This window comes from Vitis vinifera, chromosome 6 (genome assembly GCF_030704535.1).
Source record: "Vitis vinifera cultivar Pinot Noir 40024 chromosome 6, ASM3070453v1".
NCBI lineage: Eukaryota > Viridiplantae > Streptophyta > Magnoliopsida > Vitales > Vitaceae > Vitis > Vitis vinifera.
The window spans coordinates 6,128,706-6,197,286 of NC_081810.1; the positions used below are offsets into that span (position 1 = coordinate 6,128,706).

A 68,581-nucleotide genomic window follows, 5' to 3' on the forward strand; every position below is an offset into this window, starting at 1 on the left:
TAATTTTAAACTGACAATGGAAAATTGTAAGAAATTTTCCCCACTCTGAAACAAACTTTTTTACAATGAAAAATTTAAAACAATTTGTGACTATAGTTTTAAGAAAATTGTAAAACCACGTCTGTTACTGTGGTTTTTTTGATATTTTTAAAACCACAATTACTAACTGTGGTTTTATGGTTATTATGACAAAAAAATATTTTTTATGGTTATTATGATAAAGAATCTTTTAAAAATAATATTAAAATCATAATACTATTAAAAATGATGTGAATTAAAAATAATTTTGAAACAACAGTTATTAATTATGATTTTAAGAAAAATTGTAAAACCACAGTATGTGATTGTAGTTTTAAGGATATTTCTAAAACTTTTAAAATCACAGTCACTAATGGTGGTTTTTTACACTTAAAAAAAAAAATAGAGAGAGAGAGAGAGAGAGAGAGAGAGAGAGAGAGAGAGAGAGAGAGAGAGAGAGAGAGAGAGAGAGAGAGAGAGAGAGAGAGAGAGAGAGAGAGAGAGAGAGAGAGAGAGAGAGAGAGAGAGAGAGAGAGATGTTTAGTGGATAGAAAATATTAGTTTGACAAATATTTTTATATGGGTATTATTCTTACCATTTTTTTGGAAAAATGGATTATTTTGGAATTAAACTCTCATTTTGGGACCTTTGATTATTCTTCGATGAACTCGGGAGTCAAATTTGGAGCATGTATCTTCTTCGAAAGGTGGAAGGCATCATTATCCTTTTCATGGCCCACGTTTGAGATTGGGTCCCAATGAAAAGGGGAAGAGAGATTCCTAAATTTCAACATAGAGGTCCTGGACACCTAGCTCAAAAAGCTCTGCAGAGAAGAACCAGTCATGTGAATTGATCCTGTAAAGCCCATCTGTCTTTGCAAAAAAGAAATCTTTTGCAACCTCTTTCAATGGCTACAACAGTTACATCGCTTCACTTTTTGATCATTCTCTTCACATCTGTCAAACTCTTGGCCTTGGCAGAAGAAGAAGCCCAGTTCATCCACAATGGCTTCCAAGGAGCGAGTCTGCATCTTGGTGGAATCGCGAAGATCCACCCAAACGGTCTATTGCAGCTGACCAACACTTCAAAGCAACAAATTGGCCGCGCTTTCTTCCCACTTCCTCTGAAGTTCAACACATCTTCTGGTGATTCCAGGTCTCTCTCATTTTCTACCATTTTTGCATTTGCAATAGTTCCTGAATGGCAGGCTCTTGGTGGCCATGGTATTGTCTTCACCATTGCGCCATCCATGGACTTCCCTGGAGCTGTGGCAAGCCAATATTTGGGACTCTTCAATGTTACAAACAACGGTAATTCTTCCAATCATGTGTTTGCAGTTGAGCTAGATACAATTTTAAGCCCAGACTTGAAAGACACAGATGGAAATCATGTGGGAGTTGATGTGAATAGCCTTGACTCTGAAGTATCAGCTCCAGTGACCTATTTTTCCAACAAAGAAGGGAAGAATAAGAGCTTAGAGCTCATAAGCGGGAAGGCTATGCAGGTTTGGATAGATTATGATGATGTGCAGAAGCTAATCAATGTGACAGTAGCTCCCCTCAAAAGCCCAAAACCAAGCATGCCTCTATTGTCAACACCCATTAATCTTTCTTCTATTTTCTTGGAGTCTATGTATGTTGGTTTCTCTTCAGCCACTGGTGCAATGGCAAGTGATCACTATATTCTTGGGTGGAGCTTCAACAGAAGTGGGGAAGCACAAAGCCTTGAAATTTCAGAGCTTCCTTCCCTACCCCCAAGGAAGAAAGAAAGGAAGACACTAGTTGTAATTGTTTTGCTGTCACTGACAACATTAGTAATTGTTCTGGTTGTGCTCATGGGAGCCGGTTACATTATAAGAAAATTGAAATTTGAAGAACTACGGGAAGAGTGGGAAGGGGAATATGGTCCTCAAAGATTCTCCTATAAGGATCTCTACAAAGCAACCAAAGGTTTCAAAGACAAAGAGCTTCTTGGAGCAGGGGGTTTTGGGAAGGTTTATAGAGGAAGACTTCCTTCTTCAAACTTAGAAATTGCAGTCAAGAAAGTGTCTCATGATTCAAAGCAAGGGATGAGGGAATTTGTGGCTGAAATTGCAAGCATGGGAAGACTTAGGCATAGGAACTTAGTCCAGCTCCTTGGATATTGTCGGCGAAGAGGGGAACTGCTCTTGGTCTATGATCATATGCCTAATGGCAGCCTTGACAAGTTCCTATTTAGCGATGAAAATCCGATCCTTACTTGGCCTCAACGGTACCATATCCTCAGAGGAGTAGCATCTAGTCTTTTATATCTGCATGAAGAGTGGGAACAAGTTGTTCTCCATAGAGATGTGAAGGCTAGCAATGTTCTCCTAGACGCCAATCTGAATGGCCGGCTAGGAGACTTTGGGCTTGCTAAATTATATGATCATGATACCAACCCTCAAACTACTCATGTAGTTGGGACCGTGGGATATCTGGCACCAGAGCTTACTAGAACAGGGAAGGCAACTAGTAGCACTGATGTGTTTGCTTTTGGGGCTTTCATGCTTGAAACGGCTTGTGGCAGGAGGCCTGTGGAGCTACAAGGATATCCTGAAGGGGGGGTTCTGCTTGATTGGGTTCTTGAATGCTGGAAAAGAGGAGCTATTCTTCTGACTAGTGATCCTAGATTGGAAGGTCATTACGTTGCAGAGGAAATGGAATTGGTTTTGAAACTAGGCCTGCTTTGTTCAAGCCCTATACCCGCAGTTCGGCCTAGCATGAGGCAAGTGATGCAGTACTTGAATGGAGATGCTCCTTTGCCAGAGATACCACGTAACTTTTCCAGTATGGGAACATTTGGAGCAAATGGTGAAGAATCAGCTGAGGTTATCACGTCATTCCCTTCATCATCTGGGACGACTACTATCCGTTCATTCTCTAGCTCTGATTCAATCCTCAACCAAGGTCGATGAATAATGAAGCAGCAGTATTTCATGCTGCGCATAGACCCGATCACGAGTCAGACCAATCAGGCACATGGCAGGGTTATGCTTGGAGATGGGAATGAAAAATAGAAGTTATTTATTGTATAAAATACGATACATCAGTTTCTGAAACTGATAAAACGATACTCTAATGATATATTTTGTATTCTAATTAGACTCCCATGTAAAGGTTACAATTAGTGCATACATGGATTTAGTTTTGAGACTAGACTTGCCTTGTTCAGACTTCAAGCCAGCAGCAAAACATAGTGAGGCAGGTGATGCAATTTCTGGATGGGAATAATGTTTTGCTAGTGAAAACCATGATGATTCAGATTATATTAGCATCCATTCCTTTCTAGTTGAATTCACCAAAAAAAAAAATGTTTTCAATCACAAGAAACACAATTGAAGAAAAAGATTTCGGAGTGTCAATCTATTAGTGACTTCCAAATTAAGAGCAACTTGTTATCTTTATGCACCTTGGAGAGGTACAGAAAGATCGAAAGCTGCAGTTGCTTCATTAAGTAGTTTTTCCAGGATGGAGGATGTGGTATATATTTCTTTATGCTCCAGACCAAGTTGATCAACTATTGTCTGGCATATAGTAAAGCAAGGGGTTTTGATCTATCTGATCTCTATTTTTAGTTTGGGGAGTGTGGTTGAGGATGAGTTTAGGATGCATATAATGTATGGTTATAGTTTGTGTACTGCAGATATCAGTTCAAGGGCCCAACTAATACTGACAATGAAAGAAATGCTGCAGCCAAATCAGTAGTTTGAAAGAAAAACAAAGCACCCATTGGAATTTAAACAGAGGGAATATCATAACACAAAATTACATGATATTAATCCATGAAAGTAGAGGTGGCAATATGACCAATTCCTCATTCCCCAGAAAGGGTTTATCCTTCCTGAGATGGTCCAATATAAAGGGAAGAATAAAAGAGGTAGGCTTCAGTACTGGCAGCTCCCATTATCACTCCTAGCTGTTGGATCAAAGTTTGCTGCAGATGGATCAGTGCAACCTTCAGGAACAGGAACACCAACTTGTTGGGCTGCCTTGCCTGCATCCAAAAAAAGGGACAATAGCTTGAACATGTTCTTATATATTTCTTCCATTTATAACAAATTCAGAGAGCAGATTAAAACTTCTTACTAAAGCCTCTAGAATCAGGGTTGCTGACCATAAAAGGTTCCTCTCTCGATGGAATCCACGTTCGCATCTCCAAGAGCTGCCTCGCTTAAGTACTTGTCAGCCAATTGAACTCTCTTCACATTCTCCTGTTCCATCACAAGCATGTTACCATACTCGAGGAGCTTCTCAATTGTCATCTTGGGCTGCTCAAAAGTTGGGGGACCCTCCTTTGAGTTAACAAGCTTCTTGCCAATGAAGTCAACTCCAACACCTGATATCCACTTCCTTACTTCATCGTCATAAACCCGAGCTCTGAGGGCACCAAAGAAGTCTGCAGAATACAAAGAAAAAAGGCAAGTCTCATGTTGATGGCATGTTTTTGGATCAAGACAGTTCTATCTGCTACCAATGCAATAATTCAGGAAAGCCGAGTTTGTCGACATGCTTACCAATGGATTGCCCTGGGAAGGTGTCAACAATCTTGACAATATCATCATCAGGAACGTTGTCGCTCCTGAAGATTCCCTTGCAAACACCAATCCGGTCCTCCCTATTAGGAGCCCAGTAGAATTTCTCCATACGACCATCACGAATGAGAGGGGCATACAGAGTTGAGAAGTCATTGCCAGTTACAATGATGGGGACGCGGGGATTTTCCTCTTTGTTGTACATACCAGGGAGCTGGACATTTGTCGGGTTATCGGCAATGTTCATGAGGGTTGCATTCACCATCTGGTTGTTGACAGTGTATTGGGTAGTTCCACCAAGCCTACCTGCTCCTGCATCAAGATCATTGATGAAGAGGCAGCACATTTTTCCCTTCCTGATGATGTCAGCTGCCTCACGGTACCTCTGCCTTATCAGTTTTGCAGGTTCTCCTGCATTCCCACTTTCAAGTTCTCCAGCACTCATCATGATGGGGCTGAAAATTTGGAATTTCATCACCATGAAATCAATGTACAAAGCAAGAAATCTTCACAAACATTATGAAATAGACAAGCAAGTTGAAATGAGAACTAACTTGATTCCCATCTTAGAGAAGACAAGCTCACACTGGAAAGATTTCCCCTGACCTTTGCCTCCCCAAATACCCAGAATGAGGGGAACCTGCAACAAATTCAAGATTTTCATCCAGGTTTCTTGTGATTGGAGCAAAACTCAGTTCATAAACTTCTAGCTAGAACTCCAAGAACTTCAAAGCTCAATCATTTACCTTGATGTTAGGCAGGGTCATGAAGTTTTTGGTGATGTGAACCACAAGCTTGTCCATGAATGCTGGAGCAATGTAGAATCCATCCATGTTGTTATCCAAGTTGTATCTGAAACAAATCACATTATCTAAAATGAAAAATCATGTAACCCATCATCATCAAAGAGGTGTTCCTTTTGTTCTGTGTTTCTTACTGGCGAAGTCCGGTGCTGAGGTATTCATATGAACTCATCACAGCATAGTGGGTTCCAGATTGCATGGGAGCTTGGAAAAGAGAATCCACCATTCCCTTTCCTCTGGTGATATCCTGCTGGTCATCAGACACATCGTAGGCAAGCCCTTTCCATCTGTCCTTTTCAGTTTGCTCATTCTCGTCGATTTCTGCAACCACCTTAAAGCTTCCAGATGCAATCTTTGGGTGGGTGAATCTTGAGCTCACCTTCTTCAAACTGCTCCCGAAGAAGGCGGAGCTTGGGACTGAAGCTCCAGTACCAGAGCTGTTCAAGCTCAGCTGCATCAAAGCAAACCCCTTTAGGCCTAACAACCCACACAATTAAACTTAGTTACACATACCATTTCTCTCAAATCACATTCGGACGGATCACCCACAATTTGAAATCCTTTAATTTCAGACCAAAACACAAAGCCCAGGAAAGAACCTCTATAATAACATGGTTTTCTCTCTTTCGAAATCACATTCAAACACACCCAGTAATCAAAACTAACCAGCTTTTAGTAAAACACTAAGACTTCAAGCATGACCCATTAGACCACAAAAGAAGAAAAACCCATGAAGGATCTTTCAGTAAAATATGAAGGAAAAAAAGAGTTGTTTCTCTTCTTTTCCACTTCACAAACTAGTTACAGGACCCAACAGCAGAGAGGGAAAACACAGTACCGGTGTTCTGTTAACAGCTCCAATGGTTGAGACTGTTGTAGCCATGGCGATTAATCACCAAGGAGGCTGCAATCGAATCAGAGGAAATTCAAGTCCAGCTCTCTGAGGGAAGTGGTGAATGGGGGAGACTTGGAGGTACTTTTAGTAATGAGTTTTTGTGTACTGGTTTTTCAAATTCTTAACAGCCACACGCTGAGGATTGGATGAGTGACACGTGGTGGTCTCTGAGACAACCGTTAGTTACACATATATACAAAAAAGGATCATCTCATTCCTCTGAAAGAATGACTGTTGAGGTTTGGGTTTAAGCTCTTCTCTTCACCACTAGTTTCCAAGAGATTTTCAGGCTGGAGAAAATTTAAAGATAAGCAGGGCATATGGAGTGGCTGAGATGAATTTGTCCATGAAAAATTTTTCCTTCTATATAAAAACTAATCGTTGTTCTTCCGCTTTCCAGGAATCCATGGGATCAAAATGTGCCAAGTGTCCATCTTATCGCTCTTGCTACTCGCCTGACTGCGACATGTTTCTGAAGTTTTGGGGTAGCCAATGGCGATACCTGAACAAATAAACTTGACCACAAAATATAAATTTGAATTTTGATGTGCCATTTGATGTATGAGGTTGAATACATGAGGCTGTTGGTTGGTAGCAAGGGTTTGTGGTTCAAATATGAACAAGAGCTGTTCTGGGTTTCAACCATTTTCCAAGACTAGTTGAATCACCAATAATTTTAACTTAAAGAAGAAACTTGCATGACTTAAACAAAGGGTTTCTTTGTTTCTTCCAGCCTGAGACATTCAACTTAAAGAACAAAAATTTTGGATGCCCACATTTACAAACTTGTACGGCTTCTCAAGGCAACCAAGCCTAGTTTTTACTTGGAGAAATCCAGTAAAACACAACGAATAAAAGGGAACTTTTCAGTTTAATCCAAGTCTGCAATAATTCCAGAAAACCCAATTGTGTGATGCCACAGTTCAGAAACCACTCTTTTTATTAACAATACGTCTCTGTTTTCTTTGGTTACATAACATCTCGTAAGAGTATTGTGAACACTAGCCCAAAAGGACTATTACTTAATCATTTCTCTAACTAACGAAAAGCCAATGGTCATCACTTCCAGCTGCAACTCTTATCATGTGATGAGAAAGAATGGTTGAGTGGAAATACAGCAGGTACCATGCTATATCAACACTGAAACAAGTCCACAGACAACCAAATGTTTGGTGTCTGGAAGCTCTGGATGATAGGTCTGTTGCCTTCAAGATTTCACTTCAAGATTTTGGATTCAATTTCTTCCAAGCTCAAACCTTTGGTCTCTGGAACATAGACAATTACAAAAAGGAGTGATAGCAATGCAATAATACCGAAGAGGAGGAAAAGGTTCTCTGCCCCCAGCAGCTCCTGAAAAATTAGCACATGTTAGAGCAGATTGCCTCACAACAAGGTGACAGGCATCATGTACATCATTAACCAAGATGAAACTGGCTTTCAGAGGACTACTAAACTAAAATTAATACCTCCAATGGTGAAAAAGCAAAAGTCACAATTGCATTTGAGCCAAAGTTAGTAAGAACAGCAAGACTAATTCCTCGCCCTCTTGTGCGAAGAGGGAATATCTCTGACACCATAAGCCAACTGATTGGTCCAAAGGATATCTGAAATTCCATAACATATTTCTGTCAACTAACCAATCTTGACCCCATAGATTAAGAAAAATGTTGCATATGAGATTAATCTTGTTTGATTTTCCTTTTCTTTGTTTTTTCATTATTATTATTTTAATTCCATGAAAAAAAAAATTTAAGGCCTTCTCTGATATGGATCTTTGATGGGGTATCAAATAGAAAGATGAGCCAAAACAATGACATGATAAGACTTTCTCCAAGTTGGATAAAGCAGGGTGACAAGTCCTAGTCAGAGTTAAAAATTCAAGATAAAAAGGGAACGAATCAAGCTTTGGGATTACACAAGCAGCAGTCTAGGAAGTGTTGGAAATAAATTGGAGAAGCTCCTGGAGTGATACGGAGGATGAGAAAGCAATGCGCATGGCAAAAGAAAAGAAGGGCAATTTTTTCAACGTAATAGTACTCCAAATAATTTCCTTATAATTTGGAATTTATAATAATATTAATGAATAATTCAGGATAATGGCATTTTGTCTGACAAAAGGCTACAAATAGTTCCACCCAATTTCAGGGATGATAAGAAATCCATCACTGTAAGGCCAATAACCAAGAGAACAAACAAAAGGGTACCTGGTAGCAGCCAACATAGAGAAGTAGAGCAGCTACAGCAACAACAGGGAAGCCCCCAAGAAATTTGTAATATGCTGAAAGGAGAAGTAAGGAAAGAGCCTGTATCACACAAATAGAAAACAAAATGAGAGCTTCCACCATCTTCTTCATTAACAAAGAAGCTTAAGGAGCACTGCATACAAATTGTATTTTTCAGGAAATAAACCACTTCCAAAAGTGATAGGATGCATACAAGTCCACCAACTCCTCCGATCAGCAAGGGTCTTCTTCCAATATCATCAACTTTTAGAACAGCAATCCCTGTCATCAATAACTGCAGGAAGATAAATTGAAAAATATGTCACTCTCTTTAAACACAATAGGGCATTGTATTTCAGAGGCATCAGACATTTAAGGCTAAATTCCTTCTGAGAAGATTGTTGCACATACCTTGAAAAAACCAATCAAAACTGAAACACGGGTAGCATCAGAAGCAGCAGAGAACCCAGCAGTCTTTGACATAGATAAGACACAAAAAAACAGGTATATAGCATATTGTTAGGTAAATGAAATGAAAGAATATTCTATATATATCCACGCATACAAGAGGTTTGGCTTTATCCCATACCTGGAGAATTGAACCCGCAAAGTACAGGACACTTGGTTGCCCAGTTATCTGTTACAATCAGGAAAGCAGTCAGGCCATCAATATAAGGTTCATCCATAACCCATGAAATATTTTTTGGTTTATTTAATGAAGAAGAGCATAAGAATTTTAATGAATTAAGGAACCATGAGGCCTTTGGAGTGACAAGCACATAGATGAAGAAGTACCTGCTGAGAAAGGACCAAACCTCCACCAATTATGAAAGCTTTCAAACTTGGCCCTTGAAACACCTCCAAGAAACTTCCTTCAGATTCCTGATCTGTATAGGCCGATTTCAATGAGGCCAGAGTGTGTTCTATTTGCATATCAGACACTTTGTCACCAGCAGGTCGTCCTCTCAATTTACTAAGAGCATGGATGGCCTTCTCCTTGTTCTCTTGCAAAGACCCTTTACCTTGAACTGCCCTGAGGAGTAACCAGCGAGGGGATGGTGGGAGAGTCCACAAGCCTAATCCCATTAATGAAGCAATCGGAGCACTAAGCCCATACATGTAACGCCACCCTCCCACTTCATTAATCTCGAAACTTCCAACAAAATAACCCAACTACAGAAAAGTCAATATTCTAACTCAGCCCATTTAACAAAATGAATTAATTCACAGAGAAAAGAATTAAATCTTTGAGAAATATAGAATACCAAAATCCCCAAAACTATGAGGAGTTCCTTCAAAGATATTAGAGTCCCACGAATCTGAGATGGGCAAGTCTCTGCAATATAAAGAGGAGCCCCATGCATGGCCTATAAAATGAGTTTATTTAATACTTTAATTATGAGTGAATAAATCATTATATCAGCCACTACCATGAGACATTTCTGAAGAAACTCACCAAACCGATGCCAAGGCCATATAGAAGCCGCCCTACCAAGAGAACATCAAGTTCTGGAGCAGATGCGGTGATCAAACCACCAAGAGCATATAGAATGGCTGCTGTAATGAGTTCCCCCCTCCTCCCTGTATGAGTCAATTCAGGAAGTTGTATTAGAAACATTCATGAATCCCAAATTGTACTCAGTAAAAAAAATATAAGCAAGATATACCTAGGAAATCTGCAATTGGGTAGACAAGGATGGAACCAAGAAGAGCTCCATATAAGGAACCACTAACCTATATTCAAGGCAATGTGATAAAAGAATGGATTCAGATAAATTTAAGATCATTGGCAGAAATAGAATATGAGTATTCCATTACTAATCTAAAAGTAACAAAAGCATCAAGTATGAAACATACCACAAGACCAAGCTGAACAGCTGAAAGTTCAAACCAAGTAATGCCACTAAGCTCAGGAGACTTCAAAATCGTTAAAATAATAAAAATCAGCTTTAACAACACAGGTCTCTAAAATGAATACAGTGAAAGGAGAAACATTTAAATGAAGATACAATCACTAGAACTATTAGAAAGAATTGTATAAACTACAATGTACCTGCAAAGAAATAGTAGCACCAGAGGTTGCACCAATGTCATACCCAAATAACAGACCTCCCAAAGCAGGGAACAAAAAGCTGAAATTTTGTGAAGTAATTTAATTAGAGATGATAGCATGTTAATCATCTGCAGCACAACTAGTTACAAAGTAAGCAAATAAATATTAAACTACTGGTTACCACTTACCATGAAAGCATCATGTGTTATGAAATGCACTCTAGTACGATGTAAAACTACCCACTATCAAAAAATTAAACAACTTGAGAATTGATCAATAATTGAAATGAAGTTTAACAAAAAGAAAAAAGAATAAAAAAATAAAAATAAAAATCAGCAATATTACAAACTTGTTGATGATCAACCTCCTTGTCTCTCTTCAGTTCCACCATCATTCCCTCTTTTAAAGTATTTTTTCCTCTTTTGAAGGAAAAATCTAAAAAAAAGTACTTCCAAAATTTTAACACAATAGTGCCCAGTCTGATCAAGGACCAACGTGAAGGTACATTCTTCTCCTCAAATACCATAATTCGCACTAAAATAACCAATAAAACTACAACCAATTAATCACATACTATCAATTAATTTACCAGTAGACAGACTTGAATTCCCATACGAATTCAACGAAATGCAAAATACCATCAACACACAACACAAAATACAAACATGGGAAGCAAAGATAGAAAGAGAGAGGGAAAAAAAACATGAGAGTCGAATACAAACTTACGGCAAAACAACCGAAGACCAAGAAAAAACCTCCTGGTATTTCACGTCAGAATCAAGCGACCTAGTCTCTTCCCCAGAAGAACCCTCACTCTGAGCCCCCACCTATACAACAAAAACGAGACCCATCAAAATTACTACAATTATTCAATGGGGTCAACAGTTTCTGAATGTTCACCTTGAACACGAGCCTGCTACTCTGGAGCAACGGTGGCTTCGGAGGCATGTAAGTTTGGGACTTGAATTGAGAGCCATAGAAGAAGGGTGAAGATGGGTGAGAGTTAAATTTGAAGAAGAGAGACTGGGAGTGCTTGGGATGGTGAAGTGCTGGGTGTGAATGTGAGAGCTTGAGGTTGAAGAGAGACTGAGGCCATGAACTGGAAGCCATCTGGTAATGACGAGAAAGAATGATCAGACGGTTAACAGCTCCCGCTTAATTTATCTTCTGTATGAAGGGGATATGGACGGTTTTTGTGAATCCTCTTTTATACTTTCTTAAGACTTCTGAGTTCTGACTTTATCTTAGCCAGTCTGCTCATTTTTAACACAGTTCCCCCAAGATTATCTTTGGCAAGAATTAAATGCATTTATGAAAAAAAAAATTTATTGAAAAAATATATGTTTTTTTAAATTAAAAAGAAAACAAAATATTGTTTATCATTGGGTAAAACTATGGGAATTGTTCTACCCATAAAGTTTAATTTCCAATTGAATAAGATTGGTAATTATTAGTGTCTTTTATTGTTTGAAAAATACTACTCTTAATCAGTAGATAACGAGAAAGAAAATTGGAATCATTGGTATAACATATTTCCATATTTTTCTTAGTAGAGTAGTAAATAATTTTAGAATGATTGTTACAACATCAATATTTTTCTAAGTAGAGTCGTAAATAAATTTTTGACCCAGTTAAAATGCTATAAAAATAACTAACAGAAAGCGGCCACCCTCTACAAAATTGTGTACACAGGAGCGTTGGGCAGTGGGCACATTGTCCTCCAATTTGGTCTAGCAGTTGGTACAATTGGTATTGGTGTGAAGTCTATAAGAAGGGTTAACACCCATGTCAAAATTTCATTGTAAAAGCAAGAAAAACCCAATTTAGGTTTCATCAATGAAAATGAATTGGGGTTTGATTATGTTGTTGAAGATGGTAGGGAGTTGTTACTCAAAACCCTAACATTTGAGACAGGGTCACTGAAATGTGAGGACGGGAGAGAGTAGGCATGACAAACTCCCCTGTTCCTCTCCATGAAAGCAGGAATTCAAACCAAAACGCCAGCCATTCATATGAAACATTCGGCAAACTGCCGTTACCTATAACCGCCTTTCAAAAAAAGGAACATTTCATCCCTCTTTCACCTTCATAACTGATCCCCTCAGTTTCCGCATCCTCCATCCTCCAGGCAAAGTCTCATTAATATCTCTATGCAAACCCCCATTCCAATATTGGGAGAGAGAGGAGACAATATCTCCGGTGGCCTTGTGGATTTCTTCAACAATGGAGTCTCATATCGACAAACCTCACAAGAAGTCAAGATCACACAACAAGTCCAAGAGAGACAAATCCCCCACCAGGCTACAGAAGCGCGCTCCCAAGTCGCTTCAGCTTGATATCGTCGTCTCCGCCAACCCCTTCCAGCCATCTGCTGCTTCTTCCCACACCGTGATTCCATTCCTATCGCCGCTGATTCTGACACCACCCCCACTACCCACCACGGGCACGGATGAAGCAATTCAACGGCAGAGCAATGAGAAGAAAGCTGTACCACCTCCCTCAGGCGGGTGGCAACATCCGGCGGTGGTTGCATTGCCGGAACCATCTTCCCTGTATAACGTCTTCCAATCACAGTGTATGCTGTTGAACAACTTATGACGGTGAAGATCTTTGTTTCATATACGGTTGTATGACATAGTAGGTTTACCGGTTTTTTTTGAAGCTTTCTGAATCTTTGGGAGTCCTCCTCACCTCCCTCAAAAACCTGCAGGTTTATCATGGTTGATCTCTGTTTATCCCATTCCATTTCTGTGGTTTTGTGCAAGCTCTATTTTCTTCCCATAAATCAATCTAACAAGATAAAAGCAAGGGGAATGATCTACATCTGAAATCAGGAGTGTCCTGGACCTAGAAAAAATTCACTGAAAACAATCACAAAGAAGTGCTTATAAGATAATAAAATAAAGCTAAGGGCACAGGGTGAGGAATGGCAGTTCTAGATGCAGTGGCTCTATGAAGATGGACAGAAAACCAGCAGTCAAGTGAACAATCCTAACTGCAGTTATCAGATCAATAAACTAGACATGAATGGTCTTGACGAAAATGAACATCACAATGGGAGTGGATTGGGGGGGAATAGATTCTCCCAGGTAATCTAATGCTAGGGAGTAACATAATGGCTCAGGAGACCAGGGCTCCCCTAGAATACTTCCAGTTTCACACAAAAAAAGTCAAGACGGTAAACTGGTCATAACAGGACCCAACAGTTCAAAGTAGTAATAAAACTCAATAAGATCCTCCCCAGATTTTCAGGGGCCAAAATTTTGGAAATTTGGATATCAAGCAAACCTGTAGTATTGATCACGGCTACTGGCAATATAGCATAGAAAGAACTAGCAGATTTGTTGGTCCCAACAACCCAACCAACAAAAACATATGTAAACAAACAATGCAATGTTTAGTAAATTAACCAAAATGTCAGTATACAGAGTCGATGGAATTACACGTTCCATCAGAGAAAATGTGAACTTGGGGAAACACAAGCATCCATCCATTTGGAGGCCAAAAAAAGCTCTTCCCTTATGTACAACTGGCCAATCATCCAACCCACATCAGAAGCATCAAATATCTCGTCCTCTCCCCTCAAGCTTACACTTAACTAATAATAATTCAAGAAAAATTACGGAACACCCAGCGACACTTCCATATTTACTCTCCAAAAAGCAACTGGCACTTGATGGCAAGGAAGTTTTCTGAAGCAAATCAGAAATCAAACTCTCCATTTGCCTGCAAACAAAAGGAACAGTCCAATGAATAACTTTGAAATTTAGACAAGACAAGGCATGAAAGAATATGGACTATTGAAAAAAAAAGGCAAAGAAAAGGAAAAAAACAAGCAGATATGACAAGTCCAGAAGATTGGTTCCATAAGAGACCTTGTTGAAGAGAATATCCTTATTGTTTATGTGCATAATGCCATCCTTGAGTGTGCATTTCCACTTGCTCTTAGTCCTTGTCACCTACCCATCCAAATGCATTATGTTAATGAAGTTGCTATCAAGGATACAGACATCTTAACAAGACTCAAGTCAGCAAAGCCTTTGTCCCAACTCTTTTTGGGGAAGACTCCAAGATTCTTTTTTATTTATAAAATCAATGTCCAATTACAGACATAAATTCAAAATCAAATAAACATTTTAAATAAAAGAGAATTACCTTATCAAACTGAGCCAAAACTAAATGCTGTGTGTTTAGCTCCTCTCCCTGTTCCACATCATCCAAATCATCATCATCATTTTCATTCAAGGGTGGCTCATCGTCATCATCATCTCCAACATCATTTTGTATCCCAACTGCAGGGGTACCAGCTTGTATGTCTAAAGAGATGCATAGACATGAGGCTCAGACATTGCAATGACAAATTTATCATCTCAAAACATATAACATGCTTTAACGCATCAATTCACAAAACTCAAGACTTACCATTGGGAGCCGGTGTATTCACAATGTTATAGTCTTCATTGACGACTCCCTGATAATTATAGATCTTCAAGGTAAAAGACAAAGCAACAGGATTAGCTTAGAAACCAACAGCTGAAAAGTTCACTGGGTTTTGCATCAGAGTATCCTCCCAAGAATAACTTGTAACTCATTATTAAAGATAAAAATTCTCAACAAAAATTTGACACCAAAAAAAAGCCTAGTAGCAAGCATATATAGTTCATATTCATGTTCTTAAACATATGCACAGATTAAATTGTGCATGCATTGTCTCAGAATGGGATCAGCAATGCCCCAGATCCAAACTAGGAAAGATGTTAACAATCCAATCAAAGCTGACAACTGATATGCTGTCATTTCAACCAGCAGTACCCAAAGTCAGACATTCTAATCAGTACCAACTTTCAACAAAAATAGTCCAGCAAAGCAATCTTCAGAGTTTTCAAAAAATAGAATCTCTCCGAAAATATGAATTTGGATCTGCAATCAATCCAAGTTTCCAAATATTAGAATGTAAAAAAATTAAAATCCAGCCTGGATCCACAATTTTTACTCTACCCACCATTAAGCCCTGCATAGAAATATATAAATTGTTGCAAATATAACGCCTTCACCATGAAGACGTGTGAATAGAACAAATAAAATTTAGACCCCTATTTCACAACTCAGAGGTCTGGATCAGTGATCACACTTCCCACCCAGCATATTTCCCATGATGATGTCCGCCCTTCACAACCTAACCATCAATCTCAGACTAACTAATCCTGGTGAAAGTACACCAGCTCCATGTCCTTTTATGAATGGTACAATCCTGTTATCAGAACCACTAATCAAACTGCTTATAGGCAAAGAACTATCAACGGTTACTGACATGCATAGATGAGCCATCAACAGAACAGAGAATTAATCTTATTGCCACTCAAACAGAGAACTTTCCACCATTAGGTTCTACATTAGAACACAGATATAACAATGCATATCGGCATTGAAGTATTTGCATGATAAATTCAATAGGTGCCAGATATAGTACATTCCAGCAATAACATTTATGTGTGCCCGTGTATACTTGGAAGACACAAAAATAAATAAATAAATAAAATAAGAAAAGGGGAAAAAAATAAAAGAAAGGAAAAGAAAGAAGAGCATAGCACATTAAGTCTGATTATGGTTCTGGGAAAAAAGAGAGGCTTTTTACATTGGGTGTAGAAAGCACATCTTCATAAGGATCAGGAATTGGCCCATCCAGTTGAGGAATCCTCACATAGGATCCAGCCACCTGCGGAAATATCTCTCTATTCGCTTTGGTGAGTATGTCATGCCCCTTGATAGAATTGCTCCCTTGACTTACCTGAGACATTGGCCATTAAATTCAAACAACGTTGTGGAATCAACAACAAGACGTACAAATTTGCAGTCAAAATGAGCTCAGAGACCCTGAAGGCACTGCTAGTGTAAAGGACCCTTCAATAAATTAAAATTATGATATAGCAGATCAAGATAGGACAACTAAATGCAATTTATTTTATTCAAATTTTCCTCACTATCTCCGCATGTTTACATGCCAAAATCATAGTCTTGGTAAATGCACAAAAAACTGCACTTTCCTTACAATTGCTGACACATCATTTCATACATAAATGACCAAGCTTAAGATCAGATGTTATGAATGCTTAGAGCTTGTATTAGAAGAGAGATAAAGAGAACAACAACGTGACAAGAAACTTCCATAATTTTTCTTGCATGCTCAAAACTGCATCGGAACATGAACTTCCCAAAACAAGGAGGAAGAGGGAATTTAATTATTAGGAGCAATTAGCATCAGGCCTCTTCTCCAAATGCCCAACAACAGCAGTCATTCAGTCAAAATTTCACCTGACCATTCCATAACTTATGTTTGCCTGTTTCTGTTCATTCCACAGCAACTTTACCAAAAGATAACCATAATACTTTGGGCAAATATTATGCATTCTACAAGTGCAAGTTGTCAGATTACATGCTCAGAAGGCCGAACCCAAGTGTCAAGTTTTCATTACATTAACATTGGCCATATTTTATTCATTCTACCAGGGGCTTTCTAATGACATGCTCAAGAGCCAGCATTCAATGGCTGAGTTTCATGTCCAAACTCACTTCCCTATAACTCCTTATATCTTGTAAATACGGATTGCAGGAGAAAGGGAACTGTATTGTCAGAAAACAAACTTTGGACCAGGATCCATCCTTGGACATTAATTCAATAGGGTGAAGAAATTCCAAATTGGCAACTTCCAGTTCCAACTCGACAAAATTTTTAATCAAAATGTAAAAGATGCAGTCCATCCTCTATTTACTATTTTTCCTTCCGCAGTAAACTTTTTCACCTAATTGATTGAATTTCACTTTTAAAAAATAGGATCTGCCATGATTTGACTTGAAGGCTGGAAAGTTTCAATAATCATCCTTGCAACTAACATGTTTTGATTCCACAATAAATGATCATTCCATTTATCTTAGCTCGACTCCAGCAGTTGCAACATGCACGACATGTTTAGTTCATTTGGGAATAGCCAACATATCTAAACCAAAGTCTCCTACATGTAATCAGGAAGTGAATCAAGTTCTTCAATATGAACAGAATACCATTAGATAACCACAAACATGAACTGATCACAGGGAAACTACGGGAAAACAAAGAAGTAATTAATGGAAAATGATATGGGAAAAATTCTTAATGGTTTAAATAAACAGTTGTTAGATAGAACTGGCACTATACACAACCAAGCTGAATTGGCACAACAAGCGATGACATGGAACCATTCCAGAAAGAAATGTATATTTCATCACACACATTATCCTCATTCTTCCAATACTTGTACCCTTCCATAGAGTTCTTTATCAATAATCCAAAACATACTAATGAACTCTTAACCTGATGCCCAAGTATGAAAGGAAAAAAAAACCACAAAAATACAATAAAATAGACACACAAAAAGCTTCTTAAACGAATACCAATCCCAGGTTCACCCAAAAACATTCTGAAACCCATACAGTCCCAAGGTCATCATAATTTTCTAGTTTGTGTATTCAAATAAAAAAACCCAGTTCCCAATGCAAAATAAGTAATTAAGAAACTACATAACAACATAGCTCCAAAACCTTTTTTCTTTAAAACAGGCATAGCTCCAATCCTAAAGAATCAATAATAACACCATTTTTGGTGGCATGTGACTTAAGACTGCCATAAATCCATTTTGCAAAACTTTCTAAAATGATTGTTCTGAAAGAAGTAAGTTGATTCAACCACTGGAAAATTCATTTCAGTGATGTTCATTTGCTAAACATACAAACAGATGGCTTGAAACATGCATATATTTTGATGAACCCACTGTCACAAATGTTCTATCTTGATTACCTGACAATTACTACACAGCAGCCTATCATTTTAATTAAATCTAATAATAATGATTTTATTTACTTAACATGAGTGCAATCATGTCACAGCTAGGGGTTGGGCATGGGCAAACAACCGTCGAGACAACCTCAATACAGGATGAATCTATGCACATGTATCAAGCACTCAATCTGACTTGAGCCCTTTTTATTATCATTCTTGTTGGTTGTTGTTGTTACCATTATTGTGAAACTCTATGGCACAGATTTGCTATATCACTGGCTGGCTTATTTCAGAAATGTTATTTTTTACCAAAGCCTACATTTTCATTTTTTTTTTTTCATGAATTGGAGAGATCATTTTTTTTTTTTTTTGATAAGTAAATAAGAATTGGAGAGATCGTAGTTATTATAAAACTCATTAATGACCTTGATTAACTGTATCTTAAGGGAAACTAATGGTTGGGTGTTTTTGTTTGCTATAAAATTGTCCTTTAATTAGGATTATCTCACTATGCTCTGAAATGTTTGCTTTTAAAACTTTGCTCTTAATTTGAATCAAAATAATTATAGGACCATCCTATTATTAACTTTAATCTTTGCCCAACCTGAGCATAAACTAAGCCCCTAAAAATTGAGCTAAAGTTAAGGGTAGGTTACTGGAGAAGGTCAGGTGGAGAAATGGTTGACATTTACCTGTCCATGAACCACCCAATCTGTCATCCGAAGTCTTAAACCTATGCAAAGAAATCAATAGTATGCCACAAAGCCAGACCATATTTACATTTATTACGCCCTAGGCAGAATAGTAAACACCCAATTGTGCAGTTTTGACTACATTGGTCATTTAGCAGCTTAACTGGACATGTGGCATGCCAATAGTAGTATCCCTGTGTACAGAATGTATGCCAACAAGAACTCAATATTTAGTTTGAAGGAAAAATGAGTAAAAGATCATGCTGCATTTGATGCACCACACTATAATTTCATAAAAATTGAGAGCAAAAATGACAACAATCTAACAGCTAATGAGGAAACAAGATTTAATGTAGGGAATGAAAGAAGGACCTCCACTTCAAAAACCTCCGGGGCAGGATCTCCAGCTCCATCCTGCTGTGGTATGTATCCACTTGTGTGATACTGTGATGGAAAATCCTCACGTTTTCGCTTGCCAGAAGACATCATGAAAAAATCCTGGATTTTTCTCCAATATCAACACCAATGCATCAGTAGTAACACTACATAGAGTTTTAAAATGGCATCGCACATTCCAGACAAGGAATATTCAAGGAATAATTCCAAATGAAGGCATATAACATTTAGGCACCCACACCTCTTGAATCAAGAGAGCTCAAAATCCAGAAAGACACGTTAATTTGAGCAAGTCTATGCAATTTCAATATTAACTAAGGCTAAGAATTACCTGTGTCAAGGGCTGCTGAGAGTTTCCTCTGTCCCCTTCATCCCGACCTTCCACATAAGCTACAACAGGAGAAAAAATAATTACTAATACAATCATTCAATGGAAAAAAAACTCATTTTAATATTCATCACTAAACTAAACAAAATGTGCCCCTTCCCCATTATACTAACCAACGTTAACATCGACACTGAGAGGAGGCCTTTGTTGCATCCAAGGGGAAGGTGGTGGCTGCAACAAGTCAACAACAAAAGCAAGGGTCACCATTTACATCAGCAACAAATTAACAATCATCGTCAACTCACAAACCATATCATGTATCTTTTATTATTTTTCCACATCTGTATCATGTTTTACAACATAGAAAAAGTTCTTTTTTCATTAATATTATGTATCATATTTTACTGTGTAGCATAAGTTCTTTTACATAATGAGACATAAATTTTAAAAAAAGGAAAAAACGAAATATGTGCATGTATGCGACTTATATACCGCAAGAATGAAGGCCAAAAGGAAAATGATTTAATCATGTAAGGTAGCCAGCTTATAAGAAGTAAATATAGACATAGAAAGATGGCATAGCAAAGGTAAATATAAATATTCATCAATATTATATTTATGGGAAAAAAAACATGATATGCATAAAAGAATAAATATAACCCAAAAAAAGGAACTACAATCATATGTAAATAAAGATAAAGAAATATATTTGTATAGACTGTTGCCATCTTTACATGTCATTTTCAATTTTCTAACTTTTTAAGTTAATATTCCCACCCTCTAGAGGGGAAAAAACTCAAAAAATAAGAATAAACTATCAAGGAAAATTTTCCATTCATCATCATTCTCAACATTCAAATAACTCAAGCAAAATCTCCCCAACATTTATTGTAACAATAATTACACTTGAGCCTCAAACTTCCACACATGCATTCAACAACAGGCATATAATGTCTTTATGTAAGATAATCAAAACATTCATTTTGTCCAAAGCTTGGGAAATTTGATTGTTGTTTTCAATTAAATCTTCTCTTATCTCCCCTTGTTGGAACAGGATGAAATTCAGTTCTGTTCTTGATAACTTCTTGACGAATGCTGAGCTGTAAATCGGTTCTTTGACTTTCAGGAATGAAGAAAGCCAAAGATAAAGGCCCTGTTAATGAAGAATCAGAGTCTACTGATTCTGAATCTCCATTGGTGCTGAAACAAAAGGAATCCCCCAACTCCTAAGGAATAAGCAGATTCAATCTGATTCTGTATCCTTCCCTTTTCACCCTCTTCTAAAATTTGAGTACATTTTAAGCATTAATATGACAATTTTTTCAAGGAAATAACTCTCAAATTTAATGTTTCTTAAAAAGCATTAAAAGAGTAGCCAAAGGTCTTTGTATCATAATATTTCACAGCATAAAATACAGTCTAGCTGAGATAATAATGTTAGATATAAGCACACCCACAAATAGAATTTACTGTATCTTATATATTGTAAGATGCATCATTAAGTCTGACAACTATGTCAACCAGTCTGAAAAAACTATTGACTCAGTACTGCAAACTTAACCACTAATTGGATATTCGGACACTGAAAATGTAATCATGCACACACCTTGAAAAGATAATCAATTACAAGCTTGTAGAAGAATAGGTAAACAGAAAGATCACAATAGCAGTGAAATTCACCATGTATGAAGGTGGTCTTCCAGATTTCATGTCAGTAGCTCCACCACCATCCTGTGCAGCAGGATACTCTGTAGGTCCAGTAGGAATGTTATACATCGAGTTGTCCCCCATTCCTGGTAAAGGTGTTTGAATTGGAGTCTGCAATGGTGTCTGCATATAAAATCCACATCAAGAATTCAACAGCAAGAACAGTGAGACCAAAAAAAAATACTTCAGTTTTTTTTCATTTAATTAAGGGAATAGGTATGATCAAGCAAAAGAATAAACTCACCGGAGGAAATAGTATCTCAGCTGTAGGAGTTTCATACTCCTCAGTTCCTTCGTATGGTACATTAAGATCATGGACCGGAGGGGTAGGGGCTGGGGCACCACTTGTCTGCTTCGGTGCAGTGGATCTCTCTATCGGACCAGTTACAACACCAGCTTGCACCATTTTCATTTCCCAAATCTGGAGTTTCAATGAAATTAACAAACCCGTTTACACTAATAGTTGTGTTTGATTTCTGAGAAAACTCAAGAAAAACGATAAATAAAGTTTTGATATTTCTATCTATTTCACTTCAATTTTCTCTAATAATAATAATAGTAATAAAACCCTCGCCCAACTAAACCAAATAATTATCTTATGCACAACCAATATAGGACTTTTCATTAAAAACTTTTTGTCCCGAAATTCGACAACCTAAGCCTCGAACCCTTGAATCTAAACCCAAAGATCGGGAAATCTCAAAACCCTAAAACAAACCAGATCAAAAACAATCGACCCAATCTCCCAAACAATCCAATCAAACGCCAGACAAAATCTCTCCTATAGTAAAAAAAAAAAACACAAAAAAAAGGGAAAAAGAAAATCAGTGATCAGAACGAAGATTTTACTCCTTGAAGCTCGCTGAGAACACTCTCTCCAGGACCGCCGTTGTTAACGAACTCATCGCGGACCTTATTGATGACATCTTCGATAACGCTGACGTATACCGTGCTTGTCATTGATGAAATAGCCATTCCCGATTCTTGAAATCTCCCTCCCCAAACTCCGATTCGAAGAATTAAGAGAGAAGAAAGAGATTTTCTCGGGAAAGTTAGGGAAGGAAAATATTAGACGGAAAATTGAGAGAAGGAGCACGGAAACGAGAGGATGGGGGTTTGGGGGAGTGGAGGAAGCAGAGAGAGAAAGGAAGGAGAGGACAACGGCGGAGGAGGATTGAGAGGAGAGAAGAGGCGGACCAGAAAGGAGGAATAAAGAGTGGAATATAAATAGGTTTGCATCCGTTTATATGGGTGGGTCCACGTGTCCAGATCTCCACGCTCCTCCGGTCCGGTCTAAACCCCCCCACTGATTCCACAAACTACAAATATTTGCTTTTCCACTTTAAATTCAAAATAAATAAAATAGTTTTGTGAAAGTAATTTAGCAAAAAAAAAAATGTGTGTTTTTATTTTATTGAGTTTATATTTGATGCAATTTTTGGAATTACATAAAGTAATTTGAAATATAATAAATTAAATAATTGAAAACACATTTAAAATAAATAAAAAAATAGTGAGGTAAAAGGTATTTGAGAATATGTTTCATGTCAATAGATTGTATTTATGTTATGTCAAAATTCAAATATTCTATTCAAAAAATGCTCATAAATAGTAATTGGGTTAAATGAATAAACGCTTAGACAATCTAATTATCAAATAAGTAATAGAAAACAATATATATTCCCTTTAATAATTAGGTTAAGTTGGATCTTGTTTGAGTCAATATAATTAACCTTCTAACTTGACATGTTAAATTTTAAATAAGTCAAATATGGGTTAAATAAGTTCCAAGTTATAATCACGGTGATCAAGGATTACTAAATAGGTCAAATTATATTAATTTATGTGAGTTAATACATATTTAATCCAAATAGGATTATACTCAATTTGTACCTATTAAAAAATTGTGTTAAAGTTCGAGTTGTGTTAAACTTCGTTATCCCTTAGCATAGATGAATGAAAATGAAAAAGCTATATGTTTTCAATCGTTTGATGGATTATTATGGGATTTTTATAGAATTTAGTAAGAGGATTATGAAATTTGAATGTGTAAGGATGATACCATTAGAAGTGTGACATGATATAACAAAAGAGATTTTAGTTTCTATTATTCTATTAATGTTTATATTTATACGAGGATTTAAACCTACGTCATCCAGCCTCGCATCACTTGCTTTGTATATAAATTAGGTGCATTAGAGGTTGCACATGATATCTAAGTCACGAGTTCTTTGGAAATTGATACATTGTTCATAATCAATTTGTGGACTTAAGCAATTTATTTGAGTTTGTAATATACTACCTCATAATTTGAGAAATGATTTGTTTTAGTTATTAGAATGAGTTTCTCATAGTAAATGTACTAATGGGTATGACTACACATTGAGCATGATTTAGTGTGAATTGTGATATTGACTATCAAGTAGTCATGAATTCACTAATCTATTATATTGCATGAACTCTTAGTATTGAGAAAATATTGAGCTAATGTTGAGATTTTCAAAAACTTTGACCAACACGTGAAATCATAAGGTGGTCATATATTCCTTATGATTTGAGTCACTATTGATTAAGGTAGATGACAATAGGTATTCTTAAAAAAATATACAATAATATCTCTTATAATTGAGACAGTGTGTCTCATAAGATAATTATAAAGACTTGTGATTATGAAATTTGTGGTGTTATAGCAATTCTTTAAGCGAGATTTGATGTATATCCTCTGTGAACTAAAGTATATTAGTGGACCACAAAATACAAGAATTTGAGATTCAAAGATAGTAAAGATAATTTTAAGAGATCGATAATTTATATCTCGTTAGGTTATGAATACTAGTTCACGACGAGTTTGCATGCAGTGAATAATATGTCACATATCTGATAAATTAATTAAATTGGTTTAATAAATTTTTATCTTGATGTAATTTCATAAGGTATTGGAATACAATTGACTCTCCTTAGTGGAGTGTTAAGTTAACTTCAAAATTAAGTTATGACCAATATTTTTCCTATGGATTCCAATAGTCTTCATTTAAACTCAGAATGTTTGTTAGCACAAAGGTTTGGGGGAAATTAAAGATTTAATCATATATGTGTATAAGAGAGTTTTGATATAAGCATAAGGTTATATAAAAACTCATAATTTTTTATTTTGAGGTTTTATGGAGAAATAATCATTTATGTGCATAAGGGTGTTTTAGTAAAAACACAAGGTAAGTTGCATGTGAATTAATAATTAATTATTTTAGGTTTTTATATATAACTAATTACTCAATTGAAGTCTAATTAAACTAATTAACTAATTATGACCCAATGGGCTAACTTAAGTCAAGGTGGGTCAATTTCACTTAAGCCCATAAGAGTGACTCTATTAACCTCTCTAGGGTTTAGGATTTACCAACCCATTCACTTCAATCTTCTGGAGAAAGAACCTTAACCTCCATCTCTCTTCCTTTAAATGTGTAGCCACTCTACACATATGTTAAGAAAGATTAATGGATTTCGAGATTCGTTTCACTAATTAGATTTGATTGGAGAACATTTAGATCAAAGGTAAAATGTTTTTTTAGCCTTAAATGTCATACCCAAATTATAAAATTATGGTTTAATTGTAATACAACTTTGGGACATAGATACTTTATTTAACATATAAATGATAGATGCACTAGACCAACGTTTGGTTAATATCGTATTTTCATGATAATAAAATAAGAATTGAATTTAATATTTTATAATTAAGTGTGATGGGCAAGAAGATTTCATCGTAGTTATTAAGAAGAAGATACATAAAAAAAAAATAAAAAAAAATCAAGAAGAATAAATTTTTTTTACCAAGATTATTTTCAAATAAGAATGTGGGTACACTAAATTAAGAATGCATGCAATTTTTGTTAAAGTACATAGCACTCTAAAATTCATCTACTTGAATTCAATCTGATTTTAGAATTTTTAAAACTAGATAATTTAAAATGAAAATCACCTTTGATTCTTAATCAATTTATTCGTGCAAAGGTTGATTCACCCCATAGAGAAATGGATAGACGAGATTTTTGCTTATCGTGATTATAATATAAAAAAATAAGATTAATTATTTCAAGGATAAAGACTCATATTTAACGCATTTTTCATCGTTATGATGATTTCCTCAATTGTAAGTTTTTATATTGAACCAATTTAGGCCATTAAAAGTCATTTATGAACAAAATTTCTCATGCTTTTTATATAATTGATCAATGGTTGACTAAATTGGTTGAATGCTTGGATGAATCATTGGCCTATTTAGGATAATTTTTTTTAAAATGATTGACGGAAGGCACCAAATGAGATTGTAGCTCTATTGATCCATTGACACCTTAATTGACCAATGTTTTTGTCTCAAAAAATGCATCCACATGAATTTTTCTTAATTTTTTGAATTATTTAATTTTTATATAAAAGAATTAAAATAAGTAAAATAAATTAAAAATAATATATAAAAATAACAACTTTAAATTATTTTCTTTTATTTCATTTTACATTTTTTTTCCCATATTTTCCCTCAATTTTTTGGAAAGCGAGCAAACACATCCATGTGGTTTGAAATTATGGTTTGATAAATAATATTAATTATTATTTCCATACAGAATCAGTAAATACCCAATAAATTATATAAAATTATATATTGTATATTTTTTTTTTCTGGTGAAAAATAAATGAACCGAAAATAAAATGTAATTTAATTTTCTAAAAATGATAATTTAAGTGGAGAGATATTTTTTATTTTAATATCTGAATACCGAAGGCAGGGTATAAGAGACACTTGGGCCTTACGAAATACAGAGGGCATTTACCATCGGCCGAAGCTGCTAACACTCCAGAGATAGGGTTTCGCTTCTGTTGCCCAAAACCCTTTTTCTTTTCTTTTCTCCTTCTTTCTCTTTTGGATGCATCCATGGCGTGAATCCGTACAACCCTAATTCTCACTCCAATTCTCAATCTCCCTCAAAAGCCATTTTCCTTCCTTCCTTCCCGATAAATTAATTTTCCAGGTTTCTACTGAAACCCTAGAAAATGTCGGGAGGGTTTTTCCGGGTAATTCTTCCTATTTTACCAATTGTTGTTAGATCCAAATCGTTTCGTCTGGGTTGCCTCCAGATCTTCGCGTTTCAGTGATGAATTACTGATTCAACGCTCTGTTGTGCAGGGTACGTCGGCTGATCAGGACACTCGGTTCTCGAACAAACAGGCAAAGCTGTTGAAATCTCAGAAGTTCGCTCCGGAATTGGATCATCTGGTTCGGTTTTTCAATCTGTAGATATATATGTGTTGGTTTTGGGTGTCTTTGACGATGCGTACAAATGTGGTTTTTTTTTTTTTGTGTTTTCTTCTAAAATTTTGGAGAATTAGAATACAAGGCAATGGTTGAAAATGACGCAATTATTGGTTTGATTTATTAGTCATACCGTGCTTAAAATTTTAGGTGGACGTGACAAAAGTGAAGATGGATGTTATTAGGCCCTGGATTGCTAACAGGGTGACTGAGCTTCTGGGATTTGAAGACGAGGTTCTTATCAACTTCATTTATGGGCTTCTTGATAGAAAGGTAATTTATTGTGTGATGATGATATAATGGTAGGAGAGATTACCTATACGCCGTGATTCATCTCTAGTGTGTCAGTGTGAGGCTTTTTTAGTTTTGTAAGTTGTCATATCAGCTCAATTTTATACAGGAGGTTCTGTTCAATTCATTTACACATAGAACCATGATTGATGTCAAATCAATATAGGGGAAGTTGGTCTATTTTTTCTACTTATTTTATTTTTATTTTTATTTTTTTGATAAAATTAAGCTTGTTGGTTATTATGATAAGTTTCTATAAAATTTGATGACTCCAGAAGGCCTTTTATCGTTAGCTTCTTCTTTTGTGTCTAAGCCTAATGTGATCATCGTTATGCTCCCTTTGTTGCAGGATGTGAATGGAAAGGAAGTTCAAATATCACTGACCGGGTTTATGGAGAAAAATACAGGTAAGTTTATGAAAGAGCTTTGGGCGCTTCTTCTCAGTGCGCAGAAGAATGCAAGTGGTGTCCCTCAACAGTTTTTGGATGCCAAAGAAGAGGAAACTAGGAGGAAGAAGGTCTGTTGTTGTTAGTTGTTATTTTTTTCAATTACAGTTTAGCATGTGTTCTTAGTATTCATGTCTTTCTTACAATTTTTGATCATGGGTGATGGTGATGGCAGGTGGAGGCAGATAGGATTGCCAATGAAATTGAGAAGAAAAAAGAGAAAGAAATTAAAGAACTGGAGCAGGAGAAAATGAAGAAGATGGTAATGCAGACTTTTTTCATGCCGGAGTTGGCTGCTCTAGAGCTGTGTTTTTTGGTTTTAACTTTCGTTTATGTTTTTCATGACATTCAGCTAGCTTCTGCAATTATTTGGGTTCATGTCCTTTACCTCAAACTACTGTAGGACGGCGGGATTGACAACTCAAAGGTCACAAATGCTGTATTGGAGCCAATCTCAAAGCATATGCTGCCAATGTCTTCCAATGCCCACTCCAAAGATGACAAAGGAACTGAAGAGAGGAATGGCTTGAGAGGAAGGAACAGGTTAGGGATGGAAAATGTTTCAATATTTGCATATGGTGTAGTATTTGTATTTTTTTTTGTCTTCTTTTTTTCTTTTCCTGTAAATTCTCTTCTGACCAATACAAACCTTTTGTACTTAATAAAATGGTTCAGCTGGTTTCCCCCTACCTGTAGACTTATCTATGTTCAATTGGTGTTTTGAACAAAGCAACATATCAAGGGGTGGCTCTTGGAATTTGAATGGCTTCACTGTGTTCTGCACAATGTTTGATGTCAAAAATCCATTGTTGAACATGGTGTCCTTAACGAGCGTGGGGGCTATCCCTGTAGCTGATGGCAGGATCAATCCTAGGTTTTTGGAAATAGTGCTTTCAACTGTCTACCATCATTTGTGATGTTATTTATTTTTGATAGGAAAACATCAAATGTGGTAGAAATGCCTAGCAAACAGGAGCGCTAAAGTTTACTCAGCATGTACAATGGCACCAAAAGATGAATAAAAAGAAAAGAGAAACAAAAAAAACTCCCTCTCCCTATTTAGTGATGAACCAATCAACAAAGTCTACCATGGGCATTGAGAAATCTCCTATATATACCCTAACCCACTCCACAAAAGTATATCATCATTTGTGATGATTAGTGCTGCTTTCTGTAATTGATGCATATGTAGAGTTGGATGTCTACCTTGTGATATGTACAAATAAAGCACATTTCATAGGGTGTCAAAACGCCTCCATGCCATATATATTTAATAGCATGATTGCTAACGTATTTCATTTGTTTTTTGATGGCTGTAATCTTCGCTAAGTTGTCATGTTGATGCTATTGCTGTTTTGGCAGGCTTGTATCTATGTCTCAGAACTTTCCCCTCTTCCTTTGGTGCTTTATGATATATTCTTGTGGAAATTGTTCTCCATGGTTCAAAACTTACTAAATATTTACAATTTGTTGTGCTAAACTAGACTAGGTGTGGTCCATGTGAGAAATTAAATTTCATTGATGTAAAATTTGGATGAGAATAATAAGTCTCTAACCCCCCTCCAAAAAAGTTATGTTTGGTGTTTGGATTTTTTAGTATTTTATTTTCCCAAATTGTTTTGTATGTATAGAAATAAAGTTTCCCTAAAAACCAGCCTGAAAATTTGAGAATTTGACTTTAAAAAATTAAAATATTGATATTACTATTTTTTGAAATGACTGCTGGAGAATTTGTATCCATTAGAGAGGATTGGCTAATGAAAACTATTCGCTTGACGAAAATGGTAAAGAAATCGTTGTCAACTTTTAAATGCATTTGGAAGATTTGAATTAATCATGTGTGATATTTTCCATTGAGGTGGTTGAAAATGTTATGAGGGGAGTAGATTGCATTAAGCTAGATGCTAGGTTGTAAAATTTTTGTTTGTTGTTCTTGGTGTTATCAAAGGCAATCGCCTAGGTTGCCTAGGCATTAGGCCAGGTGGGGCAGATAAATGTCACCTCTTGAAGACTTAGGCAAGGCAACTTCAATGAGGAAACGCCTAGGCAATGGCCTTGGGATAAGGCGCAAGGCATAGATGTGATCTCTCGCCTTTGACCATGAGTTAAGATTAAGCATATTTAGATTATAATTTCATTCAATCTAACATTGGATTAAACAAAGTATAAAATAAAATATTATATTATCAATTATAGAGATAATAAGATGGAGGGCTATCGATCTAGTCTTGATAGAAGTGTTGACGATTTTGATTTCAATAATGACTATGATGATGATGCCTAAAGCTTCTCTAAAATGGTCAATCTCTTATTTGTTTTTTATTTTGCTTTTTAGATGTTTGAAAAATTAGAATATGCATTTTGACAGGATGAATATCTCTAAACAATATGATGTTTCTTATGATATGGAGTATAATATTTAACAGTTTGAATGATTATTAATATTTTGTTAATTTTATAAGATATCATGAGCGATGAAAAATTAATGGTGTTGATTGTTGAAGACAACACTTATATTGGTTGAGTTTTGAATAGGTAAATATATGCATATTTTTTACCGCCTTACTATAATCAGGCTATTGCCTTATTTTTCACCTTTTGCCTTAGGCTAAAAGGAGTCTTATTGCCTTGATACCCGCCTTTTGCTTTTGACAACATTACTTGTTTTGTTGATGTATGAATGGAAATGATTTATGTTATGGAAGTTTGCAATAAATATTATAAATTTATGTTAGTTTAGCACTCACTTTAGAAATTGCGATGATTTGGAAATATAAAAATAAACTTGAATGCACATCTTGGATTGATGGGTTTAATATATTGCAATAAATGACTATTTTAGACCACATATAATGCTTTATAGCCACCCGCCAGGGTAGCTCAATTGGTCAGGGTGAACACTGGAAAGTGTGGTCCTTGTAAGTGACACATGATCCTGAGTTTGATTCTTGCCACTGATGATACCCTGATTTTACCCTGTGCTGGTTGTTTCGAGGCAGTTAGCACTCTGAGGTTTGGGTTCTTATGGAGAGTCCTAAGGGCTTAGCCATGGAAGGTTCCTCCGTTATAATAATAATAATAATAAAGCTTTACAAACAAAATTATGTGTGATTACACAATTAATGTCCATTTTTAAGTTGATGTTAAGTAATCATATTGCAACTAAGAATTTTAGATCTAGTTTATGTGGTGTTATTAGATGTTTCCTTCATCATAGGAGTACAAGCATTTGTTAGCATTTTACTATTTTAGTACCTGTGTTATATCAATTTGGTAACATAGGTGCAACAGTGCTAGGTCTCATTTACTGTAGTTTTATGATCCTCTGAAAGCACTTTCTAGTCAGAAGGTGCTTTAAAGTAGTTGGTTAAAATTTAAAGCAGGTGAGAGTTGGGCTGAGAAGCTCTTTTTGAAGGAGGTGGGATTTAGTGTTTTGTTAGAAGAGCTTATTTGAATGGGATTATTAACTTATTATTATTATTGTTATTTTTTGATAAGTAAGCGAGATAAATATATTAAAACCACATTCTGAAGGTGTGCCAAAGTACGCAGGCCATTAGTATTATTACTTCTATATTTTATTTATTTACTTAATTTTACTTAATGAATAGCAATCTCCTCTACTCAAAGCCTTTAGTAGAAGCACTTCACTAGAAGTTAGAGCTGCTTTAAACAGGCCTCGAGTCTCAACTTGCAAATGGGGAATGCTTGCAGTTTTATCTTTAGCTGTTAATTTCCTAATTTTATTTCAAACTTTTGATATTGCAAGTGCAACATTGTAGCTATTTTGTACATTAAGTTGTCAAATTGTATGCAACATGTTGAGATTAGAGTGGCTTTCAATAGAACTTATGTAGAAAAGCATTTCTGAATACTCCCAAGCTGAGGAAGACTTATGATATTTCCATGATTTGTGCAGGGTTTCTAGATCCCCCCATTCAGCTGGTCATTCTCCTTCATCTCCTCGGTATTTATCTTGATTATTACGTGCTTACTTTTTTAGTCACGTTGCTTACGATTGCAACTGGGAACACGACTTTTTTTAATATATATTTTTTGCTAATTTCTTGTGCAGAGGCACTCCTTCAAGGTCAATCAGCAAATCAGTCTCCAATTCAGGAAGCTATCTAGAGTATGTTTCTCATTTCTCATTTTTCCAGGTGGAATGATAAATTTAATTTAATGCATTTTGACTCGGTTATATTGTGTGATACCTTTCTTGTACTTTCTATTCTTCACATGTGATGAATTAATGTGTGACATATCATCCTTTTTTAAAACTTATTCATTCATTTGTTATCTTTAAAAATCTTAGCTAAATTATACATATTTTAGTGGAAGGCACAGGTCAAGGAGTGTATCTGGATCACCTCGACCACGGCGGCGGTCCCTTTCTTCTGAAAGGGTGCATCACTCCCCAGAAAAACTTACACCTCGTCGAAGACATTCACCTCTAGGATCTCTCTCTCCCTCAAGAAGGAGATCATCTTATTCTAGACGAAGATCCACATCAGTTTCGCGTCACAGATCACCCTCTCCTATGCGGCGTAGATTGCGTTCTCCAGGGCGACGCAGATCACAAACTCCTGTGCGACGTAGATCTCCACGCAGGTCACCACCTGGATGGCGTAGATCCCGTTCACCTGGACGACGCAGATCCCGTTCACCTGGACGACGCAGATCCCGTTCTCCTGGGCGACGCAGATCCCGTTCTCCTGGGCGACGTAGATCCCGTTCTCCTGGGCGACGTAGATCTCCATCTCCTTTGCGGCGTAGATCTCTATCACCTGCATGGCGTGGATCCCCCCCTCCTTTGAGGCGCAGATCACCAACGCCGAAACGACGTAGGTCACCAACTTATAAGTTACCTTCTCCTGTTCGACGGTGGCGTCGAAGATCTCCAACTCCCCGGCACAGGTCTCCATCGCCAGTAAGACGTAGGTCTCCAATACCTGCCCGTCGGAGATCACCGTCTCCTTTTCGACGAAGATCCCCTTCATCAAATGGATGGAGTTCATCCTCTCCTATTAGACATAGGTCTCCTTCACCAGTCCAAAGGAAATCCCCAAAGCGCCAGAGGAGGTCACCTGTGCAATCCCCTAGAGAAAGAATCAGGTATAGCCACCATTAGCTATTTATTTCTCTTGATGATTCTGTTGATAAGTTATTTTGTTGGGGTTTATTGTGTGAGGTGCTTTTGTGGTTAGTGGATAGAATTGAAACTCCAGGGGCCCCACAATATCCGTACAAGTGCCTTACTGGAACAATAATACTACAAGCTGAATCATAGTTCTTTGGGTGCAGTTTGTGTTATCCACACCAATGGTGTGGATTCCAGAAGATACTTCCATGAGCATGCCCATGTTGAACTTCCAATAAGTTTGCTTTTAATGTTTGGTTTCGTATGTTAGTGTTACTGTCTTACAAAAACATGTTACAGGACTCGTGAGAAATCATCTCCTGTTCATCGTGATACTTTAAGAGAGAAAGTTGAACATGATGTTGAGACACGCAGACGACCAGATTCTTTGTCACATCGAACCCCAATTTCTATGAGATCACCACAGAGAGATCCAAAGGACCAAAACAACTTCCGTAATAAAGTGCCATCTTTGTCAGCTTCACCTGAGAAGTCTCGAAGTCTGTCAGAGTCTCCAGCACACATAAGGAAAAGCAGTTCTAGTGAAGATAGGAGGTATGTATCGCAGTTGTGACTTGTAATCAGTAAACCATGATATATTTTAACATGAATTTGTTTTTTTTTTTTTTTTTTTTTTTCCCTTTTTGCTATCTTACTGTATGTTCTTTACATTTTCTTTGGTCGCTTTAAGGTCTCCCAGTCCATATGAGAGTCCTGTGAGGCAAACAAGGAAACGCCCCAGTCCTCCACCAAAACCAAGGCAACAGAAACCTCGTCATGAGAGTCCAGAAACTAGTGTAGAGGAGGAAGAATATGCCAGGTTGGATTGGATTTAGCACTGTTCATTTCCCATGACTTCTGGTTTATTTATTTATCTTTATTTTTTTATTTGTTGAATTTTTGGAGTGAGGCTTGATTTGTTGTTTACAGGGAAGATGGGGATCATAGATCCAAGTCTTTAGAGAAGAGGTCCACCTATCCATCCATGGTGGGTAAGCAGAGAGATTCTCCTGTGAAAGTTCATTCCAAGGAAGAGTACTCTCCTGAAAGATTATCTGGTCGTCGAGCTAATGAAACCCGGGGCCATTCCGAGAACACAGAATTGAGAAAAGAAAGCCAAAAGATAAAAAGGTTTGCTATTTTCTTGGTCATATGTTTTCTTCTGCTTGGTGCTTATTGATTACATGTGACCATTCTGTGATCTTATTTTATTTTGCTTTTTACAGTGAGAGAGCTTCTGGAAGAGTCTCCCATCACAAAGTTCTTGATCAACAGAAGTCCCCTTACAAAGATTCCTTATTAGGTGAGAGGCAGCAGACATCATACTCTGGAGAAGGTTACAAAGTTGATGAGAAGAAGAATTCTCACCCTAAGGATTTGGATCACAAATCGGACGCTCTACCAAAATCCTTAGTAAAAGTTGGTCAGAAAAATCAGAGTGGTCCTTTTGATTCTGGTTCTGAGGAAAGTGATAAGCACAGATCTGAAGGTAAGGAAAGGAGAAAGCATAAGAGGTCAGATAGGCATGAAGCGGCATCAGATGAAGACAGTTATGATTCCCAAATAGATGGGAGGAAAGAGGCCAAGAGAAGAAAAAAGGAGGAAAAAAGACTGCGAAAAGAGGAGAGGCGTAGAAGGCGCGAAGAACGACGTCGCAGAAGGGAAGACCGGCGTGCAGAGAAGCTGAAAGGGAAATCAAGGGACACTGTCACTCCACCTTCAGATTTTGATAAAAATCAAAGTGATGCATATGTTTCAGATGGGGAACATGCTTCAAGGAGGGAACCTCATTCAAGTGAATCTGAAGAAGCTGAGTCTGAGCAGAAAAAGCTTGAGATTGAGTTACGGAAAAAGGCTCTTGAATCTCTTAGAGCTAAGAGGGGTGTTGGTCACTAATTTTGTCAATGCTTGGAAATTTGGCTGTCATTTTTCCGGTTTTATCCCCATTGCGCAGTATCTTTTAACATTTGCTAGGAATTTTTTTGTTTTGAATGAGAGTGTATTTAAATATTGATAGCTGTTTAATGTAGTCTGTCTTTACTGCTGGCAGCTGAATTGGATAAATGAGGACTTCCTGAGCTATTCTGTTGAGTACAACTTAATGCTGAAGTTACGTTGCTGCTAGATTTTCTGGTAATAATTGTCTTCCCTTTGTTGGGAATTTGATTTTGTTGTGCTTTAGGATATTTTGGAAATGGATATTAAGGTGTCTCATTGCCTTGACTGTTGCTTCTTTTGTTGGTTTTTTTTTTCTGGTTAAATATTTGCATTACATTTTGAAAGTTATGTTATCAACTCTTGTCTGCTGCTCAATGTGAGTTTAAGGTATTCTTGCAGTTAGAAAGTAATCAGGTCTGTTGGGTTGACTGATCTAATTAATTGTCTCTGAGGGCAGAAACTAGAGCTAAAGGTGGTCTTGATAATATGAGATTGATACTAAGTCGGCTTTCTGGTTAATTGATAGATGAAAATATTACCCACACTACATGACTTGGTTGAGCAGATCTTGTGCAGTTCAACATGTTGAACATCAAACCAGGTGAAGTGTTTTCATTCTTTAATGGGCTATTTTAGAACAGGGACCCTGTATATAGGTTAATCCTCTTTGGATGTAGACTCCTATTTGACTGTATTTTGGATTAACCTCTGGCATGCTTGGCAGCTTGAGAGTTGTTCCTGGGATTTTGTTTTCTAAAATTCTCCGTGGTGCTCTAGGCTTGCGACTCATCCTGTCCTGATGTTGATCCTGCTGTTAAGTCTGTTCAGATGGTGGCATCAGTATGTATTGCTTCTATAAAGATATTACTTTGACATTGTTGTAGTTTGTTGAACTTTATTCTATTGATAACTTATTCATTTTGGGTTTCTGTGGCTTTTAGAAAGCCTCGTCTCTTTTTCCAGATAGGGGAAAATGTGGTTAATTAGTTGTTTGTTGCTTTGGTATCCTCTCTTTTTTTAACCTTCTGCTTTCTTTTCAAGAGCCATAAATTGTAGCATCAGGTTAGCATGGATGTATTTGGGTTTTGGACTTTGGCTCAGGGGTTTATAATTTTTACCTTCTTGAGCCTAACTTGTCAGGCATTTGACTCAATCGGATGCTGTTCGTGAGTTTCAACTCTTAATTTAACTTATTCCCCCAACCCAATGTATCACCCCACGTCAAAAAAATGTGTTCTTTTTTCTGCCAAACTCATTAATTTAGGGTTTGAATATTTAAATTTTCTACTGGTGTATGGTTGGTTGCTCCCCAAACCTATTTTTTCATGCTCTGCTTCTATTTCAACTGCTTTATGGTGTTGGAGAAAAGAGATGCATGTATGACCAGTGATCTTGGAAACCATGGTAGGGGTGTCTGGAGAACAGTGCAAAACTGGGTTGTATTTTGAATAGGGAATGATATGAGGGTTGTGGGATTTATTGTTGTCATAAGAGGTGCATATTTCTTGGCACTTGTCTCTCCTGGTAGTAGTGTAATACTCGAGATATGAATCACATCTCTGACAGTCTATGCCCTATATTACATGCTCTTTAATATTTTGGTATATCACAGGTTTGATGATATACCATGAGTTATGTTTATGGGAATTCCCAATGAGTTGCAAAATATCCTATTTTTCTGTTCCATTTTCCTCTATTTGGTTTTCCTAAACAGTTGAATTCATCTGGGTGGAAGATGGGGAAAACAGAATTTTGAGAGGAAGTGGTGTTTATTGGGTCTTTTCTTTTCTCTGTGTTTTTTAGATTGCCGGGTCATTCATCTTTCATTGTAGTGCTTTTTGTTGTGAGCTTTTTGCGTTCCTCTGGGCAATGCTAAATTACAGGAAACTGCAGCACTGGTCACAGAAAGTGAATGTTTCTAAGTGTGAAAGATGTGTAAATGATGCATCTAAATACATAAAAAAAAGGAGGCTAACTAATCCAAAACTCCGTTGGCTTCTAGTTTAATCACAACGTGATAGCTAATCAATCTGATAATTATCAACTTCACTAGCCATTTACAACATCAATCATGGGTTGAGAGGAGTTAGATAATATGAACTCGATTTAATTAATGTGTAGGTGGGAGGCTTATTAAAGCTAGTGGCATTAAGGAGGTGGGGTTCAGTGATGAGTAATTGGTAGACGAAGCTTGATAGACCGATCCAGGAAGCTTGGTCACAAATTTTCTCTGGATATTTTAGCTGGTGCCGTCTTTTTCAACAGTGCTCAAATGAAAACGTCTGGCCTCCAATTTTCCACTTCCTTACATGTGGATAAACTGTGATTACGTGGACCATTCTCATTTGCTAGCCTCCTCTTTATCTCTCCATTCAGATAATATTCCATGGAAGCCCACTCCGCCCCTAGTATTCAATTGGCGGCATGAGGTGTTCCTCTTCTCCTCCAAACAACAGCAACGGAGTCTCTCTGAGACTTGGTTGTATTGCATAATCCTAATCCCCCTTTTATCTCTCGATCCACTCATCCATTCATGGCCCCTACTCTCACCTCCAATTCATTCCTTCTCACCACCCCTCCCCACCCGAGGCTCACTCTCAAGAACCCATCACTCAGAGTATACGCCAAGAGGGCTGGACCCCTCTCTGCCTTCCGCCTCGGCAAGCAGTCAGACGGTCCATCCGAAGAGAGCCAGGAGAATGGGTCGGCCAATTCAGCACCCTTCTCCTTCAACTTTGGTAAGGTATCAGATGTCTCGTCTCTGATCCCTGTTATGACTAAGCCCTCCTCCGGGTTGTCATTCGGCCGAAGAAAAGACCCTGGCACGGTATTTGTTGCCGGAGCAACTGGGCAGGCTGGCATTCGCATCGCCCAAGCTCTGCTTCGTGAAGGTTTCAGTGTGAGGGCCGGTGTGTCTGATCTCGGTGCGGCCCAGGAGTTGGCTCGTCTTGGTGCCAAATACAAGGTCTGATTCTCAAACAATTGTTGCCAAATTACACATTGCTTTTTACAATCATTATTAATTAATTAAAAAACTATAAAAGAAAGATAGAAAACGACTAGAAAATGATTTCATCAAGACCGCAGATCATATCAAATGAGGAATCAAAGCGTCTGAATGCGGTGGAGTCGAGCTTCCAAGACGCGGAATCAATAGCAAAAGCAATAGGGAACGCCAGCAAAGTGGTAGTGACGATAGGTCCAGGAGAGAACGGGCCCACAGCAGAGGTCACCCCATTGGACGCCTTACAAGTGATCCAAGCAGCTGATCTGGCTGGCGTTGGCCACGTGGCCATAATCTACGACGAGAGTCCCTTCGTGTCATCCACATACAATGTGATTGACGGCATCTCAACCTTCTTCAACAACCTCTTTTCCCGATCTCAGCCGTTGACGGTGACGGAGTTTTTGCAGAAGGTGGTGGAAACCGACGTCAGCTACACTCTCATAAGAACCAACCTTACGGAGGACTTCTCACCGGAGAGTTCGTACAACGTGGTGGTGTCAGCTGAAGGAAGCGTCAGTTCAAACGACTACAAAGTAATGTAATGTATGCGGATAATTTCTTTTTTCGTTCTTCTTCCATGTTCTCTCTTTCATTTATTATTTATTCATTCCTGATTCTTAATTTTAATTGGAATATTAGGTGGCCACGTCGCAGATAGCGTCGCTGGTGGCGAACGTTTTCTCCAACACCGCCGTCGCAGAAAATAAGGTAAACAAAGGAAACTTTTGATTTTAACAACCTTATTTTTAAGCAAATTTAAATATGGTTTTTAAGTATAAAATTATTATTTTAAATGTGGGTGCTAGAGCAGATGGGATTTTCTTTATACGAATTAACAATGTTTGGGTTATTTTGTAACCCAGGTTGTGAAAGTTTTTACTGATCCTGGAGCGCCATCAAAGCCTGCGGTGGAGCTTTTCAGGTAATCCAATTCCAATCCTTGATTACTATTAGAAGTTGAACGGTGGGTTGGAATCTAAAACTTTTTTTGTTGTTATTGCAGTGCCATTCCTAAGGATGGAAGGAGGGAAGCCTACGCAGAAGCACTGGCCAAGGCAAAAGCAGAGGAAGAAGCACTTAAAGCCACTGAGAAAGCCCGTGAAGCAGCCGAGGCTGCAAAGAAGCTTGAACAAGAGGTGAAAAAGCTCTCAGAGCAAGAAACCCGTGCTGCTACTCTGGCTGATGAGGCCAAAGAGAAGGCCGAGGCTGCTGGGGCTTCTGTGGAGGTCTTCTTGAGTAAAGCCAAAGACCTTGGCTCTGGACTCTCCTGGGAAAAGTTCAGCTCCCAGCTTGCCATTTCTGTTCAAAAGCCCACTGAGAAACCTAAAGTGCAGATTGCAACTGTCAGGGGACAGGCCAAGGCTCGGTCCCTCCAGCCAAAGAAAGCAGTTGTCAAACTGCCCACTTTTCCAAGACCCCCGGCTTTCAAACCCAAGGAGGAGCCAAAGCCTAAAGGTAAACAACCCGAATCAAAGGCAGAAGTGAGGAAGGTGTTTGGAGGCCTGTTTAAACAAGAAACCATATACATTGACGATGACTGAGAGATCTTTCCCCACTCATTCGTAATCTTTTGGGTTGGTTTGGTGCAGATGTGGTTTAAGATTTTTAGTGGCGTTGTTCAAGTGCAGTTTTATGAGTATCGGCAACTATTGTGTACAAGCTTTAAGGCTTCCAAACTATTATTTTTTCCCCTATGAAGATCAAATCTCCTCCAACTTTCTGGGTGAAATCTCTCTCTCATCTAGCTGATGTAGTTGATTCATGATAAATCTGGATCAAGCATTCCCATCTTGCAACGTGAATGTATTAACTTCTAGGTTTCCAATTCTGTGTTCCCTACCTAGTCGAACTCCATAATACAATGTTTAAACAAAACCCAAAAGAACAAAAAAAAAAGAAAAAAAAGGAAAATGCTATAACTTCCCAGGATGTACTTTTCTCTGTAACAAAAAACCAAACAAGAAAAGATTTCTCAAACTTATGTGTAATTCAATCTGGATTTTGTAGGAAGGGGAAGGGTGTACCCTCTTTTAGCAGAAAAACCCTTTGCAACACATCCTCCAGCTCTTCCAGTATGACGGGCTTGCGAATTACACCATCAGTTCCATGGTGAAGACACCAACTCTGGATATCCCAATTGGATTCTGATGTTAGTGCAACTACCCTAAGCAAACTTCTCAAGCTTAATTTTCTTATCCAAGCAAAGATCTGCTTTCCATCCTCTTCCAAAAGGTCGTCTTCTATCAGCAGTAGATGAAAATGGCTTCCTCTCAATTGAAGAGTTTCTTTACATTGGCACCAAGATGAAACAACTGTTAGGTGACAGCCTAAGTTTGTCATTAGTTTCCTGGTAATGGATCGGTTGAAACTATCACTGTCAGCAAGGAGGGTTTTCATTCCTTTGAAAAGGCATCCCGCAGTCTGGGGATCCATGCACCTTGGTTCAATAAGACATCCCTCCGATGGATGGATAGGTAATCTGATTGTCAAGTTCATACTTCTACCAGACCCCAAAGAGCTGGGGCCGATTGATAGAGTCCCATGCATGAGCTGCATATAGAAAGCATAACTTTCTATTTAACTACTAGAATATATACTTGGACAAGCAACACCCAGAAGGAGCTACTTCTAAAACTGATGGGAGTTTGAGCTAAGCTATTGATAACTTTATTGCAGAATACTTGGCATGACAATAAGGCATGGCTAGATTAATGCATGTAATAAAAATAATCTTCACTTGCTATTTCAGACAACTGAGATAACATATAATGCTAGAAACACAAATATCTATAGACAATCCATCAGAATGTAGCTGCTAAAGAATTTTACCTTTGCCATCCTTTCACATGTATTGAACCTAAAAATCCCAGGATTAGCAGGTTCAGAGTTGTGTTTTTCACGGATCTCTTCTGATGAACTCGGGTCGTATTCTTTTGAATTAGTTCTGCAGACCTCGAATTTCAAGAGAGCTGAGTCCTCGTAAGTAAGTTGTTTCCATTTTAAGCAATTAGTGTCTGTACTGTTAATGGAAGATACACAGAGAACAAAGCTTCCACCGTCTCCCAAACACAAGACATTTCCCAGCATGTACAGAACAGCCTGAAGAATCCTCGTGTGGTCTCCAATTACATGATCTGGCAACTTCTCGGGCACCTCCATCTCAAAATTCAATCCCTGGAAAGCACACAAGAGCCTGGATATGCTCTCGATGTCTTTCAACATTGAATGGAGGCTAAACACCCGAGACTTCAGTTGTAATCTATAGTCTCCCAAACCCAAAAACCCAATCGCATCTTCCATCAAAGCAGACAACACATGACTTATCTTTGCTATATGACCAACGATTCTACTCTGTTTCTCTGATCCCATTTTCTCAATCTGCAGAATTGACAGAATTGCAGCAATTGATCGACTCTGTTTAACCATCTCTAGATTCATCACCTTCTGCGCCAAGCACATTGACTCATTAGCCATCAGGGCCATCTCTATAGCTCTATGCAGAACAATATTGTGTTCCATGAGTTTTTCTATCATCATTACTGAATCTTCAACAATTCCAGCATGAGACAGTGCCACAGCCACCTGGTCTGCCACAACTTCCACAAGTTCGAACTCTTCTGGGCTCCAAATCCTGACCTCATCTTCTGGAAGAACCAAAACCAGGATGGCGTGACAAGCCTTCGCCGCACCGAAATCTGAAACCCTAAGCATCGGCACCCGAATCGCCAGGCCCAAACCGTTCCCCGTCTCCCGACCCAACTTCGAATTGGACCCCAAAAGCTTAACCCCATCCCCACCCAAAATGTCCATCAACTCCGAACCCTCCACTGGGATCGACACCGGATTCTCCCTCCTACTCAAGTCATGAATCAGCGTCGCCACCGAGCCCGAGTCGTCCACCGCCCAGATGGCGCAATTATCCAGGAACAAAGCCCTAGCGAGCTCCACAATGGTGGTGTACAGAATGGTGTGGCGGTCCAACGACTTCCTAATCTCCCGAGTCAACATCCTCATACACTGACACGTCTCCTCGTTCCTCCTCATCAACTCCACCTTCACACCCAGCTCTCTCGTCTTCCTCCGCAACAAGTCCTCCCTCACCATCACGTTCAACATCTTGGGAATAAGCCTGAGCAGAGCAAGCGAGATCACGAGCGACACCAGAGCAGTACACAGCTTGATCACAGTCAACGTGACCCAAAAAGCGAAGGAGCATCGCTGGGTGGCAACCACCAAGAAGAAGTGGGTGAAGCCGCAAAGGAGGATGAAAGAAGAGAACCAAAGGAAGAGGAAGCGGAAGGGGAAGGCAGAGGAGCGAGAGAGGAAATAGAGGAGCTCGAGAGGGATGGAGAAGCAGGCAATGGAGATGAAGAAGTCCGCCACTCTCTGGAAGAGGTGGAGGTCCAAGCCGAACAAAACGAGGTCGTCGCAGTAGTAAAGCATGGTTAGGGAATCAAGAAGAAGAAGAAGACCATTTGGTTTTGCATTTATGGGTTGTGTAGAGACACTAGAGAGAGGGAGGGAGGGCGGGCGGAGGAGAGAGAAGGGGGTTCAATGAACGTAGAAGGAGAGGAGGTGAAGTTGTATCGAAACGTGTAACTTACAAATGGCAGCTCACCATGCAAGCAGTTCACTCTTTGGACTCTACGGGCTACCTTGTCTACTTTTTTTTGAGTCTTCTTCCTACTTTTTTTTATTGGAATATATATATTAATTTTGAAAACTTAGTGTATTTTATTTTATATTTTTTTTATTAATCTTTTGAGTAATAGGGTTTACCTTGGAGAGATTTTTTTATTATAAAAGAATCTATTTTTTTATAATTTTTTTCATTATTTATTTCGTTCCAACTTTAATAAATAAAGTATAAATAAATGTAATTATTGAATTTATATATGTGAAATTCTCAATCTCTTAATTTCATGACATCTTTATTTTGATGAAAGCTCAATCAAAATTGTATTATACGATAATTTTTATAAAAAATTATTAAAATAATGTGATTATCTCACTAATCAACCTTAATTGTTCATGTGTCGTTTCGTAGACGTATTTCCCATCTTCCTCTTTTCATTTGAACATAATAGGAACAACTCTCATCATTTATGATCATGAATTGATGTCTAAGTTAATTAAATGATAAAGCTTAGCTAGACTAAATAGCATTGAAAAATAATCATCCAAGCCCAAGTCAATTGAAGAATTTACCAACTTGGATCATCCTTCCCACGATAACCTAATCTAACTACATGACCAAGTTAAATTGAAGCAACATCAATACTAATTATTTGAGCATTAAATGTAGGAGTTGATCTCGTCAACTTTGATGTAACCATACGAGGCAAAGTTTTGTTTGTTCCAAGAATACTGAACCTAGTTATAGGAATAGGTCTCAATAATTGTGGTTGTCTGCATGTCAATAACCTAACCTAAATAAAAAAAGTTAAGATACTCGTTCAAAAATCAAAACTAATCATCCAAGCATTAATTGCATGAACAAGTCTTATTAACTTTGATTTACTATACACCAGGAACTTAATATGACTATATAATAAAGTTACACTTATCGAAACAACAATAAAACCTATAGTCAACAAAGTGAAAGGATCAAGGAGGAAAAAAAGTAACAATTAACATCACCTTTTTTTTTTTCCCAAAGTCATGAAAGAAAATATATCTTATGATCTATATATGTATGATGGCTTGAGGAAGCTCACAAGGAAGAAGTAAAGTGATAAAAATGTGGAAATATCCTTGATTTGTATGGACATTTGTGTGATTCCATTAGATTAAGACATATTAGCTAAGGTTTAATTTGCAGTTGATTTCAACCCATCGATACCATACTTGTTTTGCAATTGGACAAGTTTAGCAACAGATTGAGTTGACAGATTTTGTGAGCGTTCATGCACATATTAATAATCATCTATATATGTTTAGCTTCGATGTTTTGATAAAGTGTTTCATTGAAAAATATGTAACTTGAAATTCAAAAAGTGATTCAACTGTTGTATCACGAAATTAACGTTCTAAAGCCTACTTATTATCATTATAAAACTTGATAATTTCATAATAATTAAGATCAATCTTCACTAGACTAAAAAAATATTAACTTTTCATAACAATTATCAGAAAAATGTCACCACAAAATTATTTTGCAATATAAAATAAATGTAATCTACATGGACCGCATAAATGTCTTTAAGATTATTATCCATGTTATCCTAAATACGAAAAGGTACTAAAAACGAAAATGTAAAGAAGAAATCAAGACAAACACCTTATAATGACAAACTAAGAGTACATTCTATAGTTATTTTAAGAAGTATTTTTATTTTTTTTAATACTTAAATTTTTTTATCTTTTAAACATAAAAAAGATTAGAAATGCTTTTTAAAATCACCATTAAATGCACTTTTATTTTAATTTTTCCCACATGATTCACACATGCTATGATTTCAAATAATGATACCAGGGAAGAAGACATCTTTTTCGACTAATTTCTTGAATTGATGAGTGACAAGCGTTTCCAATTTTCATTTCTAAAAGAATTACATCCATGCCACTCTTTTCATTAAATAGTCATTAGAAAAAGTCAATGCTCTCTCGTTAATTTCTGCGTATAAAGTAGAGGATGAGCGGCCAATGATTCCAATATTCCAATTCCTGCCACAAAACCGCGGCTGATCAAAGAAACCACATACTACCTTTGAGACCTAATGAGGCCACTTAGTCAATATTCTTTGCAAAAGGTGGCAATGGTAGAAAAGATCAAACAAAAGTAATTTAAGTTTTCTATGGGCCTCTTCTGTGTATTATTATTATTATTATTATTATTTTAAAGTACCGACAAAGGAAAGAATATCAAATTTAATTTATCATAAAAATATGAAAAAAATAAAATATATTTAAAATTAGTTAAATGTAGAAATGAAAAAAACTAAACTATGATGAAATGAGTTTGAAGAAATGAGTATATATAATTAATTTATTAATTTTAATTTTACTTTCTAATTTTCCTTTTTTTTTATTATTATTTTTTTTAAAATTTTTCAAAAACCAAACTTAATATTATTTTTTATTTGTTATAATTTTTTGTATATAAAGATTTAGATAGTATAAAATAACAATTTGAATATCTATATTTAAAGTATAGGAAAATACACAACCTTTCACATTTTTCAATCTAAGATCTTGTGCTCTTTTGTAGTCAATTTTATGTTGAGACTTATGAATATAATATTTTTTTTTCATTTAGAATTATTTTAAAATTGTACTCTTAAAAGTTTGAGTGATTGAAAACAAAGGTTATGAGAACAACTATGTTCTTGTGCATCACTTCCAACTTGACATGATAATTTATTTATACCAAAAATCTTATAAACCTTTTTGGAGAACAATTCTAAATATAAATTTATGACAATGCCTTTAAATACTAAAAAAAATAAAAAATCAAAATTAGGAAGATAGAGGATTAAAGTGTGAACGTTGGAATATATTTTTAAAAGGTTCACTTGAAACACTTTGACCTAAGGCACCTCACTTGCTAAGGCAATACCTTTTTGGAAAGGTTCACCACAACTACTTTACTTTTTCTATTTAAACATTTTTGTTTTTGAAATTCCTAGTTATATATTGACATTTATATAATTTTCTTATTTTTTTTATTGAATACCTTTTTTAAATGTTTGAAATTTTAATTTTTTTTATTCATTGTATTAGATTTTGAATAATATTTTATAAAATTAATATATATTCTAAATCGGTTTCACTTTGTTTAGATATGTGTCTTATGTTCCTTGTAAACTAATTAATTAATATAATATAATCATTCTTTAGACTTTAATTACTTTAAATGTATCTCCAAGATTAATTAATACTGAATTAGCTTGAAGTCAACTACATTATTTGAAATAATCCCTTTGATAATTCAGATACCCAAAATTAAACACATAATAGATAGAAATCCACTATAATAAAATATCAACACTTAATTTAGAACATTCATATACACACACGTATGTATATATATACCTATTCTTTCCTTATATAATTATTGATAGTACCCTTGAAGGTAAGATTAATAAATCAACAACCACTTTATTGGAAGAACCTTAGTCATTATGTCATTTTCAAACTCAAATTACCTCAACATTTGAAAGAATCAAATTTATTATTAGGATATATCCAAATTTACTATTAACAATCCTATATTATAACTCTGAAGTGATAGCAAAATATTTTTATTTTTTTACTTGAAAATTCATAATGATGATTTTGGGGAATATAACTACTCTTTTAAATTTCTATGAATTTGTCCTACCCTATTATTCAAAGGAACCAACTATACCAAAATTTACCATTATCAGTCTTTTAGGGTAGTATAACCTAGTTTTGACATGGTAGTAAATTGAGCTTTATTTATTAAAAAATTCGTTAGGATTATTTTAAGTAATGTAATTAGTTTTATTTTAATTTTCTTTGCAATCAAACTTGTACTACACTATAAACCAAATTTATTATTAGGTTATATCAAAATTGTTCATTAATAGTCGTTTAATGTAGTATATGTAGTGCCAGCGAAAGCTTTGATGCCAACAATGTTAGTTCAAGAACACAAAGATAAAACAATCACACATACGGTACACGAGGTTTTAACGTGGTTCGGCCAACCATGCCTACGTCCACGGATGAGAGAGAATAATTCCACTATACAATAGAGAATATTACAGAGGATAAAACCAGATACAACTATTGGGTTCCCGAAACATCTCATGTTTCCCCACTCCTTGTATCCATACCTTACTACGAGCCCTCTCGCTCCACCAGGTACCTCCCGTTCTTCCTCACATCTCTATCCACCTCGTATAGTCTCTATAGGCCCATCTCCATCTCATAACTTTTTCTCCTCATGACCTAGAATATTTATAGAGATATTTCCAACAACCTTCCTTGTACTATAAGAAAATCTAATATTACAATAACATATCAACCTAGAAATATTCTATATAATATTCTTTACAAAAAATGAATCTATACTAATTAGGAATTTGGGACACTTCCTAACAATCTCCACCTTGGACCAAATTACATGAAGTTAATCTTCAATCTCTCCATGACACAAACCTTTTTGTATCATATCACCACGAAAGAGCAATCGACTCCACCTTCAGTGAAAATTCCTTTTGTTTTCATCTTGTGTGTTTTGTGATCTTTTACTCTTCCAGAAATCTTCAACCCAAGCTCTGATACCAATTGTAGTGCCAACGAAAGCTTTGATGCCAACAATGTTAGTTCAAGAACACAAAGATAAAACAATCACACATACGGTACACGAGGTTTTAACGTGGTTCGGCCAACCATGCCTACGTCCACGGATGAGAGAGAATAATTCCACTATACAATAGAGAATATTACAGAGGATAAAACCAGATATAACTATTGGGTTCCCGAAACATCCCATGTTTCCCCACTCCTTGTATCCATACCTTACTACGAGCCCTCTCGCTCCACCAGGTACCTCCCGTTCTTCCTCACATCTCTATCCACCTCGTATAGTCTCTATAGGCCCATCTCCATCTCATAACTTTTTCCCCTCATGACCTAGAATATTTATAGAGATATTTCCAACAACCTTCCTTGTACTATAAGGAAATCTAATATTACAATAATATATCAACCTAGAAATATTCTATATAATATTCTTTACAAAAAAGGAATCTATACTAATTAGGAATTTGGGACACTTCCTAACAGTATAATCTAGTTCCTAGAGAGCAACAAATTGTCAAGACTAATACATCAACAATTACTTTATTGAAAAATTTTAGCCACTATTGTGTTATTTTCAATCTATATTCTTATAATATATGTGACATGTGAATTATTGAATAAATACTTTATAAAATCATTATTTTAATTTACAATTGTAGAAATATAACAATCATCTATCTACATGTTTAGTAAAGATTCTAGAAAATATTTTTAGCATTTTTAATACTCGAAAAATAAAATTTTTCAAGTGTTATAAAAGTTAAAAATATTTTTTAAAATCACTACTAAACATCCTCTAAGCAGATGCACAATGCTCAGTGTTTATGGAAAAAGAGAGAATAGGTTTTAGATGGTTTAATTGATGATCAAACAAGGAAACAATTTTGTCTAATTACAAGAATAGGAAGAGGTTGCCATCGAATACACCTTTATGAAAAGACGAATGAGAAGTTATAAAGATATTTCAAAAAAAGTTCATTAAAATTAGTATTTAATATATGAAATAGTAAAGAATATTATATTATAATTCTTCATGAAATTAAAGATAATAATTATTATTACATGATTGCATCTAATAATTAGCTTAATAATAATATTTTAAAATTCAAAATTTTGCATATTTATTATTATTATTGTTAATTAGATTACATAATTATATATACAATTATTAGCTACCGTAGCCATTGAATTTTGATTAGTCATGACAATATTTAGGGTAATCAATAAATTTACATGTGTCACTTTTCAATCCAAATAGGCTTAATTAATATAAATTATTAATTTATTCTTTGAAAATTTTGAGTTCTTACATCAACTGATTTAATTTTCAGAACAACCAAACCTATCATGCTTGTAAATATAGGAATCTATGACGCTTGCTTTAAGGGGTTCTTTTTCAAGGACCAGAATCACATGTAAGCTTCCTTATTTTGTTGGACTCAACTGAATAAAATTGGCAAAATTTTTCAGTGACCTTGATATGGTTGGTCAAGATAAAGCAAGCTCCATGTGAATCGACACAAGTGCAGTGATTGCCCTCATTTTCTTCACAAGAATAGGCATATCTCAGCATGATAAGTTGAGTGTTCATGGTCTTCTTGATCAGAACTTTATGGCGTTGGCCTCCAAGGATAGCCCATGAAAGAGCAAGCTTAGAACTTCACTTGAAGGTTAATGGAAGTGAAGTTACATCCGTTAAAGCCAATTTCAATGGCATGTAAAATGCAATCCACTTGATTGATTAGCAGCAAAAAACCAAGTTAAAAAAGCATGTACACATCACATGAATCAGCAACTCATTGTGAAAAACCTGTCTGTAGTACCTTTTTTAAGCTTTTAAGTACTTTCTAGGTGGGAGAAAATTCCCATAGGGGGGTGCTGATTGCTTCATTTCAAGATGCTTTCATTCCCCTATCCTTGGTTCCAATCTGTGCAATTGTTCTTCAAGAGAATTTCATCTGGAATTGCTGCTAAGTTCAGTGCCATCGGACAAGACGTTACATTTTTATCAGATAAATTAGTTGGCAAACTATGCAAATCACTGGCCATTTCCGGACTAATTGTGTATGTGTTGTACATTTTGTTGTCTAACCATCCCTGCTGCCAGTCCTCCAATTTCTTAGCTAACTTGAGACACAAGTGGGGCTCAGATCCCATTACTACTGATTCTCCTACTAATCTTAGCGACCTTGTGTTTGGAATAGCAGCTTCCGTCAATACATGGAGGACTAAAAGAATATACATCGATGCATGGTGGCGACCAAATATTACCCGGGGGTATCTTTTCTTAGAAAGAACTCCCACAAATTTCCTTCCATGGCCTTCATCTTTTCCCCCTTTTCGAGTTTCTGAAGATATCTCTAGATACCAACCATATAACAAGCATAGGATGCCACATGCAATAAGAATGGTACGCGTGATTGCAGAGACATATAGGGAGGAGAATAAAGGAGTGAGGTGGTATGTTATGGCGGATGATGATACCGTGCTTTTCATCGATAATCTAGTGGAGGTCCTGGCAAGGTATGACCATAGGAAGTACTTCTACATTGGGATGAATTCAGAGTGTGTTACGTCGAATATAGATCACTCATTTGAAATGGCATTTGGGGGAGCTGGGTATGCTTTGAGTTACCCTCTAGCTGAGGCCTTAGCCAGGAATTTAGACGTGTGTATCAAGAGATATCCAACATTGTATGGAAGTGACCATATTTTGCAGTCATGTGTTGCTGATTTAGGAGTCTCCCTTACTCATGAAAAGGGGTTTCATCAGGTAAGTACTGACCAAATGTTGTCTGAGTTCCTCTTCTTATGATTTGTATTAATGATCGAGGTAATTGTTGTTGCAGATTGATCTACATGGTGACCTATCAGGTCTTTTATCAGCTCACCCGCAGTCTCCTTTCCTCTCCCTCCACCACCTCGATGTCACAGATCCCCTCTTCCCCTCCATGGACCGAAATGAATCAGTAGTCCGCCTTATGAAAGCTGCAAAAGTCGATCAATCTCGACTTTTGCAACAGACCATCTGCTATCACAAGCCATACAACTGGTCTTTCTCCATATCATGGGGCTACTCTACCCAAATTTATGAGAATATATACCCTCCAAGTGTTTTAGAGAGACCACTCCAAACATTTGTTCCATGGAAGAGGATAAGGATGCCGCCCTACATGTTCAACACCCGGTTTCCCTCCAGAACTCCATGCGAGGCACCTCATGTTTTCTTCTTCGAATCCGCAGAAAAAATCAAAGGGGAACAAATTGTTACAACTTATATTCGAAAATTTCCACGTTTGTTACCACCTTGTCCTTCAAGTGGCAATCACTCTGCTGATTACATCTCAAAAGTTAAGGTTTTCTCACCATTGAGGAGACTCCATGGGGTGAGTGTATTATTCCTTTTCTCTCTCTTAATTTCGATTCTTCTCAACTACATAACAATCTTATTTGATTCTTATATTTATTTCTATTGACTTATTGATAGAGAAGCTAATTTTTCCTTTTTCAGACTGGAAATAGAAGAGAATGCTGTGACATAGTGCGTGTGGCTAAAATGAATTTTTCGGAGGTCAAGTATAGGGCTTGCATGCAAGACGAAATAGTGGGTTGACTGTACTGTCAAATACCATACTACTGAAGAGTTCAAAACATATGGGCATATCTTCTGGTGATTTAAAAAAAATTCTATCTGCAATTATCACAACTAGAAGGATGTGACTGGGAACCCAACAAGCTATACCACTGTGTTTTGTATTGGGAAATATGCGAAAGTGCAGCTAACTGCTAATGAATGGAACAGTTCTACGTATAAATGGTGTTCGATCATGTTGAATCATTGTTGTGTTTGGGAAACAATTAGTTGGGAAGCTAGAGGCTGAAATGGTTTAGTTTTGTTTAATATTAATATTAATTCCTAGTATAAAAGCTTGGGTTCTCTTTGTGTTTTAAAAAACAGTTCTTAAAAATAATTTTTATAAAAATTATTCTATAATATTTTATAAAATTTAATTTCTATGCTTTTAAATATATTTTAAAAATAACTTTTATATGTTGTTTTTTATTTTTAATTATTTCTCATTTTTGTATAATTATTTTTTAAAATAGATTTTAAAAAACAAGTGAAAACAACTAAAAATTTAAAAATATTATATGAAAACACCTTATTTTTTTATTTTTAAGAATAAAAAACTATTTTATTCCTTTTTATTGTCAAATTTAAAATTGTTTTTTTTTTTTTTTTTTTACTTTTTCATTGTCAAATTTGTTTTCCGATTTGTTTGAGAAAATTATTTTAAAAAACAATGATCACAAGGGATCTTAATTTCTAGAATAGAGTTGAAAAAGCAGCAAGGTTCTCAAATGGGAAACTAGCTAATGAATGGTAATTTGTTTTGATTAGATAATATAAATCTCACAAGCGTTAGTACTGACTTATATAAGTGGGAAAAAACAACTTAGAAACCTCGATTTAGGAAGGGCTGGATAATCACCAGTTTGCATCCTGGCTCACAGTCACAGATGACATTTGCAAAAAAATTTGTATATGGTTTCCTCACAACACTGCTACCCTGGTACCCTTTGTATATATACAGAAAAACCCAATACTTATACATGTACGACTTGTAAATCCAAAAATAATGGATGTTGTTAAAAGTTAATATATAGAAGCTTAAGAAACTTTAAGAAAAAAGAAATAATTATTAATTATAGAAGATAAAAAGACTCTTAAAAGGAAAAAATATGGTATCAACAAAAGATGCTTGTTGACATATATTTTTTTGCAGATAGTAAACTATTCATCCACTACCTACACCATGCATAGAAATTCAGAAAGAGCAATCTTCTTGCCTAGTGCTATAATTAATATATGTAGCTTTTCAGGAAGCATTTCAGGAAGCTATAGCTAATAGACTGCTACTCGTAAAGGCTTTCTTTAGTGTTAGAATATTGAATACATGTAGCTTTTTATTTTATTTTTATTTTATTTTTATTTTATAATTATTATTTATTATTATTATTAATTTCACCTAATTATATTTGTCATGATCTAGTCTTCTAGAGTCCATTGGGATACATCTTGTTTGAGTTTTGCTTAATTTATAAAGTTCTGGTGATTAATATAATGTTAGCTCACTTTGTCTTCTCACTGTTTGTTGAAATTCTATTGAACCATATTAATGATTTGAAGCAATGATATACGTATCGAACCCAAATCCAATAAGCTTAAACTTTTAAGAAAATTTAATAGTTCAACATGATATTAAAACTTAGTCTGGAAGATCACAATTTTGAGTCACCTCTCCATAATTTGTATTTTCCTCATTTTTGTTTATTGGATATAAATTCAAATTCTATATGTCTCTTCATGTGTGGGTACGAGACCCACGTGAGGGAGGGTGTTAAGAAGTATAGTATGTATATTAAACCCAAATCCTACAAATTTAAACTTTTAGGAAAATTTGGTAGTTCAAGCAACGTGCAACCTATATGAAAACAGTACGGAAAAAAACTCCATTTGGATGAACAGTGATACCATTTGAAATATACGCTTACATACTACCTGTTGGATTCAAGATTGCCTCATCAGAAAAAATTACATAAGCATTATTGAAAAAAGAATCTAGATCAAAATCTGGCCAATAGTTAATGCATGACCTCTCCCAAATGGGCAGGGAATTTAAGAAAAAGTGAATAGACAGAGCTGAAAAGGAAATGGAATGACTTGAGATTTCCAGATAAGAACTCAAACAATTGCTTTTCCATGTCATCTAGAAATGAAAGAAGATGAAGAATTTGTGTGTCTTTGACATATGGCAGCAGCAATATTACCCAAAAAGGCAAGTGATGAAGTAAAACTAGCAATGCAAGAAAATTAATATATGGAGAGATAAGATCCATGATCAGTAAGCACATTTAGACGACATGACTGAAGTTTTTTCCTTATGATGCTGTAAGAAGCATGCATGCATGCATGTATGTATATGATCATCTCTCTCTCCATAAATTACCACTTCCCAACTTGAGATCATAAAGAAGAAGACAACGTTTATACTCCCAGTCCTGGCAAAGGAGATATAGCAAACTCATAGCCGAGAGAAACCAGGTATCTCATTCATGTCTACACCAATAGGTTAGTCACTTGAAATATACAGATGCCTTGTTCCTGTTGAGAGAGAAGCTCTCAATCTTTACATAGGCAACTATGTTATGAACCCTAATTTGTTAGCAAGCCTTTATGATTTCCTTAACCCCTATCTCTTTATTCTAAAGTTTTATATATACCCCAAGAGGTTTCCCCTTTACTTAGTCGCATGCATGTTTACGATTCCCTGGCTAATTAACCAATAAGTGATTAATTCAGGTCGAGGATGAAGTGAAAAAAAGAAAAAGAAAAAAGAAGCAGCTCTGCAGACAGTTTAAATTGCTTATCTTCCATTATATAAAGCAAATTCACAGGAAAACTTCAAAAAACACCACGATATATATCATTGAATTCTCACAGGACAACATCTGTAAAAGAAAGGGAAATGCATGCAAATGATCCATTGAACAAAACAAGACACAGTTTGGCTAGGATTTAGGAAGTAGTTTTCTTAATTTATAAGAGTTGAATTCAAATTGCTAAGAACAAGACTTCCCAAATCCTAACCAACCAGTATCCAAGTGACACCTTCCTGCTGTTACACAATAGATACACATAATGAAATAAATTGCTTAATTAATCCAAATTTAGAAGAACTTTTTGGTACCCGTTGCCTTTGATGGTCCATGTGGCTCAGGCCCCAGTCTGAGCTCAAGATCTAACTCAGCACCTGATGATCCTTGGCCAGATGACAAACCCTTTCCAGCGTTAACAGTACTGATCATATCTTGACTGGTCAGCATACGATCCCTAGTATTTGATGGCGTTTCCCCCAAAAAGGTTAGTTTCTGGGGTTCCCCTACACGGGTTTGAGCCCTGATAGTGGTATCTTCTCCAGAAACTATCCAATTGGGCCACGCAATTTTGCTTCTTTCTTCACTGTACATAGCTTGCAATGGGTCTTTTGCGTTTGTAGGAATTGGAGAAAACAAGGATGCCGGCTTTGTGATGTCCAAAGAGTACTGTTGAGCTTCATTGGAAGCTTTCTTGAGCTTGGCTTTGTCTTTTCTGTGGATATTCATATGGCCACCTAGTGCTTGTGCAGTGGAGAAACCTCTCTTGCAAAAGGTGCACTCATAGGACCTAGCTTGGCTTGGACCTTGGTCATCTGATGTGCAGACCACCTGGTCTGAAGTAGTTTCTAGGGTTTGGTGATCAGTCTCCATTACAGAGACAGAGAGAGATGGTCAACTGGGTTGGTGGTGAAGACTCTTCTAATATTGATCTGGAAAATATGTGGAACTGTACAAGGCCTGCCCTCTTTCTAGACACAAATGGTCTGTGATCTCAAGGGATTATAAATTTAAATACTTCTTAGTGACCAAAGTGGTCTTAAGAAATTGATAAGAACATGAGTCAATAGGGGGGTGTTTTGGTCATGTTAAGGGAAAGGGCAAAGTGCAACAATTGAATCAAAGCTGGCAATGCAAAAGCTTCCATGATATGCTAGATGACACCATTCAGTTCCTATGATTCTGCCACATGGAAGCCCCACAGAATGATAGGAATTTTATCCAGTCATATATGAGCTACTCATATATGTATACAATACAGTGTTCATTTTCTATAAAATATGTGGTTTCCCCGTGGTTTCCCCGTGTGCAGCATTCGGCCATGCGCCTATAATTTACTACACAAAGTAGTAAAATTATATCCAGCCTCATGTATGACAAATTAATTTAATGACAAAATTTGCAAATTAATCTCAAAATGGGGCTTGGGATCAACTGCTTTGTTTCAACCCAGCTTAGGGGTTCAAGCAGGGAGAAGTACTATTGGGTAGCCTTAATTTGTGGCTCTAATGGCAGCTAGCCCACACACCTTTCTAAATTGTTGTTCACAAATGTTCATTTTGTAGGATATAACATTTCGGATATTTATGGGAATTAAATGCATGGAATTAGAAGATGCATCACATTGACCGTGTCCATGATCAAGGGTCGATATCATTAATGTGAAATGGGAATCCCTGTTGTCAAAGGATTCCTGTAATTATTTTTCTATTATGGAACAAGTCACTTTAATATCTTGTTAAGCAAAAATGGTGATATCATTTCTACATAGATTAAAAAGTTCAACTTTTGGGAAGTGTATCATGAGCATCCAATATGAAGAGCTAATTTCAAAATTTTCAATCGAACGACTTAGAGAGGAGGGTTGATAACTAAAAATATATGGTTGATTCAATTACGAGAGGATCGAAATACAGCCAAGCTAGGCCAAAATTTCAAAATTAAAATACGATTTTCTTTTTGGATTGTTGTAGGGATTGGATTAATTTATTACGACCAAGTTGAGCTAGCTCTGTAAATTGGGTAGCTACCAAGGATCAGAGCATTCACACAGGATGTCATGGTGAGATGTGGCGGAATGACTCGTATATATGCTTGAGATTAATTTATGCCGGCACATATTCGGCTTCTACATCATGTTAGACAGTATAATCAAACTTCTCTTCTGAGAATTTATACACATATATATACCTAGTTGGTGCAAAAATGGGTACTAGGTTGAACTAAGTTGGTCCTGACTCATGGGACTCTAAAGAGTCACCTCTTGGGAACACTGGGTCTCTTCTAATAAGCTTGGACCATGAAGTCTGTCAAACTATTGACCCCCCGGTCTGGGCCTGGATTGAGCCATTGGTTCTGCCATGTTAGGTTGATTAATGAGCATATAAGTGAACGACAATAGCACATGAAAGAGTAGAATATTAAAATTCTCGTTAGGAGTAAGGTTGAATTTTTATAAATAAACTTTTGATTTTTATTTATTCAAAAAAATAATTTAATATTCTCAATTATGATTAGAGAATAAGCTAAGTGTTCCGGTGGCCACAACTAAAAAGGACTTCGCTCACACAATTTGAAAATCGATCAAACCTGTATATTCAGTACCCTCTTCAACCACGCTACATTACGAATTAAATATTTGTGGGGCACAATATCTCAAAGCAAATGCTAAACAGAACATTGATGATTGCCTTATATCCTGCACTAATTTAAGCACTGAAATTTTGAATCAAACATTTTGCCAAAAGCATAACTAGGGTTAGGTTCCTTGTGTCTCTTTCTTGGGTTTCAAAAGCTTACATAAGATATATATATTTGCCTTGGCTTCTAGGGCTTGTCCTTGTGACTGCATAATACGAACTGAAGAACGGACAAATGAAGCCTAGATAGCGCCTGAGAGTGCTGATGCAACAATATTCTCTTCTCATATTTAAAATGGTTTTCAGTGTAATCCTTATATGGAATAATTCACGGAGTTGGTGGCCTTCTTGGATGTTTTCTGAAGGAAACTACTATTAGGAGAGAACACAAGCATAGGGCTTCAAGTGTGATAATTATTAATTACGATAATAATACAAAGAATAAAACGGGAATCCATGTTGGGATATATTTAAAATCCATGTGATGTTCTGGTATATATGTTGTGGGGTTTGTGTAGCCAAGTACTGATTGAATTCCAGAAATTTATGTAGAAAAATGAGCTGAACGTGGTTCATGATCGGTGCATTTGTCGGTCGGCTTTGTGGAATCATCAACTTCTACCTTACACGTTCTTGTTTAATTTCATTGGATATAGACTCCTCTACAATTTCTTTCCACGTATCTCTATTGGGGTGAGGCTCCTTGGTAATAACTATTAATTTTGTCCTTGCAATCATCGGCCTATTGATAATAATAAGGTGCCTTATGTCGTAGTACATAAGGCAGTACTGTTGTCGTTTTGGAGGAAAAACAAAGGGGTTATTCAGATAGAGAAATACCATTTCTTTCTATCATGCTTTTCCTTCATTTATTTTCCATTACATAATGCATACAATATTTCTTGTTTGTTTTTTTCTCCTTTTCCTTTTTCTGTTTGATGAAGCTAATTTGATGGCACACACATAAATCTGCAAAGGGGAAATGCAACAGCAGATGTGCTGCTAGCTCTTAAACTTGATCATGGGTTTCAGAAGTAAATAAGTAGTTTTAATCAAAATACATGAGATACAAAACAGTACATCTGATATTAAGCTATGGTAATTAGGATTGGACTTTCTATAGGAGCTGCTAATTACTATAAAACATTGCTCATGCAAAGATTAATATTCTAGACGAGCATTTAAGAAACATTGCAGAGTACTTGCAGGATATCTCTCTCATAAGGCAGTACAGAAATTGCTAGCTGCACAAAATTGGTAGAAGCCCTTTAAAGAGCATCATCAGGATGACTTTAGTATGGACAAAGACAAGCTTCTGATGTATTAATAATAACATGAAAAATATCCTATAGTTCAAGAGCAGATCAAACAAGCAATTGTGATTTCCTATATATTTTTAATAAGTTGCACACTTCAGATGAGTAAATGTAGTTAAATTCCAAGAGATGAGTCTCATGGATAATAAGAGGCTTTATATTAGCCATAAGACTGAAGATATTTAACAAAGAAAACAGGAGAAGAGAGAAGTACAGTGCTTGTTGTCATTAAGGGAAAACTCATAGTAATTACTAGCCTACTTCACCTTTGGTGGGTCACCAAGCCGGAGCTCAAGGTCTAAACCCTCTGCACTGTCCAGGTTAAGTGCAGTGATTTGCGATTTGAGATCATGCCTAGTAGCTGAACTTCCTTTAAGGAAGAAAGGTAGCGGTATTTGATCGGTTCTTCTTCTCTTGCAGCTAACAGTCTGCTCATTGCCAGGACCAATAACCAAATTCAAGCTCATGGATAGGTCAGATTTGCTGGAATTAGCCTCATCATGGACTCTTGATTTTCGCTTCTTCATTGGGTTTTCCTCTCTTCTCTTAGAATCAGGGATGCTGAAAACCCTAATGGGAACAGAATTAGACCAAGATTGAGGGAAGCAGGAAAAGGTACCTTTATGATGTTCTTGAACAGTGGAAGAAATCATGGACAGCTCTTCACAGTTCTCTTGAATGGATAGCACTGAAACCCTTGAAGGTGAGAGCGGTGATGCAACAACTCCATGGATTGAATTAGGGTTAGGATTGCAAACCAAGGTGCAAATTTGATCTGGATCTTCATCACCCATCGATTTACCGGATATCTCTTTATGGGGACTAGGAGGCTGCAGCTTAAGCCTTGCTCTATCCCGTCTGTGGACATTCATGTGACCCCCCAAGGCTTGAGCTGTCCTGAATTCTCTTCTGCAGAAACTGCAAGAATAAGATCTTGGAGGCCATATAAAAGCACCAAAAGGCTGGGATGCATCCTTGGCAAAAGCTTCCTCTTCCCATGAATTGGATGATGCATCCAAATGAGATTTCCAACGGCCTTTGCCTTTATTCCACATCCAATACCGTGCTTGCTCCATTGCGTTAATGCCTGAGATTGACTGACTGATTACCTCAAGCTGCTATTTCAAGCTTGAAAAGAGGGAAGGATGAGTTTACAGATGGACAAGAAGGAATCATCATCACTTTATATCCAAGTTGGAAATATGAAAGTCACACAAGAAATCTGTGGAGTAGAGAAAGAACTTGGTTGAAAAGGCCTGACTTTCTGCTAATTTTGCGGTTTGTTTCCTAGGGTTGGGGGACCCTGGTGTGGCTCGTAATTTATATCAGGTTTGCAAGTGAAGCAGTAGTCAGTCCTTGATTGAGGAAGCGTTATTTCGCAGCAATTTCTCATGGCAAGATATTCATCTCGCGAGTCAGAGATGAAGAACCCTAGTTGAATAGAAATATAGTTAGTGCTGTTTCTAATGCCAACATAGCATATTTTGTTTCTGGTAGTTACATTCTTGCCATCATACATTTCTCTTTAGAATATTGCTCTTATGGGTCTACGTAGGACCAATTTAGGGCCGTGTTTGAATTAATTTCTGAACAATACATGCTTCCAAGTTTCAAGGAATATTACAATATATCCATCATCTATAAACTGATCATTGCATATATACTAATAAGATTTTCCAGGTCTCTCATGTGCATCTCTGTAAAATATTTCTACAATTGTTTGTTCTTATTAATAAAGATGAACTTGGTTACAAAAATACAGTATCGACAGATGGAAAGCTTTTGATGATCTCGTAAGTAACTGAGACCATTCTAATTTGTTCTATCTCAACTTAGACGGGTGTGGTTGAACACCCATGTTATGATCCAAAGATTTCATAACAAATTATCAGCTTTCCAACATTCTTATTTCAGTGAAAACATATAATCATATACAATAAGATGCCGTAGAACAACTTGATTAAAGTAGTAACCTCTATACGAGATCATGTAATTGATTATCTCATTTTCTGTTACCTATAATCAATATATCAGTCAATTTAAGCAGTCAAGTATTCTCTTTATTCTACAAGTATTCTCTTTATTCTAACAGTATTCAGACTATAAAAACAAATGGAGTACACTTTAATTGATTCTTCATTCAGATGTTTCTTCTTGTCTATGGCTAGTGTTTTTTTTCTCTTTGAATTCCTAAGTCTTCTCTTCAACACCAAGTCAATTTAGCGAGTCAATTAAGGCATTTACATGCTTCCTTAGAAAAGATATCGAATGCGGATTGGGTGCATAGACCCTGGTATCCCAATAACAATTATTGATGTACTTTTCGTGTCCTTGTTTGGGATTGGAAAAAGAAGGTTTTGAAATATTATTATCTGGTATATGAATTATCATATTCAATGATAATTACAATTCGTCACTGCAAATTGTGTTGCCTTCACACCTTTCTTCACGAGAGAGGAAGAAGAAACCAAAGTCATGGCAACCGGTCATTTGTTTAAACAAATAAAGACAGAAACAAGAAGGGTCCATGCAGCTGCAGTATGTACAACTAGGACTCATTATTTGTTAGACTACTCGTCTTTGGTTTCAAACTTTTTGTCTGGTGATAAGAATTCCAGGTAGTGATTAAAATATTAAATAGAAAATCATACTTGCATGGCAAGATTGAGAGACACAACAGGTATTAATTGTTGAATATTCTTTGCAAGGCCCGGAAAAACCATTTCATACGTAGTGGGAATTTAAATATAGGATGCCAGGTGTGGAGTCTTCTCATCATCTGATCATACGATAGACTTGAACCCAATGACCTTGACCTTTTATACAAATCCATCCATAGCGAATTGGGTTGTGACATTATTTCTTTTGGGTTGCAATTACCATGATTTTGGTTGCTATATGATGTTAAGACGAGTCAATGAACCAGAAACAAAGGACACTACAAATATCTTTGCATCTCTGATCCATCTTTTCTGGCAATCTTTGAATTAAGTTATTGTATGGTGGCAATCATTTGAAATAACTTACTTGATATGAAAGGTTCACCAATTCAAGGTGCAAGGACCACGGAAGATTCTTCTAAAATGAAATTTTAATCAGGGGGAAAGAAAGATGAAGAAGAAGCTATATTAATCTATGATATTTGACTCCAGCATTTTAATAAAACTGAAAACGACCAAATTTAATTCTCAATCTATCATAATCCAACCCCATGCCATCACATGATGGTGTAACTTGTTGGACATGAAATTTAAAATCAGGACAAAGATTTAGAACAATTCAGAGAAGTTGGGCTAAATCTGTCCACTGAACTGGTATGTACGTATCTTCGGAGAAAAAGAGAATGTATTTAATTAATATAGATTCATATTATTTATCTGAGCTTTTCGATATAGAGATTTCTTTATATTTATGTACAAACTGAAAGCAGGAATTACACTTGTGGCACTGTGGGGAGTAGCAAGAGTTTGGGAAATGGGAGGTTTGAGGGGGCAATTAGGGATGACAATGGGGCGGGTCTTTTTGGTACCCAGCTTCCTCTGCCCTTAATGGGATAGAGTTTAACTTTAATAAATAAGTTTGTGAATTTTTTTAAAAACCTGGGGCAGGTTCAGGTATTGCCCCGCTTCGATTATATATAAAAATAATTTTTAATTTTAATTTAATTTAAAATTTAAAATTTAAAATTAATTTAATTTAATTTTTATTTTACTATTCTTAATATATAGATAATAATAGAATAAGTTATAAAAAATATAATAATTTAATTATTTATAAAATATATTTATTTTAATATAATTAAAAATTTTAAAAATAATTTTTTTTAAAAAAAAAAATTCAAAAAAAAGTTAAACAGGGCGGGTATGAGAATTTATCATACCCGTCCTGTCCTGCCCCGTTTAATTTTTTAAATGGGACGAGGATGAGAATTGTTTCAAATAAAGGGGACGGGGTTGGGATAGGGGCGACTCGTTCCGAACCCGCTCCGTCGCCATCCCTAGGGGCAATAGGGGCCGGATTTATCATTCTTGCGTCCCAAGTCCTTTTTAAGGTTATGTCATTTGCTATATTGCTCCTTTTTAAGTTTCAGTTCAAAGAATGAAGGAATAGAGATGGAGGCATGGCTCAGACTTAGGGCAGCAATGGAGATAATATGTCATGATCTCTCAAGGGAATTGGGTTTGTGTTTATTAATTATCCGTTGTTCTATTTTAAGATTTTTGGCTTGAATTCCAAATTCCAAACTACTGATTTTTGAACTGTTCTTTCTCTTCTCATTTCCTTGCTTTTATGTTATAAATTCTTCGGGCATGCTATTGTAGAGGAACTGGCTGGATTAGGTGCAACCACGCATTCATTTTCTCGAGAAAAAACTGAACTTAATCAATCCTAAAAGAGTGGGAGGATTTAAGGTTGTCAGTGGTTCAGTGTGTGATTCATATCCTCTTCAGCCCAAAAAAGAAAGCTAATTAATGAGACATCTCCTCTGCGTCTTCCTCTTGTTTGTAAAATGATACCAAAAAATTTTGGAGTCATATTCATGTTCAACATAAGGGAATGGTTTCATTGTACCCATAAGTATTCATGGCCTCATGTTATGTAAGCTACTTCTTCAATTTCTCTGCGTTGTACTCATAGGGGCATGCTTAAGTAAGGGCTAAGCATATCTGTAATTTGGCTTCGGAGTGGACATAAGACGATATCAGGACTTATTATATTCCTCCTTGGTTCAACAGAACTTCTCAAATGGAGCATGTTTTCACAACACATGCTTATCCAGCGACAATTGGATATCAACATCACAATATTTGATCATATTGGAAGATGGAGAAACATAATTGGAAGTTTGTAGATTTTACTTATGGAATACTTATCTAGGAGGCATATGTGTTGAAAAACCTAATATTCAGTAGGGTAATGCCTAAAGGGAGTAAATGAGTGTTTTTCGAAGATTTTAATATATAAAAGTTGAAATTTTCAATTCAATTAATCATTTGAAAATAAGAATAATTAAAAACAATCAACTACAAAAAAGATAAAGGATTTTTATGTGGAAAGCCATCCACATAACATGCGAATGTAAAAACCATAGGGTTAGAGATCTTGAATTAATAATCCACTATAATAGAAAATAGTTTATAAAATTATTTGACAGATACTACTCTTATACTTACTTTAAAAAACTTATTATCGTAACACGTGCAACATATCGTGTGCCCAGTAGATCTTGTCTCTACTCTTGGATGAGTCTCTTCATAATTCAATGAATGAAAAAGCAAATGTATTTGAAAGTTTTGAGTTAAATGGAAATAATAATAAATTGAAAATTTAGGCATTTCCCACCTTGGGAGAACTCTCCCAATAGGTGTATATAAGAAAAAACCTAATGAGTTTGAAATCAATTTAGGAATCATATCTTTTACTAAAATTATAATTTAGAAACTTAAGAATTTTAGGAAGATTTGGAAATATTCCATATTTTAAATTAAAATTACTAAGAAATATTTTCCTTTTAAAATTTATATATTTTTTTAAATCTCTTTTTCAAATTTCTTAATTGGAAATATAATCTTTTTTAAATTCTCAACTTATTTTTTTTCCAAATTAATTTTATTATTTGAAAAAAAAATTCTTTTTAAATTTTCAATTGTAAATCCTTAATTTAAAATTTCTTTCCAAATTATTTTTATGATTTGAAAAAAAATTTTCTTTTTAAAATTATTTTAAAATTAATTTTATTTCTAATTTCTATTGGTCTACTCTATGTTTTTTTATACCATTATTATCAAATAACTCAACCATACTTACCTGTTTAATCTCTACTTGATTCAGAACCAACCTTAAATTTTCAAAGGAATGTAAATCACAGGAAAACACATATATAGAGTTCTAAATTAGGATGGATGGAATAAAATTGTCAACTTAATTTAACTAGCTTAATGTACTAACAACAATGAATCTTAGGCCTTGAAAAAAACCCATTTCTATTAAAAATCTCAAACCATTCCTATTGGAATATATTTTTGTAAGGCATTTTCCCATTATACTAAAGAATATTTTATTTTTAATTTTTCTTATAGGAATATAAGTATCTTTAACAATTAGGTAATTAGTTTTTTATATTGAATATTCCTCTATACCCAGGAAAAAAAAAGGGAAAGAGATTTAGAATTGAAGAGATTATATATATATATATATATATGTAATTAGGGCTTTGGAATTTGAGTGATCTCTTTCAACTATAGTGAAAATTTTTCTTAGTTTTCACCTATGGATATAAGTTTTAGCTGAACCACATAAATCATTATGTACATATTTTATGTGTTTACTTTTATTTTTTATTTTTTGTCATAGTTTTTTGTGACGAACTTACGTCGAAGTTAAGATTGTTAGACTTTCAATGAGATGAAGTTTAAGGTTAAAATGTTTGATGGAAGAAACAATTTCAATATATAGTGCATCAAGATGTATGCAATGTTGGTTCAATAGGGGATGTCTAAAGTATTGAGAGGTAGAGAGACTTTAAAAACAATGATGTTTGATAAAAAGAGATGAACTCATGGAAAAAGTGCGCACGCAATACTATTAATTCCATTGTGCCTGGGTAATGGGGTACTTCATATAAGGTTCTAAAAAATGATACCACTACTAAGTTATGTTATAGTTGAAGGAGCAAAATTTGCATATAATAGAGTCTCTTATAAATCAATTGTGTATGAAGAAGCAATTGTTTACTATCCAGATGATGAAAGACAATGGATCAATTAACGATCACTTCGATAAGTTTAATAAAACTATTTTGAATTTGAGGAATGTTGATATCAAAATTGATGATGAAAGTCAAATCATAAATTTTGATATGTTTCCTATCAATTTTTTTATAATGATAAACACTTTGTAGATATCATAACATATGATAAAGATACTCTCTCCATAGAGGATGTTAAAATAGGCCTGAACTAAAAAAAAGTTGAAGAAAAGTGTATTTGAGAGTAGAGAAGAAAGCTTAGGTGAAAGTTTAGTGGTTAAAGGAATAACATGAAGAAAAATAATGGTAGTAAAAGTCAATCCAAATCTAAATCAAAGTTCAAAGGAAATAAATATTCAACTACAACAAGGAGAGACACCATGTGAAAAATTGTCCAAAATATAAAGAAAAGGAAAAAAAAAAAAAAGCTTCTATGTACTTTCAGTGACGGGATAGTTGTGAGTAGATGAAAGTTCAAATACTATAGATATCTTTTGGTTTTTGTTAGTAACTCTGCAAGCAAATGGATCCTTAATTGATGATGATGCTTTTTTCATATTCTCTCAACAGGGATTGGTTTAGTGTCTACCAATTTTTAGATGGCGAGAAGGTTCTTATGGTAGTATAGCTCATAAGGCTGTTAAGATAGACACCATTTGAATTATGATGTGTAAGTACAATTGTAAGGACATTGATTGATATAAAACATTCTCTAGAATTAAAGAAAAATTTGATTTCTTGAGTACACTTGACTCACATGTACGTATATGTAAAGCTGAAGGTGGGGTTATGAGAAGCTCAGAGAGTCCCCTTATTGTGATGAAGAGATAGAAAATTAATTATTTTTATATATTATATGGTACATAGTACATTTACCGTGTAGCTAAAATTTCAACCTCAGATCAATTTCAAAAACTACAAGATTATTCCATAGGGCTTATGGATATGACTGAAAGAGTGATGACAAACTTCAGCAAGTGAAGCTTGCTTAGTGGATGGAAGATGAGAGAGCTGAATTTTTGTGAGCAATTTGTGTTTAGCAAATAATGCACAACTAAATTTAATACAACTATTCATAACTAAAAGAACTTTGATTGTATTTATTAAGATTTTTGAGGTTTTTATTAGGTTGTGTCACATAGTGGTGGACTTTCATTGATGACTATTTTAGAAAGATCTGAGTATATATTTTAAAGTATAAGAGTGATATCTTTGGAAAGTTAAAATAATGGAAAACTATGATTAAAAATTATACAAGGAAAATATATCAAACATTTGAGAATTGATAATGACATATTTAGGACTAAAAAAGTATGCTTTAGTTCCTTTGCTAGTTCTACAAATTTAAGAATTTTTTGTTATACTATTTATATTTAAATAAAAGTAAGTTGGAACTAAGGATAAGAAAATATATATTTTTAGAGTATGCAGATGATGTAGAAGTTCGATAGAACTTAAATTCAAAATCTTTTGAATTTCTTATTAATATATTTTTAGGGTATTTAATTGCATATTGATATTCCATTATAATTGTCCATTTCTAGTATTAAGTATATTTTTTTGTACGTTACATATTATTAACGAAAATTAAAATATTGTAGATTAAATGTTTATAATGACAATTTGAATTTTGTAAACTAGTTTGGATAAATATTTGAACATTGGTTCTAAAAATAAGGTAAGATTTAGTGTGACATTGAATGCTATAAAGGATTTTAAGATGAATCCATTACCAAACAATAAAGGCCTAATCCAATCCAATTGACCAAAAAGCTTCACCTATGAAATGGCAATCATAAATTTAAATCAAACTAAGAAAAGGGTGATTCCCCTCTAGTATATCCATGGTCCAAAGCACCCGAAGTGGCTCCTTGTTTGGAAGCCAAAGTAAACACATGTCTCACACTCTGCTTCCATCTCCACCTCAGTATTCATACTCTTCAACTGTAACCAAAACCTTGAGAATCCATACTACAGCCCTCAACCGAACAAATCTCACAAATTCTACGCTTCAAACTACAAGGGCAATGGGTGAAGGCACCCTAAACCCCATCACCAGTACTCTAGTACACCCTCGATGGTCTCTCCGGGGAATGACAGCTCTTGTCACCGGTGGCACTCGTGGAATTGGGTTTCTTTTACCTCTCTCTCTCTCTCTCTCTCTCTGCATAAATATGTGTATTGAGCTTGATGGATGTCGTTTGAGAACCCTAATTTGATTTTGGAATTGGGTGCAAATTTAGGCATGCGATTGTGGAGGAATTGTTGGGCTTGGGTGCTACAGTGCATACGTGTTCTAGGAATGAAGCGGAGCTTGATGGGTGCTTGAAGGGTTGGACTGGGATGGGGTTCAGAGTAACTGGTTGTGTGTGTGATGTGTCATCTCGGGTCGAGAGAGAGAGGCTCATGGATAATGTCTGCGATGTGTTTGATGGAAAGCTCAACATCCTTGTAAATTCCTACATTTCCCTTTCCCCCCCTTGTGTACTGTATATTCATTCATTTGGGTTATACATTTGTCTTGTTACTCATCAAAAGCATGAACTTGATATATAGCTGCAGCTTGGTGTCTTTAAGTTTCTCAAGCATAAAATTGTACTGTAATGATGCCCCTGTCTTAGGAAGTTATGGCTCTGCAAGTATGGTTTGAGGGGCCAAAGACTTTGTTGAAAAATCAAAGATACAAGAGTTATTGCCAGAACAGTTGGGATCTAATTTTCAGCAGGAAACAATCATGTGATTTTTAGTTATGAAAAAGCTTTTGCCAGCTTGAAGAGTTGAGAGTCAAAAATAATTTTAGAATGGGAAAGTTCTCACTTGTTTTATACTTTCTTAGTTGGTGATCAGTAAAAGGAAAGAATGAAGTAAGCTATTAATCTAACTTGTCAGGGATATGAATATGGTGTAACTATGACTGCAGGTATGTATTTGTTGTTGTCCTCTCTCTGTCAAATTATTCTTTTTGAAGTTTAACATGTTTTTGTCTAATTTCGTTTGACATTACATAAAGCATTAGGAGTTACCGTACTTCCTTATGCTACTATATATATGTGTCATAAATTTATAAAATTTGAAAATACTAGCATACTTCTATCCCTACGTGAATATTCTTTGCAATTGTCTTGTATTTTTAATCAGTGTCTTTCATTTCTTGCATTCATTTGCATTGTTCATTTGATAATTCTAGCCATCTGCTTGATTATTTACATAGCATAATTAGATTAATAGTATTTTATTCCCATGACACCATCAAGTCCAATGGTGTCTATGCTGTCATAGGCGGTCATTAGTTCAGCCATGCTGGATGGGACACCCATTTTAGTGGTTCATAGCCAGTAGGCCTACAATGCACTTTGAAAATCATCCTCTTGGACATTTTACAGTTTGCTTTTGTTTATCCTTGGCAGTCAGAAAAGTTTTCTTTTGTAGTTTTTTGAAAAATATCGATGGAATTGAGTCAGCTAGAGTCATGATTGCTGTCAGGTCCATGCTAATGTTGCTTCCTGCGGTGTTTTTAGGTAAAAACAGATTAATCATGTCTGCGCAAAATTATTAGATTGTCATATTCACCAACATGATTTTATCATGGCATCAAGCATCTAAATAAGAAGTCCTTTTACATTAGCGTATTGGATCCCACTAGTTGTGCAAGTCTTGTTTTTACATTTTGCATTCCGATTAAATGCATCAGTTTCAAAATGCTTATCCTCGTTGGTGAATATATTGAAGGGTTGATTTGATTATTTGGTTGTCCAGATAAATAATGTTGGGACAAATATAAGGAAACCAGTTGTCGACTTCACAGAAGAAGATTTTTCTACTTTAATGGCAACAAATTTTGAATCTGTTTTTCACACAAGCCAACTTGCATATCCCCTGCTTAAAACATCTGGATCAGGAAGCATTGTGTTCGTTTCATCTGTCTCTGGTTTTGTATCACTAAAATCTATGTCTGTTCAGGGAGCTACCAAAGGTAATTACATACTCGTTTTCTTTCTTTTTTGTTTTTTGGGGTTGGGGTCTATATGGATTCTGAGCTTGTAGAAATTGATGGTAAAAAGTTGGCATCTTTCTGTTGTTTTGTCATTTATAGGAGCAATTAATCAACTTACAAAAAATTTGGCTTGTGAGTGGGCAAAAGACAATATCAGGAGTAATGCCGTTGCACCTTGGTACATCAGGACTTCTATGGTGGAGAAAGTAATTTCTTTATTCTACTATTGCTACCAAAAAAGAATATGCCTCTTCAGAGGTTGCCAAAAGGATGTGTTTCTGATACCATAAAAGTTGCACAAACAATGTTTCTGCAAATATGATCTATACCACTCAATTTGAACAATATTTCTTTTGTTTTCTGGTTTCTTATTTCATTCCAGGTGCTAGGCAACAAAGAATATTTGGAAGAGGTATTTGCTAGAACTCCTCTTCGTCGCCTTGGAGATCCGGAGGAGGTCTCATCCCTGGTGGCATTCCTCTGCCTGCCTGCATCATCTTACATCACAGGCCAGATCATTTGTGTCGATGGTGGGATGTCTGTGAATGGTTTCTACCCAAGAC

At 36.0% G+C, this 68,581-nt stretch overlaps 12 protein-coding genes across 16 annotated transcripts in view; 6 read left to right on the top strand and 6 right to left on the bottom strand.

Moving 5' to 3' along the window:
- Positions 1-778: 778 nt before the first annotated feature.
- On the top strand, positions 779-3,195 carry LOC100246749 (L-type lectin-domain containing receptor kinase SIT2). Its single transcript, XM_002280605.4, has one exon. The coding sequence runs from the start codon at positions 927-929 to the stop codon at positions 2,952-2,954; it is 2,028 nt and encodes a 675-aa protein (XP_002280641.1). The 5' UTR covers positions 779-926; the 3' UTR covers positions 2,955-3,195.
- Positions 3,196-3,744: 549 nt separating this feature from the next.
- On the bottom strand, positions 3,745-6,600 carry LOC100263871 (ribulose bisphosphate carboxylase/oxygenase activase, chloroplastic). Its single transcript, XM_002282200.4, has 7 exons — positions 6,213-6,600; positions 5,509-5,825; positions 5,318-5,423; positions 5,126-5,211; positions 4,554-5,026; positions 4,154-4,435; positions 3,745-4,033 (listed from the first exon to the last, which is right to left on the bottom strand). Exons 1-7 carry the CDS (start codon positions 6,255-6,257, stop codon positions 3,924-3,926), a joined length of 1,419 nt encoding a protein of 472 aa, XP_002282236.1. The 5' UTR covers positions 6,258-6,600; the 3' UTR covers positions 3,745-3,923.
- A 591-nt stretch (positions 6,601-7,191) lies between these two features.
- On the bottom strand, positions 7,192-11,779 carry VGT2 (putative vacuolar glucose transporter). 2 transcript variants are annotated; one of them, XM_002280598.4, is made up of 14 exons: positions 11,445-11,775; positions 11,271-11,371; positions 10,545-10,623; positions 10,349-10,408; positions 10,159-10,225; positions 9,948-10,072; positions 9,757-9,858; positions 9,287-9,664; positions 9,081-9,128; positions 8,903-8,965; positions 8,706-8,786; positions 8,474-8,572; positions 7,736-7,873; positions 7,192-7,619 (listed from the first exon to the last, which is right to left on the bottom strand). In XM_002280598.4, exons 1-14 carry the CDS (start codon positions 11,652-11,654, stop codon positions 7,485-7,487), a joined length of 1,686 nt encoding a protein of 561 aa, XP_002280634.1. In that variant the 5' UTR covers positions 11,655-11,775; the 3' UTR covers positions 7,192-7,484. The 2 variants fall into 2 exon arrangements, 1 of the variants encoding a protein (XP_002280634.1); XR_785957.3 differs by having other exon boundaries at positions 7,505-7,619; positions 8,654-8,786; positions 11,445-11,779.
- Positions 11,780-12,767: 988 nt separating this feature from the next.
- LOC104879543 (uncharacterized) lies at positions 12,768-13,142 on the top strand. Its single transcript, XM_010652692.2, has one exon. The coding sequence runs from the start codon at positions 12,768-12,770 to the stop codon at positions 13,140-13,142; it is 375 nt and encodes a 124-aa protein (XP_010650994.1).
- A 780-nt stretch (positions 13,143-13,922) lies between these two features.
- LOC100241598 (uncharacterized) lies at positions 13,923-22,702 on the bottom strand. The gene is made up of 11 exons (XM_002282286.4): positions 22,330-22,702; positions 21,725-21,901; positions 21,454-21,603; positions 19,947-20,004; positions 19,777-19,835; positions 19,422-19,547; positions 16,180-16,332; positions 14,967-15,030; positions 14,700-14,860; positions 14,420-14,503; positions 13,923-14,270 (listed from the first exon to the last, which is right to left on the bottom strand). Exons 1-11 carry the CDS (start codon positions 22,453-22,455, stop codon positions 14,247-14,249), a joined length of 1,182 nt encoding a protein of 393 aa, XP_002282322.1. The 5' UTR covers positions 22,456-22,702; the 3' UTR covers positions 13,923-14,246.
- Positions 22,703-26,245: 3,543 nt separating this feature from the next.
- On the top strand, positions 26,246-35,532 carry LOC100246732 (uncharacterized). 4 transcript variants are annotated; one of them, XR_009465836.1, is made up of 15 exons: positions 26,275-26,550; positions 26,663-26,752; positions 26,939-27,061; positions 27,429-27,596; positions 27,701-27,787; positions 27,929-28,068; positions 31,445-31,492; positions 31,601-31,657; positions 31,861-32,640; positions 32,966-33,220; positions 33,357-33,485; positions 33,596-33,796; positions 33,892-34,798; positions 35,130-35,204; positions 35,328-35,532. XR_009465836.1 is itself a non-coding variant. In XM_059737470.1 (13 exons), the coding sequence occupies exons 1-13, from the start codon at positions 26,530-26,532 to the stop codon at positions 34,559-34,561; spliced, it is 2,769 nt and encodes a 922-aa protein (XP_059593453.1). In that variant the 5' UTR covers positions 26,246-26,529; the 3' UTR covers positions 34,562-34,789. The 4 variants fall into 4 exon arrangements, 1 of the variants encoding a protein (XP_059593453.1); XR_009465837.1 differs by having other exon boundaries at positions 35,381-35,532; XR_009465838.1 differs by having other exon boundaries at positions 35,130-35,532.
- Positions 35,533-37,669: 2,137 nt separating this feature from the next.
- Positions 37,670-39,151, top strand: LOC132252554 (uncharacterized LOC116803646). The gene is made up of 4 exons (XM_059737286.1): positions 37,670-38,143; positions 38,250-38,318; positions 38,474-38,532; positions 38,614-39,151. The coding sequence occupies exons 1-4, from the start codon at positions 37,670-37,672 to the stop codon at positions 39,149-39,151; spliced, it is 1,140 nt and encodes a 379-aa protein (XP_059593269.1).
- LOC100267285 (ethylene receptor 2) lies at positions 38,608-42,294 on the bottom strand. Its single transcript, XM_002280554.4, has 2 exons — positions 40,440-42,294; positions 38,608-40,160 (listed from the first exon to the last, which is right to left on the bottom strand). The coding sequence occupies exons 1-2, from the start codon at positions 42,051-42,053 to the stop codon at positions 39,600-39,602; spliced, it is 2,175 nt and encodes a 724-aa protein (XP_002280590.1). The 5' UTR covers positions 42,054-42,294; the 3' UTR covers positions 38,608-39,599.
- A 6,433-nt stretch (positions 42,295-48,727) lies between these two features.
- Positions 48,728-50,721, top strand: LOC100244977 (uncharacterized). The gene is made up of 3 exons (XM_002280541.4): positions 48,728-49,656; positions 49,733-50,269; positions 50,395-50,721. The coding sequence occupies exons 1-3, from the start codon at positions 48,781-48,783 to the stop codon at positions 50,494-50,496; spliced, it is 1,515 nt and encodes a 504-aa protein (XP_002280577.1). The 5' UTR covers positions 48,728-48,780; the 3' UTR covers positions 50,497-50,721.
- Positions 50,722-53,615: 2,894 nt separating this feature from the next.
- LOC104879616 (transcriptional regulator TAC1) lies at positions 53,616-54,194 on the bottom strand. The gene has a single exon (XM_010653142.1). It carries the CDS (start codon positions 54,192-54,194, stop codon positions 53,616-53,618), a length of 579 nt encoding a protein of 192 aa, XP_010651444.1.
- A 3,237-nt stretch (positions 54,195-57,431) lies between these two features.
- Positions 57,432-58,522, bottom strand: LOC100255273 (transcriptional regulator SUPERMAN). The gene has a single exon (XM_002280517.4). The coding sequence runs from the start codon at positions 58,350-58,352 to the stop codon at positions 57,534-57,536; it is 819 nt and encodes a 272-aa protein (XP_002280553.1). The 5' UTR covers positions 58,353-58,522; the 3' UTR covers positions 57,432-57,533.
- A 7,283-nt stretch (positions 58,523-65,805) lies between these two features.
- LOC100251860 (tropinone reductase homolog At5g06060) overlaps positions 65,806-68,581 on the top strand; it is a 3,239-nt gene continuing 463 nt past the window's right edge. Inside the window, exons 1-5 of the mRNA XM_002282602.4 lie at positions 65,806-66,155; positions 66,268-66,475; positions 67,781-67,997; positions 68,118-68,224; positions 68,401-68,581. The exon at positions 68,401-68,581 is cut by the window's right edge and continues 463 nt beyond it. Coding sequence (XP_002282638.2) covers positions 65,869-66,155; positions 66,268-66,475; positions 67,781-67,997; positions 68,118-68,224; positions 68,401-68,581 — 1,000 coding nt within the window. The 5' untranslated portion in view covers positions 65,806-65,868. The remainder of the gene's footprint in view (positions 66,156-66,267; positions 66,476-67,780; positions 67,998-68,117; positions 68,225-68,400) is intronic.

Coding starts and splice junctions, on each gene's coding strand:
- LOC100246749 (XM_002280605.4), top strand. CDS start 927: ATGGCTACAACAGTTACATCGCTTCACTTTTTGATCATTCTCTTCACA.
- LOC100263871 (XM_002282200.4), bottom strand. CDS start 6,257: ATGGCTACAACAGTCTCAACCATTGGAGCTGTTAACAGAACACCG. Junction 5,027..5,125: donor TTCTCTAAGATGGGAATCAA/GTTAGTTCTCAT, acceptor CCAAATTTTCAG/CCCCATCATGATGAGTGCTG. Junction 4,034..4,153: donor CGAGAGAGGAACCTTTTATG/GTCAGCAACCCT, acceptor TTTTGGATGCAG/GCAAGGCAGCCCAACAAGTT.
- VGT2 (XM_002280598.4), bottom strand. CDS start 11,654: ATGGCTTCCAGTTCATGGCCTCAGTCTCTCTTCAACCTCAAGCTCTCA. Junction 9,859..9,947: donor ATGGCCTTGGCATCGGTTTG/GTGAGTTTCTTC, acceptor CTCATTTTATAG/GCCATGCATGGGGCTCCTCT. Junction 7,874..8,473: donor TCTATGTTGGCTGCTACCAG/GTACCCTTTTGT, acceptor ATGGAATTTCAG/ATATCCTTTGGACCAATCAG.
- LOC104879543 (XM_010652692.2), top strand. CDS start 12,768: ATGGAGTCTCATATCGACAAACCTCACAAGAAGTCAAGATCACACAAC.
- LOC100241598 (XM_002282286.4), bottom strand. CDS start 22,455: ATGGCTATTTCATCAATGACAAGCACGGTATACGTCAGCGTTATCGAA. Junction 15,031..16,179: donor ATGTGCTTTCTACACCCAAT/GTAAAAAGCCTC, acceptor TTTACCTTGAAG/ATCTATAATTATCAGGGAGT. Junction 14,861..14,966: donor GAATACACCGGCTCCCAATG/GTAAGTCTTGAG, acceptor GCATCTCTTTAG/ACATACAAGCTGGTACCCCT.
- LOC100246732 (XM_059737470.1), top strand. CDS start 26,530: ATGTCGGGAGGGTTTTTCCGG. Junction 27,788..27,928: donor AGGAGAAAATGAAGAAGATG/GTAATGCAGACT, acceptor AAACTACTGTAG/GACGGCGGGATTGACAACTC. Junction 28,069..31,444: donor GGCTTGAGAGGAAGGAACAG/GTTAGGGATGGA, acceptor TGATTTGTGCAG/GGTTTCTAGATCCCCCCATT.
- LOC132252554 (XM_059737286.1), top strand. CDS start 37,670: ATGATTTCATCAAGACCGCAGATCATATCAAATGAGGAATCAAAGCGT. Junction 38,144..38,249: donor TCAGTTCAAACGACTACAAA/GTAATGTAATGT, acceptor TTGGAATATTAG/GTGGCCACGTCGCAGATAGC. Junction 38,533..38,613: donor CCTGCGGTGGAGCTTTTCAG/GTAATCCAATTC, acceptor TTGTTATTGCAG/TGCCATTCCTAAGGATGGAA.
- LOC100267285 (XM_002280554.4), bottom strand. CDS start 42,053: ATGCTTTACTACTGCGACGACCTCGTTTTGTTCGGCTTGGACCTCCAC. Junction 40,161..40,439: donor CATGTGAAAGGATGGCAAAG/GTAAAATTCTTT, acceptor TTCTATATGCAG/CTCATGCATGGGACTCTATC.
- LOC100244977 (XM_002280541.4), top strand. CDS start 48,781: ATGCTTTCATTCCCCTATCCTTGGTTCCAATCTGTGCAATTGTTCTTC. Junction 49,657..49,732: donor ATGAAAAGGGGTTTCATCAG/GTAAGTACTGAC, acceptor TTGTTGTTGCAG/ATTGATCTACATGGTGACCT. Junction 50,270..50,394: donor CATTGAGGAGACTCCATGGG/GTGAGTGTATTA, acceptor TTCCTTTTTCAG/ACTGGAAATAGAAGAGAATG.
- LOC104879616 (XM_010653142.1), bottom strand. CDS start 54,194: ATGGAGACTGATCACCAAACCCTAGAAACTACTTCAGACCAGGTGGTC.
- LOC100255273 (XM_002280517.4), bottom strand. CDS start 58,352: ATGGAGCAAGCACGGTATTGGATGTGGAATAAAGGCAAAGGCCGTTGG.